Raw genomic sequence first — 72,089 nt, 5'->3', positions numbered from 1 at the left:
TAATATGTTGAGTAAACTTGAGTATGAACACTAAAACATTTGAAAACTCTTTGTTGAGATTTTCAGTTTCATCTGAATGACAGTTACAGTCATTGGATTTTAAAGTATTTTAAGACAAAATATTGTTTGATTGAACGATTATTACTATTATTTAAATGCTTACTAAGTACAATTTCTGTCAAAACACATTAAATAAGTTTATAGTTAAAATAAGGTTTAAAGTGATTAAACAATGTTGTAATGTTTTAAGCTTATATGGTTAGCTTAAATATAAAAAACAATAGAAATAGATACAACAAAAACGTTGTAACCATTTCTTTCATTTTTATACCTGCTGTTGTTTGCTGCTTTTCCCTTATTTTAAACTTTTTTTAAGATATACCTTATAAGGTTTCGTTTAATTTATCGAAGACTTCTTATTTAGGTACTAATTTGGTGATATTAATACAATTTCGGCACAATGCCCTTTTGATAAAAAAATAATTTTGAATATCAGCCTGCAATCTGAGAGGTAATAGAGTAACAAACCTATAGTCGAGAACTTCCTCCTTTTTGAAGCCGGTTAAAGCGATAGTTAGTACCTATGATATTACTTATATTATAATGATATTAACAAAGTTACTTCTTGCAACATTAACTGCTTGTGAAAGTTCTCATTAAAACCGGTCCAATCCTTCTAGAGATAATCAGGAGTAAACAGGCAAAGAGACGCACAAAAATTTCAAAATTTTTGTTTTTGATGTAGTTAGGTAGGTATGTAGGACCTTCATATGCGTTGAGTGAAAGCTGTTAATCTAAAATTACAAAAACAGAAATACATCTATTAGTATAGTTTTTGTTCTAGTAATCATTTATTTGAATATTTATATGCGACAGAAATTCTTATAACACATTTTACAGTTGACATAAATATCAACCGTCATTTTATTTAAAATCAAAAATCTTCTTTTTTGATATGAAAAATATGTTTTCTCATAAATTCACAATTACGCATGAAATGACAGATGACAGACAGTTTCTGTACTGCCGTTTATTGCAAAAATGTATATATGTGACAGATTTTATTGTAGCTAAAGTCTTTATATTATGACAATGGTGCTCATTGTGTCAAGTTTAATATATAAACAGTAGTGATATTGTCACTTATTAAATTGATATTCTTGTCATTTTATATTTCATCAGAGACGACCTTTCACCCTACTAAATGCAATTGATTGACGCTTTTTAAAATCGTAAAATGCTAATTCAACAACGATAATTTCTTAAATAATGATTAAGAATATTAATATTAAATTACGTTAATAAAAATGATTTTTCTATTAAACTTGAAACGCGCTTTGAAAGTTAAGACTGCCTTTTCCATCGAACAATACATTATCTATGACAATAAAAATAAACCTTATTCCATTCACAAAAAAAGCAGTTTATGTCAACGTCTTAAATTTATGTATGATTTTCAGTAGTATTTATATTGTCCTAAAACAGAGAATCCGAGTAGTTACTACAAAATTAATGTATTATTACTTGAGTCACTTTTTACAAATTATCAAAAAACAAAATAGCGAAGAAAGATTAGATTCTATAAAACGAAAGATATTTATTTAAATATAATGAAGCAAAGTTCCTGATTTTGATTTTATATAGTTTCCTAAAGTGGAAGGTATTTATTTGTTGAGAAAGAAACTATATGGTAATGGTTTACTTACGCGACATACGATGTGCTGTGTGAATGTAATTTATTACTATTTAGGCTTAACTGTTTACTAAAAAAAATTATAGATGCATCGAAAAACAGTAAAACTGTGCATTAAAAATGTCCCCGAGAGACCCCAAATCAAACTAACTACCTAATACTCTCCCACTATGTAAGTTTATAAATTGTCTTTAATAACTAAAGTATAATGAAATTATTTGCATCACGATGTATTTTTAAAAAAAAAAAAAAACAAGCGAAACGACTAATTTTTAAAAGAATTTGAATATTTGTCTACATGGTATGGAAATTAAAGGTGTTTTTTTTTGTCTTATACAACGTAGAGTTTTGTAATAAATTATTTATAAACATTCACTTAAATTGTTATATCTATAAATATTCGTAATATGAATGATAATAGTAAAAGTAAGGTTAGTCATCTTGTTGACTAATAAACGCCAGTGACTTTCATAAAGCGTGTTCTCAAAAAGGGAACATATACCATTCAAGAAGATTTGGTAATAGCTTCTAGGGTAACCTTTGCCTACGAACAGTATTGTGTATAGTTTTGGGTTCTGGATCCATCCTGATTTTCATAATGGAAATGAAAATCGTACAAGTGGTTTGCGGTAATTGTCTGTTTGAATAAGATTTTTGTATAAATATTTCACTCAGTTTTTTAAATGCGGCTATGGTGTAAATGTAATATAAATTCCGTATTTCGTTTGCTGATAGAAATTAAAATTTCTATTTATATATTTTGTCTACGATTGATACGCCATAATCATACCCATTTTTAAATAATTTTGTAACAACTTTAGACCTTAATCGCCTAAATTGATAATTTACAAAATTGTTTGATATAAATGCCCAGAGTTTAATAGACTCATTTTCTTCTTGTTTCACAAAATAACACAACATTTTTTGTTTTATTTAAATCTATAACTATTATTCCAAATTTTACATTACATTACATAATATTTAAATATGTTAAATAAAATGCCTTTAGCACAAGGATTTTTGAACATATTTTTATAGAAGTATAGGCCGCAAATGCTAAAAGCATACATATTTTATAACAACTAGAACGACTCTTTAGCAAAAATAATTCCCTTCGTTTGCAATTGTGAAGGTCGCAGTATAAAATAAAGCTGCAAAGTCAAGCGGATGTTTGTAATCACAAATTTGTATTCCAAAGTCACAATACCTTCATTTAAATATAAAGCTTTAACGCTGGCATAACTTGAAATGTTGCTTTAGTAAAGATTTGCAAAATAAACTCTTGTGTTATATACAAAATGTAATATGTTTATTTACACAAACACCGACTAGGTTAAATTTTATTCAACGAATTAATAACACTTATAAAAAAATATTTATTTATTACATTATATAATATTTTTATTATATATTTATATAAAACAACCACTATATTTTTGCAATGGTAAAATGTTGTCATGCAATCGTATCACGAGGACGAGACAAGTATTCAATAAATTTCACTTGTTATTTTGTTTTTTAGAGAAAAAGTGTTACGGCAGAAACACAGGCACTCTTATATATATTAAATGAAACAATCGAGGTGATTTTAAAAGAAGTATCTTCTTTCTATTGTATAAATAATTGGATATAAATAGAAAAACAAAGTTGCATAAGGGCTTTTTTTTCATTTTACGCGTTGTTGATCAATTATCATAAGTAAAGAAACTTAACAAAATTTTCAGATGTTTACTACATTTTATTACAAGAGGTTCTATTTTTACTCCAAAGAAAAGGTGGTGATATGCATACCATTTCAAGTTTCGTCAACATAAACACAGTTTTAATCTCACGAGAGTTAAATGTTGGAGCTTAAGCATTATGTATGTAAATTACTGCGTTGCATTGTTAGAAACAGCAAATGAATATGGAAATAAAACCAAAGTAGTTTTGTTCTATTTTTCACCCATGTTTTAGTTCTATTTTTCAAGACAATTTAATAACTTGGTATTGTAATAGTTGCCAGCACGTTTGCGTATGTGATTTTATATTTTATACAGAATTATTATCACTTTTGTGATAATTAAGATGAGTTAAATAAGTTATATATTTTTTTTAATTAAATTATTTTCATTTCAAACTATTTCAGTCATAAAAATCCTTCTAAAAAAAACAACTTCATATTTATAATAATAATGTCTGGTTGTAATATAAAAATCAGACTATAAACAAGCAATCCCTTTGGACTAAAAAGTAAGAAATATTATATTTCTCTAAAGATTAAAGGAGTTCGTGCTAGGAATTTTAAATATTTTTCCTCTGTGGATCCAAAGACTTATTTCCTTGGAATTAAATCAAATTTTATATTTATTAAGTCTTATCATTCCTGACGATAAAATACCATATTATTTTCGTTTCTGAAACAATTTAGTGCTCTTCTTCAAAACTTCAATATTTTCAATAATATTTCTCGTAAAAGGTTTACTACATTTGGGTTTCTTAATTTCTTTTACAAACAAAACATTAATTATAGGCCCTTAGTTTGTGTGTATTAATTCATTCTGTACATTACACTTGTTTACTCAGTTGGCAGAAACTTTTGCTCTGATTTCCCTTGACGAAAGAAGCATTTGTCACAGTCTATTAAGTCGTTTCTGAAGCTAACAGAGAAAATGAAAATAAATATAAGAATTCTTGTGCCTGACACGTCTAAGAATTCTTTTACATTGTGGATTTAGAGATACGGATACTCAGGCGACGCTTTTTCATTGAAGTCAACATAAGGTACTAAAAAAATTGAATTATCAAAATCATAATATAGTAGTATATACCTTGCTTGATATTTTGTTCATGCTGCATTGCTGACCCAACTGACCGCGGTTAAAGTAATAAGATCGCGCCAATGCTCTTTTCTTGTCGTTATATTTGTAATCATGCAAAGTGAAAGTCTCAAACATAACCCAAGTACATTTCTAACATATGTTGCACAATAAGTGTCATATTTTTACAGAAAATCAGATTATCAGAAATACTATCTGGGGTTTCATTTTTCAAGGTTCATTCGTAATCCCAACGTTTATTTAAAAAAATCTTGTTACTTATTCATTTAAAATTTTTTAATTTTGGTACTTAAACTTCAGACAATACACATTTTTGTATGGTCGTTTAGTTTAATTTATATTAACAAGTATGTATATGTTAGACAAAAGTTTAGATTTTGAGATCAATTGAAGCAACACATTCTAAATGTTTTATTTACAAAATAGTCTTATTTTATCAATAACTTTCACTATATTTTAATTGCATATAAATCAAATATTATCTTGAATATTGAAGAAAAAAGCTAAGTACCTTCTAGAATAATTTTAATAGCATGGGTTTAGATATAGAATCATTAATCGCTGTCTCTGGGCTCGTGATTTATGAGAGTGGTTATATTTTTATTATAAGGTAGTGAGAATCTATATTGTTATTAGTCTCACTTTGTAAAATATGAGAGATATCGAAATTAAAAGAGACGTGGTTCTGATTAACTCAGTTGTTACCAAGAGATATATAAAAAAAATATCTATTCTAGATTTCGAAGCCTTATTTATTAGTGTTAATAGTATTTATGCTAATAAAGTGAAAAATAAAATATAAGAGGAAATGAAATTCAAAAATATAAATAGGATCCGAACGGGCTTTTCAAATATCTCGTCCAACTCGCTTTGTGAAATGAGCTATTGTGCTGTTGCTGTAGTCAGTGAATTTGTGTTTTATATAATTTAAGCGACTTTTTAAATTGAAAGTAGGGAGGATAATTAATTAAAGTAGTTCTGTTTTTAGCTGAAATAGATGGATGAATTATATAACTTTGCAAATTACTCTGATTTTTTTTTTATAAATAATTTTTTTCTCACTATTTTACTTAATTTTTTTCTCACTATTTTACTTAATTTTTTTCTCACTATTTTACTTAACCACCAATTATCCAATATGCTTGCGTGTTACAGTTTTATAAAAACTGCCGTCAAATAAAGCTTATAGAGTTTAAATCTATTTACAAACTTTTGTCACAAAGTGCCTGATATCCAATAACCAATTCAAATTAAAACATACAAATTTTTTTAGTGGATATTAAATGAAATAATTACTGTTCATATTAAGGTTATATGTAGAAACATATAAAGATATAGAAATCTTTCTCAATAATGGGGCCCATTAGTATTATCAATGCCTACTTTAATTTGGATTTCTAGAAAAAACTTTATCAGAAAAATCAACAGGAAAAAAAATTGTTTATTTTCATCGATAAATTATAAAAATAATGTATAATTAATTTCACAGAAATACTGTAGAAAATTGTAGGAGTAAAGACATAAAGTAAAAATTTTTCTAAAAAAAAAAATTGTTAAAATTTTTTTTTCTTATATGTCTTGCAAACTTGTTGTCACAATCATCAATTATTCCCACCCCTTTCTTATAAATTTCTTTTACGTGATATTGTAATAAAGTCCTATTTTAATATTATGTTATATTTCATAAGTATCGTGAGTGACTATATTCATCAACTGGTGGATTACCTCATTAAAAAAATGAAGACCACTGTAGCCTGCATTTTAAAGGTAATTTAATAATTGCATTTTGATATAATTGAAATATTCAACAATATCATTCTCCCAAGGCAAAGCATAAGATCAATAGTAAAATATTTTTCTAAAGCGAAACAGAAAAATTTAATTTTAAGACAAGGTAACCTATCAACTTTTTAGAACAGAATGACAATTTTGGTGTCAGGTAGGGTGTAAAGTAAAATTAGTGGAATAAAATAAGCGTCTTTTCTATTTCTTAAGTAAGGAAAATAAATACAAGTGATTAATTAATCCTCATACTAAAGACTTGGATAAACCTACACTTAAAAATTTCAGGGGTTACGTTTTGTCATAAAAACCAAAACTTTCTGGTAGCATTTCTTTAGGGTTAAACTTAGCATATCTCTTTAACTGTAAAGATAATTGAAATTCATGTTAGATGGGACGTGGGAAGTTTGCTTGAGTTAAAATGACGATCCCAAGCATTGCTTGAAGTCTTGTGGGAAGTAAATTGATCACTGTTGATATAATCGTTTAAATAATAATACAAAAATGTAAATGATGGTACATACTAACATATTTAGCAGAATAATTACTTATAAATAAGTCGTGTTTCAATGAATTGTACAATAACGTTAGGTTACAATTCATTCAATTCAATTCAACCAGAAAGTATATAGCTAGGAAATTTTTACCTAGTTTACTTATTTTAGAAAGAAACGTTAAACTTTTGTGGGACATATGATAGATTTAATTTAGTTTCATGCAACGTTTAATGTATTTAACAAAACTGGTTTGTTATTTCGCAACAGATGATGGCTACATTGTTTTTATTGAGATAATATAGAGTTTGAAACAAATTTTAGTAAATTTTGTTTAAATTTATTAGATGTGGCAACAAATCTATAAAGATCAAAATCTGTTTGAAATTCAGGCTACCTCTTTGATATGCAAAGATGAATTACGATCGGATCCTGAGGTATTAATATTAATTTATTGCGATTACATCCAAGACTGCTATAAAATTTCAAAACACACTTCTCTGTGTTCCTTTTAAGATAATTCTCCAACAAATCAGTGTTTAATCATATGTTAATGAATAAAAGAATATCAGAATGCATTTAAAGAGAACCTCATCAGTATAATTTATGTTTAAACGCTTATTGCTTTCTTCGTGGTCCGGAATATCTGTGACAACAGTTGCAGGAAACTTCACAGATTAGTATCTCTGTAGGACTTAGTAGGAACTTCTTAGAAACACTGGCGGTTTGCCAGATTTCCAACAAGCAAGCAATTTTGTCTTTAAAAATTTTTAACTGGCAGGTAGGTTTTACTTTCAGCTAGAGGATATTTTTTATAAATTTGGAGTTTTCCAAAAACAAATCCTCGATGTTATCAAACCAAAAAGGGCTCTGGGATGTTATTTTTCCACTAAAGATAAGTCTAATCAGTTGTACGAAGATACTTTTGACGAAGATAGAGTAAAATCTGGACACAGTACGTATGAAAGAAAAACTTATTTAATAAAGTAGAAGATAAATCTTTATTACGGAATGAAATAACTACACTTGTTAAATTTTAAATGTTGGCGTAAAATGACATAGCTTTAATTTCGCTTGCGAGATTTGCCAAAAACTTTTATCAAAAATTATATCCTCAAAATATTTTAATTAAATAAAAAGTTGCAAGAGTATAGTCATTCTAAAACGTTCTATTTCAAAATGTTTAATGTCAGGTAACAAAGAAGATTTTTAAAACCGGTATAAAGTTTTCGAACTAAATTTTATATTTATTTTAGACAATAAATTCTGATATTGTAATGTGAGCTTAACGCTTGAACAAGGAATTCTTATAGCTTAAAATAGCACGATTGATTTCTTTTTACGTATACTAAAGTGAACTTACTTAAAATTTTTCAAGTATCATAGTGATTTTGTTCGAATATAACATCAGAAACAATATGTAATTAAGTTTCTACATATCGCATGTCGCAAAATAAAAATAAAAATCACAATGGTAATGTAAAATGAGATTGTATCAAGCTTTAATATAACAGTGCAAATTCGCTTCATATAATAAAATTCAACCAGCCGTAACGTGCGCATCACATGTTATTGCTTGTTTCCGTCAGGCCTTTATATCATGATGAATCACAGCTTCGATAACGTTGAAAGAATTCTTATTTTACGAATTGTTATTGAAGTTTACTATTTTTAGAATAATGATAATTAATCTATTGGTTACAAATATTTATTTATTCGTTATTATCAGATTATTGTCATAATTGTTTTATTTACTAAGTCTTATTAAAGTTAAGATGATGAGGTCCGAGAGTAAAAAACATTTTTCATATAAAGAAGATAGTAACATAAAGTTTTTAACTGGTCTTAGGAATAAAATCTTCTCTGTGAGCATATTATTATGACTTTCATCCCAAAGCGAATTCTGTATTTATATCTTTAGTATATATTTAAGAAATTTAATGAAATTGATAGAAACATAAGAATTTCACAGTTTAATTATTAAATGTGTTACGAGCTTGTTTGACTACTTAAATCCCAGTTATTTTGAATTTACAATAAAGAAAAGTAGTATTTTAAAAATCAAAGAAAATTTCCGTAAGTAATTTTAGATATTATTATATAAGTAATTGGAAAAACAAATCAGAAACAGTTTTAATAACTAACAGTTCAGTAGCTCGTGAAGAAAAGTAAAATGGAAAATTGACAATTTTAGTTTAAATGAGTTAAAAGCGATTATAACTTCCATCATAAGATTTTGGAAACCCCATTTCTTAAATTATTTTGAACACTTTAATTACAATAAATTACAATAAATCAAATTTATTTTGAATTTACACTTAAAAAAATTGTAATATTAAATTGTCAATATTGATAAATTATCCAGATATAGGGTTTTCCATTAAGGGCGCTTGATCTTTGAAATGCAAAAAAAATACATGTAGGAAAGATATTTGCAAAATTTTTTTTTTTATTTGGAAGGTCTATCGACCCCATTATGTATGGAATATGACATCATTCAAATGACCGCCACGGCTTCGGTTGGTGGCGCGCACACGAAAGGTCCAATTTTCGATGACTCTGGCGCACAAATCGGGCTGTATTTGATCGATGGCGTGGCGTATGTTGACTTTGAGGGCATCGGTGGTTTGCGGCTTGTTGGCATAGACCTGCGACTTAAGAAAACCCCACAAGAAAAAGTCCAGCGGGGTCAAATCGCACGATCTCGGTGGCCAGTTCACGTCGCCTCCGCGCGAGATGACCATGTCCAGAAATTGCTCGTGCAGAACTTCCATCGTAGCGTGTGCTGTGTGGCACGTAGCGCCGTCCTGTTGAAACCACATGTTGTCCAGATCCATATTCTCGATTTCAGGCCAAAAGAAGTTGGTTATCATCGACCGGTATCGCTCACCATTGACGGTGACGGCCACACCATTATCGTTTTCGAAAAATACGGACCAATCACGCCTCCGGCCCAAAATCCGCACCAAACAGTCACTTTCTGCGGGTGCATTGCCACTTGGTGAACCTCGTGTGGATTGATCTCGTCCCAAATACGGCAATTTTGCTTGTTGACATAGCCATTCATCCAAAAATGCGCCTCGTCGCTGAAGATGATTTTTTTGCCAAAATCGGCGTCAACTTCCAACTGCTCTAATGCCCAGTCAGCGAACACACGGCGCTGTCTATGGTCATTAACCTTGAGCTCTTGGGTCAGCTGGATCTTGTACGGGTGCAGGCTCAAGTCACAACGCAAAATTCGCCAAGTTGTCGTCTGCGAAAGGCCGAGTTCCTGTGCGCGACGCGGAATTGACTGCCGCGGGTTTTCGAGGACACTGTCGCGCACAGCGGCGATATTCTCGGCAGATCTCGCGTTACGTTGACGCACGGGAACCGGCTGATTGTTAACTGACCCGGTTGACTCGAATTTGTCCACCAATCGACGGATAGTCGGCTCGGCAGGACGATCATCGCGACCGTAAAACGGGCGAAGTGCGCGGAACGTTGCTCGAACTGAAGACCCATTTTCATAAAATAATTTTATGATTTGCACGTGCTGCTCGACACTGTAACCTGCCATGGTGGTTTGGGAGGACGGAATGAATATAACACACTGCATTTGACAGCTGTCACTCAAACAACATGGCCGCAATCAGCTGTCAAAGTTCAAGCGTCCCTATTGGAAAACCCCATATAACCTAAGAAATTTATTACGTATTTCATTTCAATAACAACTCATATGTCGGAGTAGGGTCCAAGCCATGGTTTTTAAAAAGAGTGACGTCAGCATAACTGACGTCATCAATGACTTTATTCTTGACTGTCATTAGGCTCTGAGGTATTTAAGGTATCCCCATAGACGGTTTGACGAACCCCTTACTACGCATCAATGACTTTGTTCTTGACTGTCATTAGGCACTGAGGTATTTAAGGTAACCCCATAGACGGTTTGACGAACCCCTTACTACGAAGAGGTCCGATCCCTCCAACGGCTCGAGCAAGCCTATCTGTAATCTGTACTCTCGCCTCTATACCAATGCAGGGGGTTATGCGGGGAACACCTAATAATTTCAACTACCCTCAATTATTAGTTATTCAAATAATAAGAGTTGCGCCGATACATATTAATCTTACTCACTGATCCTTAATTGTTTTATTTTTGCAAGAATCGTGTATAAAAATATTAAATACGTAATTATGTAGTTAAATGTAATATATATATTTTTATCCCATTTTCTAATTTTAACGCAGAGTTATTTAAATTGGTAGTTTTAATTTTAAATACAAAAAGTTTTAGTAAATGAAAAAGAAAGCCCATATGTAACAGATCGGTACTTATCTGCATGCTGTGTTATATGACCAAGTTTTATGAAAATGTTTTTGCTTTGTTTTCGTTTTCGTTGTTTCAAGAGCTCGTAGTGTGGTTTCAAGATATTATATTTTTTGTCAAAAACTGATTTGTTGTAATGTGCAATATATTTTAAATGCCCTCATTGGTGTTATTGTATTTTTCTCTTTCAGTCAATTATTATTAAACTCAGTATTGCTATAAAAATATTGAAAGATAACTTTTAACAAATGCTTTCCGTTGTCACATATCATCATATTTCTAACATAAGATTTTCAAAAAAAGAAGTAGCATTTTGTATATTTACAAAATGTTATCCCTTTTCAACTGCTTTATTTTTTTGAGACATGTTTTAGGGAAGGTCTTAATGAAACGTCTGCTTTGCGTAAAAAATCAATTTTACGCTAATTCTTTACTTTTTGAGGGAATTTTCTAAGTATAATATTCAAAGTTTAAGATAATTTAGTATCATAAATATTTTAGATTATTTTTATAAACTTTTGTGTGTGATTTTTATAGTGAGATACTATTTCATAATACATGTGCTTATTTTGGTTAATGAATTTATATTTTTGTGTATTAAATAATAAAAAATATATATATATTATCAAATCCTATTTTTTCTAACATTGTAATAAAGATTTCTCATCGAGGGATAACAATATCTAGTTGCCTTATGGCATTCTTCTTGATTAAAATGTAAAAATACGATGAGGTAAACACGTCTTTAAAAAGAAAAGACCTGCATTTATCTCAAGGATTGAGATAAAACAAGATTTGGAGTTACCTTGATACATTTACTTGTCCCGTCAAAGTTACCAGCGACCGTTACGTAATAGCTGAGCTAAATTTTAGACAGTTATCCCGACGAAAGATTTAGGACAATTGTCATAACAAGAAATATATTGAACGCATGTTTTTTTTTAAGAATTACTAATTTTTTTGTTTATCAAAATAAATATAGTACAATTGGATTTAAATAGTAAAATAAAAAAGTTTTTATTTTGGAAATAAACATAGTAAATTTTAAATAAAAAAAATATTGTCAATAATGTTTATATTTAAGTAAATAGCAATTATTTATGAGGAAATCCGTGAAAAAAATATTTAGAAAAGAAAGCGACAACTGACATAACTCTGAGAGATAGGGTACTTAGATGTTTATCTACCAAAAATGAGACTGGACCTTAGAAAGCACTTAAAGTTTAAAAAGTAGAAAAACATGTAGACATAGTAGATTACCGATTTTTCTCAAGTATAGCCCTTGACTTGGCACATTACGCCTGTACTCTAGGCTGACTAAATTTGTTTTAACCAAACTGAGATGACAAATAAGTCTTCAAGGAGTCCAAAGCTGTGAGGTGACATTGGCAACAACTATCCAAATGTGACAGCAGTATTTCATACATACAAACCACAGGTGCGGTCGGATCTAGACTTAAAGAAACCCTGTCCTGCCATAAAGCACTGCCAGAAAACCTTTTTTGAGGCTGCCTTATATTCTATGTATAATTTCCTTCCCAGTAATAACTTAATTTTATAACTTTAAGAAGGTTAACGTTTTGAATGTTTATTTCAAAGTAAAAATTCTTGATCTGAGAAACCGTAATTTAATATTCGATCAAAGACTTTCTTATTGATACAAATTGTAGCAAAAAAATTAATAAAATTATGTCAAAAGTAAACATTTACTTTGTTGACGATTTCTTTAGAGATTATCAAAGTCCATGGGTACAAGATTCTTTCATAATAAAACATTCATTAATAATAAAAGTGTCCTCATTTATTTCTTTCACTTACAAATCTCTTTTTAATATAAGATGAATTTAACTTAAATATAACCAGATCATTGTTTTATTTTTTCTTTCCGGGCTTTTTTCTTTTTCAAGATTTTCTTTATATTATATTTCTTTTAATTAAGATGACGTACCTCATTTAAAAGCTTACTATGAAAAGTACCTTAAATAAATTGAAATATAAATCAAAATTAAAACATATCTTAGTTATATATGTTTTTATGGAAATGCCGTTAAACGGATTAAGCATTATTTGTATACAGAAAATATCCTTTGCCAAAGAAATCACCGTATTAATCTAAAACCAAGCAACATTGTTTCAACATAGCCGTCGTTGTTTTTAGTAAAGCACCACAATATGTCAGTTCTGAGCTCTGAGTTAGGATTCCACCGAGAACAACAGAATCCTGTTTTCATGCCAACATTCATCACTGTCAGACAGTTAAATAGGTAACTGAGTGATGTATGAAGTAAAGAAAGTAAAAATATCAAGATTGGTCAGGTAAACTTGAGTTGAAGTGTTTTATATTCTCTAATACATATTTTTTTATTAACTACATTTTATTAATATAAATAAAAAATATGATAATTTGTTTTTTCACTGTACAAATAATATAATATGTATAAATTAAAATAATTGTTATATAAAAAAAAATTATTATCAAAATGAATTCTAAAACAAACAGTATCTCATTTCGGCCATTTTATTAGGTTTCATTATTCAAAGCGTAAATCTAACATCAAACTATCGCTGTAGTTGATTTAGGTTTGTTCAGACTGAGGGTAGTTCAAGTTTGATGAGTAAAATGAACTGACGACTTAACATTTAGTGGCATGTACAAAATGAATAGTTGAATTGGCAATCGACGGAAATAGCTCAGACAAGACGCTCTAAATAAATGTTTTAATATAAGTAAAGATATTTATTAAAAATCTTGAATATTAATTTAATGACTATGACATAATATATATTTTTTATTGATTGCTTTCTGCGTTTAGCTTGAATCCCCTAAGAATATTTGAGTACTATTGATTTAATAAACCTGGTAGTAAACTGACCTCTGTCAAGATACATTTGCTGTCTTGAAACAAGGGTGTGAATTTTCATGAGATTTGTTTCGATATGGCTACTAAGATTTATTTGATTTTAATGGTAATAAAGGCGAAATATTCTAATCATTGCTATGCGAGATAAATACACGCTATAGTTTTGTTTTTGTGTCTGTATACTTTGTAGTTTGAATTTTATGTATTAAAATTTTTAGGTATTAAGTTTATTTAGTGTCAGATATCCATAATTAAAACACAACTCTCCTTAATAATAATTCTCAGAGGACAATTGATTACATGGCCTAGCATCCGTTCATCAATTGTAAAGCGATAACCGTCATGGTGGATACCAAAATGATAAATGTTCGCTAATTGCTTGTCTGAATAAAATCGAACAATTTCATGAATATTTCTTCAACCAAATTACTGCGAAGTGATAAATATCTGTCACATAATTACCTTTTTATTGAACCCAGAAAAATATTAATCGTTATAAATAACTATTATTTTCAATTATTTCAAAAAATTTTTTGGACACAATGACGTAAATAAAGATATATAAGCATGACATTCCACATCAAACAGTTATGTTTCATAGGCCTATTGTTTCTTCTTAAAAAATATTAATATTAAAATAGAGAGAAATAACACTAACGTTATAATAGTATTCTCATTCTCAATACCATTATTTATACATATTTGAACCTCAGTTACGTAAAAATAACACACCCAATTTCATTTATAATTGATCTTTTGGTAACAGTAATACTGAAATAGAATACTTTGTATCAAATAGCCGACTGGCGGTCCTAAACTTTAAACAGGCTGAAATCTATATTCAGAGGTCAAGCAATCGTGATGGGGACACCTTTGTTAATCCTTTTGTCATATTGTAATTTTTTTTAATGACCAAAATATTTATTTATATTTTTAGTAAAAATACTTCTCTTTAAACTAAGATCCTAATATTGTCGTACAACACACACTGTTGCAAAAAAAGTAAAATGACTCAAATTTGTAGGAAGGTTTTATATTGCTCCTGTTTCTATTTTTTCCTGTTTATTGACGGTACCTAAACGTTTTATAAACCATGACCGAAAAAGGTATGTTAGGTGTTAAAGTCTTATATAACATTTTAATACATTTCAAAAGTCTATATTTCTTTAAATTTTTGTTGGTCTTCTATAAAGACAAAACCAATTTTACGGGTGTTTTAAAAATAATTTTAATAACCTCTTTAAGAAAATCATATTAACGTGAATAAGGTTGTTGATATTGTGAATAAAACCATAATTTGAAAAAGTTCTCATCATTTATAATATATATTTTTTACCTTCATTACCTTTGTGAAAGTTGACACTTGCTTTCTGCTCGTAGAATTAGATTACGTGGTTACGCACCATTAACAGAGATTCTAAGGTTAATCTTGACTGAAACTCATGGGCTATAAAAGTGGAAATTTCATTACAGGAATTGTTCTTCTTAATATGAAATAAACATGTGGCAGATCATTTAAAATAGGCCATACAGAATTTCCGTGGATATTATTTTACGCATTAAGATTTAGGGGTATTTTTAATTACAAATCTTTTTTAACTCACATTTGCTAAGCGCATTAATTTTGGTATAATATATCTGTTTTAAGGCCACTGTCTAAGATTTGGCAAAACTGATGTAATGACTTAGCTTGCCCACTTTATATTTATAAATTTCTGATTACTAATATAATAAAGACGATCAAAAACGCAGTTGTTTAATTTTTATATAACATAATGATAGTGTCATCTAAATATCTTTATAACACAGAAATTTGTCTGGAAAACAACAAAAAGGCTAGTTTCTCGACGTCCTCCTTGATATGTCGTTTATAAGAAAACATCGATGAACTCATTGTATCGTCACCAATTTGTATGTAAAATTCAGCCTTCCACTTCAGATAGACAGATTTTAGACAAAACTTGAGTAAATCTAAATATTATATAGGCATATTATAACTTTGATGTCACAATTTCGCTGCTGTCAACTAAAGACCAACAACTAAATTATGACTGTATGTTGCAACTAAACATACTAGCCTTGGTTCTGAATATTAGATATATAATATCATTAACAAATTGGCAGTAGTCCTTAACGTACAGCCCGTCATAATATCCTTGAAATTAATTTGGCTAGTTTATATAAGGGGTTATCAATCTGGTTCATGATAGAGCGTAAAGGGACATCTTGTTTATTGAATTTTTGGTAATCCATACAATTTTGGTAGTTTTGCACACGACAGTATGAGTGGTTTATATAAAAGTTAAGTTTTTTAGTATATTTGTTAATCATTGGTTTTATTTCTTTAACTACTTTGTTTGTGCGGGTTTAATTAACTTTGATATATGTATAAGGGGTGATAACCGCGATAATTTGTTTAATTTTGATATTAAATTAATTTCTTTACCAACTATACCAAAACCAAAAATATTACTTACACACAAAATCCAAAATTCTTTAAAAATTCATTAGCACTCTTTTATAACTTGTTTTAGAAGTTCTCGAAACTTTAATGCTGATGTTTCGTGAACGAGGAGTTAGAATATGAAATTTTAACTAAAATTAAGCCAGATTTCATAAGATATATTATTAATAGAGACGATGTAACGATGTAGCAAAGATTCTCTTTTTAGCGGAGATATTAAATTAAAGTGACTGAAAAGCGTTCGCTTGTTTTTAGTGATCTTATTTAAAAATATTTCACCAACTCACACATTCTAGGTTATAGAATTGTATTGATACTGATTAGATTCATTAAAATTTCTTTATATTATAAGAAATCAAAGAATGTTTCCAAAACCAAGTGCTCTATTTTGTGTATGTTGGTATATCTGGCAGTTACTGCAAAACTTTAAAATTGTTTCAACCCGTGTTATTCACATACATGGCAAGAGACAATACAAACTTTGAGTGAAGAAACCCCTTATAAATACAATAAATACCCTGTGTATTGTTATTATTATTATTGGTCTATGATAAGATACTTGGTCGGTAAATTGACCCTTAAAAGTCATTAATTTAATTTCAACCATCACTAAAAATGTTTTTGTCCTATCCTTATTGTTCTAATTGTTTCTATAAATGCTTTATTTATTATGAATCGTAGGATGACTAGCTTACAAATGAATGTTTTCTTTACATAGGAAATAGCTTTGTCCAAAAAGAATTGAAATTTACGTAGTCACGTAAATAGATGTTTTATAAAGTAATTATTAACGAGTCGCTTCCTTTGAATTTTCAGTCTTTTTAAGTTCACTGGTTCTGTCGCCGTAATCAATGAAACTGACAAAGAAAATTACATAATGTAATACAGGTAAGACATTCCATAAAATACCGTGTTTTGTATTGAACTTTTTGTGGTAAAATATAGATTTATATGTTTTAATAATTTTTGAGTGAAAGGTAAATTAAAAATAACGGACCGAAAAGATACAGACTGAAGGCGCCGCTAAACATAAATAATAGCTCCTCATTTGCCCGGGAGGCTCGTAAAGACAAGACATTTTCATAAATCTTGAAGGTATTTAACGGGTCGACCACAATTCGACAGACGAAGTGGCTTTTGCAAAATAAAAGCTTTTTAAAAATAAAAAAAAGTTCTTAAATACTGAAGCGGGATGCTCATATATTACCTATAAAATTAGTATTTTTCATTGTTCTTTTTCTATCCGGGTAAGAATATTTTTATGCTATATTTTAAGTACTAGCTTACTTGTCAAGGGTATAATCATTAGTTTTGTTCTATTATAGCTTTCCTGACAGCTCCTTAGTAATGTGTGTGGTATATCTTTTAATTCTGAAAGACATCCCTTAATGTAGTTATTTCTTTAAATATAAATTGTGACCTAAAGAAGGACTAAGGACAAAAATAACGACAACGTTAGTTAATATAACTGAAGATGGTGTGAATGAGAATATTTATGAATTTCATAATCCTTACCGGTATCGGAATGTTTTTTTTTGTCATTGTTGTATCATATTATGTCATTTAAAATGTTAATATCTATAAATGTTATATATGAGTAATTTTACAAAAAAATTAATAAATTATATGATTAAATCATAAGCTCTTGTGTTAAAAAAAAAACTAGGTTAGAACTCATAAAAGTTTGAATGAGGTCAATGCACATACGCTTGAATGCGCTTCTGGCAATGCCAAATAGGTTTTATTTTGAATGAAATTACAAACGCATTCTGTACGTATTTTGTACAGATATGTTTTAATTAGATAATTCCTTACCATCAATTGCAACGATTGAGTGTAAGGTACAAGTATTTGCGTTCCGTAAGTTTGATTTATATAATTTAGTTAAGATTTTTGAGGAATAGCAACTGAAAATAAAAGATTTTTTTAAATACCATATACACGAAGCCCAACTTGCTGAATGATATTATAATAAATTTTAGAGGCTTGTAGAATAAATTATATAATTTTCGTATTATTTATTACATCAAGAACTTTAATATAGCCGTATTTTTTTTTTGTCCGTTGTGCTTCGAAATTAGAAGGTTAAAAGGTTAAAGAGAGATAAAAGTCAAATTGAAATTCAAAGCAAACTATGCACAACAGAGACCTAGATATATCCCGATTTGTATAATAGTTCAAGACTAATTGTTATGGCTTAAGTGTATGCAGTAGAGCAATTCATTTACATAACTGAAGTGGATGTCAAATGCATGCCTGTTGTTTGCACATAAGTGGCTATGCAGAATGAGTTATAAGTAATTTGTTTCAAATTCATAATTATCATTTTACGTTTTATTTATTATTTTACGTTTTATTTTTCTGTTTGTTGTGTAAAGGTATTTTAGTAACATGGCCAGATCATTCAAAATATATACTCGCCAAGTGTCTTCTAATGGTTAACTGATTTAACGCTAGACATGTTCGTAGTAATTATTATTCTTAGTATTTCTTAACTTTTACACTTAATATATTTATACACATATATTTATTAAATATGATATAAAAAAATATATATATTTAATACTGAAACATTAAAACTTCATAATTAAATGTCCTTTATAATTTCTTTTAAACAATTTGAAACTTTTAAACAAACAAAAATGTAACTATAATTTTATAATGCCCCGTTTGACTGTTTTGTCTTGGCTAAGTTAAATTATCTACGTATATTTCTAAATGAATTGGTTGAATTATTATTCCATTATATTTATAATTAAAATAAAATTTGTATTTCTCTGAAGTGAATTACAATAGAAAAATTTCCCTATTTCATATCACATATTACGAGTCTCGTACGAAACGAGCTAGAATGGGTTCTTCGACTATTTAAAGAAACCGAGAGATATATTCCTCGCTGAATCTCAATGGTCCTGAACATGATGCAATTTATATATTTGGAAAAATTGAATAACAACAAAACAGTTATTTTATGTAGTTATTATTCCATACTTTCAAATTCAAAAAACACACTGACAACTGAAAATATTTTAATGTATACATATATTCCAATCAGATGTTGCAGTTACAAATGTGAAACAGTTTCTGATATCACTTAGATAAATAATTATATATATATATATATATATATATATATATATATAGTAAAGGAATTATTGCAATTTAATATAACTATGAAAGTAACAAGCACATTCAGAGACAATACTAGCAGATATCAAATACTTGGACAATATTTATAGTCACGCAAAGTTAAATAGCCATACTAAATTAGTTTAAGAGCCTGACTTGAGAGGCTCCCTTAACTTTCCTTATTAAACTTAACATATTGACAATATATCTTCGACTCGCCTAAATATTTACTTTGGTAAATAAATCTACAAATATATTTTAAAAGAAGAACTATGATGAAATAAAGATAAATAGTAGAATGACTTATCATAATAAACCTTTTTTACATTTTGTAATACTCTTGGATATTTAAGAGTGTGTTTGATATTTGAGTAAAAATAAAAAATTTAAAATAGCTTTCTTCTTAACCAGCTTTAGCAATTTTTTTGAAGATACTTGGTGCTTTCATCATTGTTTATGAACTTACGAATATATTAATCTATTAGAGTATACACATAAAAATATATTTTTAATTTCTAAGTGTTTACATTTTATTTGTTAAATAGTTATGATATCACATCTACAATTATAATTACTTATAAAGAAGCCAACAACAAACAGAGTTAATTAAAAATGACCGCATAATAAACCTTTTTCTACTTTGAATATGAAATAGATCACGTATAACAGGTATAAGGATGAGTCTTATTTCAGTATGTTTAACACATGATAAACATGGTAACGGCAAACCCACAGGAAAAAATCCTGTTTTTATTGCTTTTGTTTCGAATGGTAGTTGGGATTTTGAATTCTATGTCTTTGCGAGTGTTTCGACTTGGGTGTTGTATTATTTTTGTCCTGAAAGTTCCTTATAAAAAATTATGACGACATTTATGTTTGGATAACCGATTTCGACAAAGATACGTGCTCAATTCTATCATTACTGACTCAGTATAGATCTATGCTTGCGTTTAATATCTTTTTGTACTAATCCATATAGATTTATTAGTGTACTGAGAAATTATTTGTATATACTCGTATATTTCACATAAACGTTATGAAAATTGGAAATGGAAAAATTAATAAGAAGTACATTATTTTTCTTTATGCCGTATCCCCGACTTCTATCTGTTCAATCATTCATCAAACCTTTTTAGGTCACTTATCTTTGATTAATATACTTCACATAATTATGTTTTTATATTATTTTGTCAAATGTGGCAAACAATAAATTTTAATATTTTACAAATATTCTCTTCAATTAACAGCATATGTATATACTTAGAAATTATAACACTATTTACAACTTTTACTGGTCGTGATAGACGGTTAAATAATATCTTCATATTATTTAGCTATTTTTTTTTGTTAATAAATTTTTAACGACTTATATAATAGTAACAATATATTTTACTAGTTAAGATTACTAAAATTAAGTCATAACATACATTTACACAATATATTTTGAGCTACAGTAAGGTATATCAAACTGGTTTTTATAAAACGTAGCCCGTTATTCTATTGATCTACAATTTTTTTTTACAAAACTCAATGCTTTGTATTAATAGAACAATGTACAAAGGATTTAATAATGCGTTAAACATGTTTCAATCGCCTGGAAACTAAGACGGCGTAAGGGAGCTATTTCTAGTGTTTAGTAATTTTTTGAAGCGCAATGAAGCAAGTTTTTTTCTACCTTGCAGTTTCTAAAGCATTTATAAGTCTATCATAACATTCCTAACAAAACGAGCACTCAACTATATAAAGTCTTACCATGGATATACGTATTTTAAAATACATTTTCTAAGATATGTTTATAATAAAACGTTTACATCATACAAAATATGTAAATAAAATTCTAAAGATTAGCATTTACATTCTTATGCTGGGAGCTTCGAAAGAGATGGCTTTTTAATACCCATATTACTTTTTATACAAATGACCCTTTCTTGTACCCTTATGACAAAAGAATGGGGCCGTCCCGTACTCAAATAAAACGTGTTCTCTTTTTAAGAATGTTTTATGTTTTTTTTTTTTCTCTACGAGACAATTGGAGATAGTTTTATTTAACAATTATTATTTTTTCTTTTCATTGTATCCTACTTACTCCCTTTAATTTAAATATGTAGCAAAAATGTAGAAGTACATTTTAAATTTCAATAATTTACTTCGAAGTGAAATGATATTTCACAATCCTCGGTACAGAAATCGAAGACTCGGAATCAAGCACAAGTACTTCCCCGTATTCAATGATCCAGATAAGCTTATCTCTATTATCTTTATGACATTTACCTCGATACCTGTTTTATTTTAACTCTAAATGTTGATATTTAAAATCAGTCTTAAAAATATTACATAAATAATGAGAATGCGTAGAATATTTAGTGACACAAATATAACGGTAAAACTAAAGATTTAACTCAAGATTTCAAAAATTCTGAAACCTTGAAATGAAAGGTATCAAAATAGAACAAGATATTTATTTATAAAAAAAAAAAAAAATATTTTATTAATAATGGCTTCCTGATTGTATAAAATGCTGTGTGCTGAATAATATTTTATCTCATACTTCCTGAATGTCTATTAAAATGAACTTAAGTTTTGTGCTGCATTCACTGACCGAGAAGATAAAAATGGCGATTTACGGAAAAAAAGCTATGTTCTAATTGTTTGTTATTTTAATAAATAAAAAACACAGGTTGTTATTAAAGAGTGTTCTATTAGACTATCAAAAGTAGTTTAAGTTAAAAGGCAGCTTTTATAACATGGGAAAGAAAAAGATTACATAAATATGTACTTTTAGACGACTTTCAAAATGTTTTATATTCTAAATGTTAAAACCGACTGAATATAATTAAGTGACTAGGCAACGGATTACTCATTTAATTAAGTCAAATTATAGTTGGGACCTTTTAAAATAGTTTTTTAAGGAAATAAAATAGTAATTATATTAGGAGAATGGCAGCTTTTATCAAATTTGAAAATATCTTTTATAAAAAATTGAACAATTCACTTTATCATTCTGCTAAAGGTACCCCTGATAAAAGTAAAAGAAATGTACAGACATTGCTGATTTTTACGTCAAGTGTTACATGTTTATTTAGCATTATTAAAAGGATGTTACATTTAGTAAGCTTGTTGCTTGGAAATTTACATTACATTTTTAGATGTATATAGTTATCACCAAAGATATGTTCACTTAATAGATGTTTTTCGAGTGATTATGATATTCCGAGTGTATTATTTGTGATAATAAGTTCTGGAATTAAAAAATGTCTCGACATTATGCTCTAAGTACGTTATAATTAATATGATTTAAAAAATTATTTCATGAATATAAACAGAAATATAATATATATACGTTATTCTTTTTATTTATATTGAGTCTAAGACCTTGGGCTTATTATTCTATCACGTATTTTGATGTCTATCTTTATGAAAATCATATATGTTCTGTAAATCGATTTTCTTTCACATCACCAAGTCAGGTTGTCTGCTACAGAAGACGGCGTTATCACAAAGCTGATAATACTAATTGACTGTCAGAGACAAAGAGTCGTCGATATTCGTGGCTCAACGCAAAACTTCTATTAAGTTCTCTGAATTATAATGCAAATTTTCTTGACCGAATTTTAAGAAGGTTTTTATTAACTTGAATAAATTTACAAGAAAAGGGTAAAGTCGAACTTCTTTTTCATCTCACTTTTCCGATATTTTTATTGATACTGAGTATCCTACCAGTCTAGCCTCTATTAGGAATTGTTGCTGAAATAGTAGATTAATTAATTAATCAGTCCTATTTTACTTAAGAGACATGTGAGAGATAGTTAATTTAGAAAACAAGGCCGATAGTAAAGTCTACGACGGAAAACGGTGACAAGAAGCACAAGAAATGTTCTACTTTACTGAAATGACAGAGTTGGTTAGAAACAAAGTTATCTAGTCACTACCTACTAGCTGTCAAAATAGTGGTAATATGATTTATTAAAGAGATTTACATTGACCCTATACGTATACGTATTTTACCTTTTCTAATAAAGTAATGACAATGGTAATTGTTTTATTTAAAAAAATTATAGAAACGTTTTCTTCAAATAAAATTTATATACTTCCCTTTGTGTATATGTACATAATATAATATCAGCGGGAATTCATAAGCAGATAAGGTATAAAATATAATATAAGTACCCCGCGTTATTTGTAATAAATTAAGCATAAATTTCAAGAATACAGTTCTAAAATAGCGTGTAAGATTTATTATAAATAAATTATTTCATAAACCCCAATGTTATTAAGACTTAAAATTGTGTGATTAAAATTGTATACTGTATCAACAAGAAAACTTTTGAAATGTAATATGCAGATTTATATAAATAGATAATAATCAGATAAATAGTAAACATACAATCGAAAAATACATAATCTGGCTTAATTTAACTGATCTTAATTTTTTATTAAACTTCAAGTCCAATACTTATATTGGACTAGATACTTTTTTGTTTTTTAATGTTTAATTAAAAGACAAATACTATTACTTTTAAATATAACATAATAACTGTACTAATTTCCAGGAAAATTTTTGTTTAAATATTTTAATGTAATTTTTTTATACTACTGGAAATATAACCTTTCCTGTTTTTTTTTAAATAGAATAAAAATTTAAGAAAATTGGTTGTGAACATCACAGTTTTCAATTTTTCAGTATTTATATCAACATACTATGTAAAACGTCAAACATTATCATCTTATGAACATTTGAAATTAATTCAAAGCTTTGTGAATTGTACCGTTTCATTAGATTACTGTTCGCCTTTCATGGTTTCCTTAGGGACATACACTGCCAAGATGCTAATTGTCGAGAGTGTGTGACATCATGTAGTAAGTACACCATTGATAAGTACACATAATTTTTCTATTAATTTTCAAACAAACATAAATAAAATTATTTACTGTTTCCTTTTAGTAAGCTTTAAGTTATATTGAAAAAATACTAAGTGCTTTGAGTTCGATTTTACTACTAGCACTAAACGTAACCTTTCTACGCCTAATGCAAAGGAAATTGGAAAAGTAAAGTCAAATATCCCGCGGTCCAGGATATTGCTAACGGAAATGAAAAATAATATGAAGGAATGTTTGAAATAGAAATTCTGTTGCATGTAGCAATTACTATATCTAGAAAAATAAATGTATATTTTTTTAATATTTGGTTTCAAGTCAGTGTGAATTATTATCAAAATATTATATCACACATCTATATTCAGATCTATATCCAGGGCTTTATCGAACACGAATTAATTTGTTAGAAATGAATTATATATTATTCCAATAAAGACGCCGCGTAAACATAATGTCAAGCGTATCATTACCTGAAAAATATCACCTTAAAAATTAAATAATTGTCTTACTATAGATATGATACATATTTAATTTATATAAATGTATCTATTTGAATGTAACATAAAACATTAATGAATAACAATTCTAAAACTTTTACAATAAATAGGTAAAGAGAGAAAACCTTTTTTATAATATATGTAATTAAACTATAACTATTAAATTATTGAGGAAATAATTCAGCTTAATATGGTACAGTGGCAGGTTTTATAAGAATAAATATGGTGGTTAAGAGTATGAACAATGGCATAAACATAAAAATTCAAGTAAATACTGTCGTGCCCAAAGCAGTAAATAATAACCATAAAATCTTTTATGGAGGTCCTTTGAACACTGTAATTACAAGTCGTTTTACCCAATTTGTGAATTAAAAGTCAACAGCAGGCAGTGAGAAGTCACACCTGTCCAGGCTATTTCGACCCTAATCGTAAATTTTAAAGTTAAAGCTACTCGATCAGATTTTATGTAGGCTTTCTTTCTCTTTGTATATTTATTAACAATCATTGTTTACGAAAAAAATATTATTAATTTCATGATTTCTTTTTTTTTTACTTGATGTAATGAGTTTTTTTATATTGAAAAGCCTTAAATTATTAAGATACAATAGATACCTAAGTACAAAACAATCTAATCTAGTAGTCATCATGCATGCATCAATAGCAAAACATAAAAGTTTTTGAATTATTATTTAGAAATATATGATAAATAGTAAATAAGAATTTACATACGTGGACCAATTTGTTCAAAAGAATAACATTGGCAGATATTTACTCGTATCTGTATAGTAATATCGGAAAAATAAGAAAATATACAACGACTGCTATAAAAAAAGTTTGAATAATGTATGTATGCCAAAGTGAAATCGTCACCCGAAAAATCTATTTAAATGTATGCGGTGACTGTGTAACATATTACTTCTATTCGATTATAATTGAAAATGGAGAAATAAGATATTGTTTATTATACAATACATGAATTATGAAGTATACCATTTACTTCTAATATTTCCATGAAGTCCAATATGTTTTGTCGATTAATTGTTAATTTGATACAAAAAACAAATATCTCATAATACAATTTTTTTTTATTTACAGGCAGATTTTTTTAAATATTAAGAAAATTCAAAACGAGATTTTAATTTTAAGAGAGGATAAAATATTTGCACGAATTTGACGTTTCATAGGTGTTCAGTAGACACTGAAATATACCATATTGCCAAAAATAAAAACACAAAAAGATAAAGAATACGAGATAAATGCTTTTTCATTTAGGACTCTTTCGTGTGGGTTAAAAGCGGACAGCGATATATGGGAACATTAGGGAAAACAATGCGCCTTTGTGTTTAGTTTTGTGTTGGGGTAACGAACAAACTTTTAAAGCTAGCAGGTATTTTTTCCGATTCTATATAATATGAATACGATCATACCTCAAAATGATATAGATAATAGTAAATTTAAAGTTTAAATTTTTTATAATATTTCCATAAAGAAAATATGTTAGTAATACTTGAAACGAGTTTTATATAAAAAGTGTTTGTAGTTTGTGAATGAAAGTTGTCTATCTTCGCTTCAATCTTAACGCTTTTAGAGGCCGCTTGTCACGTTTCAGTGCCAACACCAATCAGCTAATGTCTCACAAAAGACATATGAGACAGATAAATTGCTTACTACGTCTTTGGTAAAAGGGTCTACTTTAGGTAACTATTTCTTCACCAAACAACTTGTTGATAGAAAAGTATATGGAACCAAATGTAACTTAATAAAAAATACTGTCAGTGTTTCCCAATGACAGAAAGAGAAATCAATTTTAGATTTTCCCATATTGTTTTTCTATCGTGTGTATGTTACCAACTCTACGAATATACATATGTATTATTCCTTTTTTTATTTTGGTACACATTGCGAACTAAAAAGCCTTTAAGACGCTGAACATCTAAATTCCGAGATGCAAATAACAATTGATTGATTGATCTATTATGTAAACAAAAAAAGAGGTGTATCTGTCCAAGCGTTAAGGAATGTATTTCAAAGAAGTTCGTATACAGTGGATAACCTAAGTTATTACATCCGTTTTGACACAACATTAATCGTTGCTGGTGATGGCAGATATATATATCAAGACTATTTTACGATCCCCAAATAGCAACAAAAAAAATATTTGGATTCACCAATCTTGGAATCTCCTCGTCAAAAATATAACCGTGTCTGTGATAACAGGATACAGAAGTCTGCGTGCATCTAGAGGAGTAAGCAAGAATATTAAGAAATCTTTAGCTTTAGTTGACAAAAAATAAGATTAACTTGCAGACACTTTCATTTCGTCTGATCGTGGTTACGGATATTGCAAAATAGCCGAAACATCTGATAAAATGGGGAATAACCAAATATGCGAAATAAAGCTGTTAAACATAATTTTATTTATAGTTCTAAATATGATTAAATTTAATATAGTATGCAAAAAAATAAAAATATCTCTAAAATAATTGAATAGTTACTTTTCTGGCAAAACTTTGTTTGTTCCATAAGAAATTATTGTAGAGCTCAGTTTAAAGTGACCTTAATTGCTTAGAACCGTCTAAGTACTCTCAGAGATCCTAGAATTAACTGGTCGTGGCTACAGGCTATCGTGGTAAACAATAATGGTATATCTATTATAGATGTTTTGAAGGTTTTATTATAAAACACAATAAATTATAGGCTGCTACTTAAAAAACTAAAATTTTTTTGTCTAACAACCGAATGTTACGAAAAAATCTAATATTGCTCTGTAAACTACGGTTGACCAATAACTATTGCGTATTTTTTATAAAAAAAAAACCTGAAACTCTCAGAGGCTGTCAAAGTAATTTAAGTTATTTTTATGCACCTAAATGTAATTAACGCTATTTTCACTGTTCAACAATTAATAAGTACTCTTTCTACATTTGTAGAACTTGGCCTTTTTATAGTTTGTGATAATGTAATCACTTAGAGACAGCACAGCGTGACAAGCTTGGACCCATATCCCTGGTAAAGTGTCGACATGACATATGTTATCCCGCAAAGATTCTAATTTATCACGTTTTAAGTGATTTGAACGGCAATTAATTTATTTTTATTGTGGGATATATTTACTTTTGAATAAGAATAAAATGTTGAAAACAATTATTATTTATTTACCAAATGTTTTTGAAAGTAAATGAAATGTTGCACTTGATTTTCAAAATGTTTATTATTTTAATATATCTTTGTTTCCAAAGAATCAGTCAGGTCATGTCTTACTTAATTATTATTAAGAGCTTTACAGATAAAAAAGAAAGTCGAATAACATGACACTGAAAGGACAGTTTAAAATGAAAATCGAATAGAATATCTAATGTAAAATATTATTATACGTTATATTTCCGACTGAACTGTCAATTGTTATTAACTAGACGTTCCTAGGTAACATTTCCTCTATAGAAAGAGCACTGCTTTGTTACGAGCATCTACAAATATCCAAAATAGATCACTTAAACGAAGCTAATCAAATCATTGCAAAGTTTCATGTTTTATTAATAGTTGAAATGTGAAGTTTTATTGTCAATTTAGGTTCTGTTATGTTTTCTATTATTTACCACATAGTTTTGTTTATTTAAGATGTTGACATAGTTTATGCTTAAATGGATATTTTTTTACTTCAACTTAGAAACGGCTTAGAAATTAATAATAATAATAATAATAATAATAATTATTTTTTATTACTGAATGAACCACCCGTTGATATGTGAAAATAAAATCGTAGATGATCAACGTACTATCTTAGTAACACTCTAGTCTTGAAGACACCCAAATTATTATTCTAATGAGAGGCGAACACAGACAAAGTATTCCAATCGTATGCTGCACGCACGAGGAAGGAGGAAGAGTAACGATTCGTCTAGACGAGAGGAAGGTTTACAAGGAAAGGACAAAGTCTCGCTGTGCATCTGGTTATCTAATGATAAAGAGGTTCAGAGAGGATTGGTTAAGAAAATCAATAATTTTTTTTGGTCTCGAGTTAAAAAAAAATCTAGTTTTGTGACAATTCTATACTTTATTTAATTACCTTATAAATATCAAAATAACTTTAATCTGTAAAATTATCGAGAGAGGACATGGTTAGACGTTAAACTAAACCAAACAGTGTATTTTACATCTTAAGAATGTTATAACATTGCTACCCATATACTGGAAATAAAAATCCATTTGGTTTGAGATAAAAGTCGTTTATAGCCCTCTTAGTTGGAATAGCAAAATTTTTATCTCACTTAAGGACGGGTCTGCAATTGAGCTAATGCGATGCCTTAAAAGTACTGAATTTTGGCGTTAATAATTGTAATTAGATATATTATTAAAAACGCATTTTTTAAAACTATGGCTTCAATTATTATAAATTAAAATTTAAAGATTCCACCTTATAGTTTGTGTTGACATATTTGAATTTATATAATTATATAGTTTGAGAAGTTATTTATAATGATAAAATAAATTACACATATATCATTTTAAATTATTAAAGTAACTGTTCCATTTTTAACGATATTTACCGTTTGTGACATCTGTATGAGGGTTTGGCTCTGTTATACGAGACTTAAAAAATCCCCTTCGTGTGAGTGATCCGTTGCGGTAGGAAAACAGCTATCTTTTTTAGATCTAACAGCCTCAATAATTCTGAACATATATCACGATTGCCAAATATATTCGATATTTGTAATTGAAAACACGCTTTCGAGGAAACTGGGATCACTGACACAAATAATTTGTAGTTTTCAAACTGTCAATGAAAAAAATAACAAACAGAAAAACCAAAGTTCATATAGAAAAAACATTAAGAAGGGTAAATTATATATTGAGTAGCATAAAAGTTACAATAAAACTTTGAATTGCTTTTTAAATCACACATAAAAACTAAATTTTTATTGATCTATATCCTTTTACAGTATCATAAGCTATATAAACTCGTTGAAAAAATGTCTCTCTGTGGAATTAAAAATAATTACCACTTGAAAGAATGTCAAGGAAGTTTTTATGTACAATAGAGCATTATGAAATAGATGTATGAGAAGTATTTTAATATAGTCGATATCGAATGAAAAATAATGCAGCGCGGTACGTTTTACCGGGTGAGGCGTAGAATAAAATAAATTTGATGATGTCGCCCATATCCGTGCCGGCGTTCATATGATTTTTATTTTGCTTCTAGAGTTTTATCTCATATTTTCTTAGTGTGGACTTCAACCACGTTGAATTTAAATATCTTTTACTGTCTATGATTATATCTATGTAGTACTGAACTACTTGAAGGAAATTTTATGTGCTTCTCTTAACATTCGTTCAAATTTTTGTGATAATATGGGTAAAAAAAATGTAATTCTGTATTCCAAAGAATAGTAGTGTAGACACTTTGTTTCATTTAAGTGTGGAATTTTAATAATTTCTAAGTATTAAGGAATGTTGTACTCTCTTCTTCTTACTTTAATAATCCTATATGTGATATTAAATGATTACTAAAAATAATACAATTTCCAACAGTGAATAAAGGAAGCATATTTTTATAATATTTAAAATATTGAACTATATTATATCCTAGTTAGGTATTCGTAATCTGCTAAATATTAAAACTTAATAAGTATTTTCCTAAATATAAACTAACTTGTAAAAAACAGAGTTATGAGTTGGATATTAGAATTAAAATGAAAAAAAAACTATGATTCCAAGAAAAAGGAATGCTTAAAAATCTGCGTGAAAATAACATTCGTTCCTTACGTCACCAAACTAAGTCTTTCAAAATAGGATTTATTTACTTTAAAAATGCAGTAGCCGAAAACGGTAAATGGTATTTCGTAAGTTAAATAGGAAACTAAGTTCAGCCAAAGCTCAGGTACTTGGGGATTTCCTGTTTACTTCAGCCATATTATTCAGTAATAGGAATCATAATATTTTTTTCTTACTTACATATACATGTATATGTCAAGAAGAAAAATAATATAGTGATTGATATATAAAAACAGCTTTAAGTTCATTTTTTAACCATTTATTTTTAGATCTTAAATCCACAAAATAAATTCCGGTTCATCTTACACTGCTATTTTCATAGATCCAGCAATTCGTTTCCTCTGAAAATTCCCGAGACACTGTAAGTTTATTTCATCTTTCGAAAACTACATAAAAATAAAGCCCCGTTGCAACCAAAAATATGAGCCGAGAATACAAAGTTTCAAATTGTGTCTTGGAATGAAACATTGTAGTGTAGGAGAGAACAAAAGTTTTACATCAACACTTCAATCCTAAGTTCTTAAGATGACACAATTTATCTTTAAGGGAACATCAACATATATTTTGTAGAATTGAGGGTTTTATACATAGGTTAGGTTTATTTCGCGACTCCATCCGCATGGACATCAGAGTTGTTCTCTTCCACTACGGCATTGAACTTTAACTACGGCTCATCATGAAGTTTCGGGATCGGGATTTGGTTTCGGGATCGGGGTAAAATTTATACTATGTTCTTGTCTAGGGTTCTATCTACTTTTAGACAAAAAAATCATCAAAATTGTTTCAGTGGTTTACACGTAAATACTTTAAGACATACAGAATGACTTTCACATTTATAATGTTATTTAAGTAGGGACTATTTATACACTTTATCCGTTCCATGTTTTATTAATCTTACATTTATTTAAACAAATAAATATAATATGTATTTTGTAATGTTTAATTAACATGTTTTTCACTAAATGCAAATGAAAGTATATACGGTATCTACATCAAAACTCAAATGATTAAATAAAAAAAAATTGGTTCATATTACAAGTACTAACTTAGGTTACTTTTAACTGACATCCCAAAAGGAGGAAGTTTTCAAGTAGAGGTCGGTTTTCAAATTTCTTTTTAAGAGAAAGATTCTTTTCCTGAATTAGTTTCAATGACACATAGTCAGGACATAAAAAATAAAGTGTAACGTTGATTTTCTAATTTAAGTTAAGATAGTTTGTTCTATTTTAAATGTAGTTGTTTTTTACTCTTGTTTCTGTAATTACTTTAATTATAATATATTAACTTTATTGTTCAAAGTATGTTGTGATAAAAAAAAAACGTAAAGTAAATTATTTTATACTAAAACACTACTGTTAAAACATAACTTGAACAATATATGTTTAAAAAAATTACCAGTACTCGACATTTCCTTGACACTTACTCATAATTAAAACAAATACAAAAATTTCTCTGGATGCCAAGTTGTAATAATCACTCCAAATTAAGTAAGAAATAACTTCACATAAGAAAATGAAATACATTTTGTTTTTCTATTTTCACTCTAGAATTGTGCCAAAAGCTTCATAATAGTCTCCATTAAAGCAAAAAAGTACGATTTTTTTCTTTTATTTTCAGTCCACAATAAATATTGATAACAAAATGTAGGCAGGCGTAATAATGTTTGCAAGTTAATGAATATGAGATTTTACTTTATTTTTAGCTGATTAATAACCGCAAGCAAGTAAATTAAAAGTGCACTTTTAATTTAAAGTAAAGCCCGTAGTCAAAGGCTCTTTAGTTCCTTTTCGGAGTAATGGCTAAAGTCTTCGACGTCCTTATAATATAACTTTATAAAATGAATCTTCCTTAATATACATACAGTTTTGAAGATATTGTAACTATGGACTCTTTACAAAATTTTAGAGTTGGATATATTATTTATGTGAGCTGATAGCAAATAGCTTTTTAATAAAATTCTTTGTGGGCACTTTAACATGTTGTCATTGAACGGCTATAATTAATCTTTGAAACTATATAAAGCTAATAACCAAATATATTGTATAAAAGAATAAATGTTCGTTACAGTAAGAAATTTCAATTTTATCTTAAGATCTATCAAAAAACTGATTTTTTAAAATAAATCCAAAAACATATACTCTTGTAATGTCTAAAATCGCGTAATTTGTACCTACGCGTTGGAGACGTACGCAGACGGTCGGGTCCCGCTCACTCCCGATCGGACTCAGTAACACGCAGCCTCTGCTTGGGGAAACTCGATCTCTTGACACTTTATTTATAATACGACTGGAGTGCAGTGTCAGTGTATATTGAATTATGTGTTTGTTATTATAAAAAATGTAAGTATTATTATTTATATGAAATTTAAATTAAGAAAGACTAACAGTTTTTATAACAAACAAAAGTTTTTTTTGTAATAAATACTCGATTTAATAATGAATGAAAATGAAGTAAATATTTTGATTAATATAATGAACGTTTTGAGCTTGGAACATTTGTATTTGTTAATTTATTTTGAGTTCAGTTAAGTTCTATTTTGTATGTATTGATTTTTGATACAAAATTTTATTTAACAATAAATATCAAGCATCCGACAATTTTAGGGGAATCAAGATATAAATATATTAGTCACAAAAATTAAACTACTTAAGTTTTAAAAAATCAATTCCTTTTTATTTTTATATTTATTATAGATTAATAAAATTCAGTACATATATCAAAGTATTTCTTTGAGATTATATTAAAATTTTCTGTTGTTATAAAGCTTAATTTGTGCAGTTAATAAGATTTTTTCTTAAAATTGAATAAACACTATTTTTAATTAATTTATGACATTCTTACAAACGGAATGCAATATATGGTTAAGACCAGTAGTCTTAAATAATATCTTGTTAAATTGTAGTGATATAAAAACAAGTGTGTAAAGTAATGAAGACATTAGCATTTTATAGTATCGACTTCAATATGGGCACAACTTATTGGCAACTGTCGTGGTAAATTATTAGGCTATTGGCCTCAAATTAGATGGTGGTCTAGCTGTAATTAGACGGTAAAACCGTCATATGATTATACAGTTGAAAATATGTAATTATAGACAGAAAGCGTTTCTGACATAAAATTAACATATATACCAAACGGTGCCGTCTTGTATACCCATATATTAGTAAAATATAATACACTCTACATATATGATAATATTAATTGAGCCTTGAATAATATCTTAAAATAAATAAACACCTTTTACTGTACAGAAGCTTCAAATGTTTTTTTAGCATCAAGTGTATTTGTCGAAACCCTTGGTTTGATCAAATGATTTAATGTAAAACATGAATAACTAGACGTTTAACACTACACAGATCTTCATTTCACTTTAATTTACATATATTATTTGGTAATCTAGGACTCGTATTATTTCTGAAGTTTTTCTAAGAATTAGCACATATGAGTAGTCTATGTTAATCTGTTATGTAGTTTTTTTGTATTTAACATAAGTACAATTGCGAACACGCAATTTAGTTGTGATGTTTTTTAACAACTTTATGTCATTAAATTCAACATTCAGAAACATTAATGTTTTCAAACTGACATCTTAGTTTACAACTGGAAAATTTGATTTTAACTAAAATAGATGGCATAGTTGAAGTGTTTCATTTTTTTTTGTTCAGAGATAGTATTCTTTTTACATAATTGCTTCGCATCTTCAATTTAACGATATATCCCACACATTTTAATGATAATATTAATATTTAGCTGCGACTCACAATACATAAAAATTTTGTACTCGGCATAGTTTAAATAATTAACAGGAACATTTTAAGTAAAATTTACCCAGTACTTCGTTAAGGATAGTAATTTAGTTTCATTGTTTACAGAGGCGCTAACTAACTGATTTGGAGATAATTTTGAGAGTTGTCTGTTTTAAACTGAATGACACAGGTTGTTATAAATAATTTTTATGATGAGTTGAAAACTTTCAGGACGCTGTATGTTTTCCATACTTTTGAAAATTGAAATAAATAATTTACAGTAAAAAGATTGTGGACAGCCACTGAAAGAAAACCTGGGTAAGGATATGTTGTTTCATTTTTAATTACTTCAATGACTTTACTTGAATGTATGGAAAGTTTTTCACTAGTCACAGACTCCGAATATAATCATATTGAATGAAAGTTTCTTCTTTCCAAAGGTAGTGTTTTCATTCCTTTTGTACACCAAAAGGAAAAAAATATAATAAAAGTATTTTTCACTTAAGTGATGTAGGTTACCCAATTACTGTCCGGCTAGAGTTAAGGACTCTTATGTAGTAAAGCACAACTTTGAAAATGACGCCTAATTGCTCTAGTTGCCACGCCTTCAATGACATCTAAATTTTTGTTTAGAAAAATGCATATGAAAATAATACAATACTTTATTACGAGTAACATTAGTATTATCATAATAATGTTGATTCTGAATAATGGCCTGTTTGTTAAAGTATAACTGGAATAAAAGTTCAAAATATTAAAGCTTACATACTAGTTTCCATGGCTGAAAAAGGTTATACAAATGCGTGTATAAAACCAACCACTTATAGTATAAAAAGTTTTCATATTTAAACAAATGAGGTTGTTGATATAATATCCTTAATGAATAACATAGAGTATTACAACTACTTGCATTTATTTACATTTCGAGTGTAGGTATAGATAAATCCTTATTTAGTTAGTGTTGGAACTGAATAAAGATTCCACTTAATGTAAGTAAATTAGTAGATGTTTATAGTTCCAAGTGATTACAAGTAAAGGACTGTAAATAAAGCCTATTTTTAAATAATAAGAACTGTTACTAACAGCTTTTCAAATAGCTTTTTTAATGAAACATTGCTTGTAGACCAAAGAAAGAATTTAAAGGAAAAACGAGTTTCACGGTATTTTTTTTTACGTTTCTATCCCCTTAATTGTAATGTTAAAGTTTTGTCATAAAATGTACTAAAATTTTAATGACTGTATAAATTTACTTATGAGGAACTAATTTGTAACCAAGAGCAGCATGTTGGTATTTTAATAAGTACTTATTATATATCAAAGTACAGATCTTTGATAGTACTTCAAATTAAATGTAAGACTGTTTTTTCTTTGGTACCAGAGAATAAGATATAAAATAGATAGGAAAGTCGTTTCCATTTACTTAAGTAGAATGCATTCCCCGTTCTCCACTCTTGTTTCAGTATAAGAAAGGAGTTTTTTTTATACATTCTCCGATTTAAGCGCCTTCGTGCCAAATCAAAAAGAATTTAAAAGTTTTATTATATCAAAAACAACAAATATCGTTTTTATTCCATAGATTTCCTTCAAACTCTTTATTGCTTTTAAGGAAATTGGTCAAGTGGTTAATTAGGTTTAATTCAGTTATTTGGATATTACCAAATATTTTCAATTATGAGAATAGTTGTAGTCGTGTCTGATCTGAATTCTTAAAATTGTTGTATGTTTATAGGAAAAATAAAATATATTTTTCTTCACACTTACGAAAAACTATAATATGATACGTGTAGTTTTCATAGTTTATTTATATAATAAAAACTACATATGTGGTTTGAACCTGTGTAATAAAGTTTTCTTTTTCCGTCACATTCCATATTATTTGGGAATTAGATTGAAATAAAATAAAAAGAGAATTTAGAAATCAAATTAATATGTAATCTTGTTCGTTTGGATTCTTTCCATAAAATGGTGTTTTATAATGCGGTTTTTGTCTCTTTATTAAAAAATTCTTTTATAAATTTTAGACGACCAAAGACTGTTGAGGGAGTAGACTTAATGGTTCCGGCTCTTTATGCTTATTTTGCTTAAACAAGACCTTGAAAGGTTTAGTAGATAGTTTTTTAACTTTTTACATTCTAGTCAACACATATCCCTGCTTAGTTTCAAGTATTTGAAAAGAATCTATTTTAACATTTGATTTAGAGGTTCTGATATAAAAAAAAGAAAAATATTTTAAATGACAAACGTATCGAAAGTCTTAAACTATTAATTGGACTTTTATCAATATAACTGAAGTTATTTTCTATACGATTTTGATATAATTGAATTTCTTTTATAATTAATTTGTCTATAATTCGCATATTCATTTGATTATAATCTTGTACTTAAATTTCTCAATTTTAATGCTTAATATCGTGCTTACCTTAACACAACCGCAATTCATTTTTTTTGAATATATTACATTATTATACATTAACAAAATAAATTTAAAAACAAGAAAAAGTAGAGGAACTTTTCTTTAAACTTCTAGTATTCATTAAAAGAAACTAATTAATTATATAGTTTCTGAGAGTTTTGCTCAGTTCATCTTTGATATTAAATCACAAGACTCAAGGACACAAATCGATATTAACTCCATACTATTTTATTTTCAAAAAGCGACATTAATTAAATTTTAAATTTTCATTCACAATTTTTTTAACCCTTTATTACATTTTCAAATTCACGTAATTTTAATTTTATTTCCAGTGTCTGAAAAGGATGAGCAATCTTATATTTAGTTTATTAGATATACAATAGAAAATACTGGTAATTTCGTTAAAAGTATTATTTACGTATTTATCCATACTTTTTAATACATTGTTTTTATTTCCTACCTTTATGGTAATATTTAATTTTATGAATACATTTTAAAGGCATACAAAAATAAGCCTTGAATTGCCAATGTGGCTTACCATTTTGAACTCTGTTATATGATAAAATTTATATATATTATACTGCCATTTTTTGTACTAAGTTTATATTCATACGACAAAATGCTTTTTTTAAATATTTGTTTACATATATTATATACATAATAAAAAAATATGAAAAACCACTGTGCTTATTAATATATAAAATTTATTTAAAATAAATTATGTAGCACGCTAAGTTTTACATAACTTTGTACTGTGGAACATTTGTGACCTCATGAATTGAACCATTTTAAAACACACAAGTAAATAAATTTTATCGTAGCCAAAAAATCTAACGATCCGATTCGCCTATTTTCAAATTGCAGCACGAAATACGAGATTGGCGTAGAAAAAATGTGACAAAATTTTTCGTAACGGGCTAACAATAGTCCTATTTGATACGACAACTACTATCTCAATTACCAATACATATAAATATGTATATATTTAATCTAGTTTTTTGTGTAAGAAACAAAATAAGTAATAAAAATATAAAAATCTTTTGTAAAATAATAAAAGATATTAGGTTAATTCTTAATGTCTTAATACTAATTTTTTAAGGTATGCTGGACAAAATGCGATATTTCTTTAATAAAAAGTGCGATGTTTTTCATATTATAAACATAGTTTTGAAATGATATCTTTTGTGCTTATATTATTATTATTTTTGTGTTACTATATATTGTATTTTATATAAATTATACGTATATTATAACATACTCAGAAATTCATTCAATTAGTTGTCCTAATCTACTTAATTTAATTTCCAAATTACGTGATTGTGAGTGACACTTCCGACTTAAACTTCAAAGTAAATCAATTTAACTGTTATAATAACGTCACTTGACGTCATGGAAATTTAAAATGAATGAAATACATTTGAATTTTTCTATACATTTATTTTGGGCTTATAATAAAGAACTATAGCATCTTTATGTATCAATTTTTTCTTACAGAATATTAAAGGTTTAAGCAACATAGAAAATAATTTAAACTTATGTTTAAAAAATATTTCTTAATACTCCACTACTACTAATAATTCTAAGCTCGTATTTTTAATTTTCTACCGTATGAACCCTACCCTACTATCCACTAATTAGTTTGTATTGAATAAAACATACGTAAGTGCTTTCAAATATGCTGATATAGTTTATTTAAGATAGTTAGGTAACTTTTATAATTTAATTTAACTTAAATATAAACCAATATAAAATTTTATATGTAAATTTAAATAAATAGTATTTTTATTTTCATGTAACAATGATTATTTTTGATTATAATAACTTATTTCCCAGATGTGCCTTATCCTTTCACCTCATTCAGATATGTAAAATACCTTATAACTTATCTCTCAGTGCCATATGCAAATTGATTTGATTTCACCGGCACTATGACAATAAGGTAGCATAGTGCCGCTACGGTTATTGTAACCGTGTTATATAGATATTGAAAATAAGGAAAGACCCAAGTTGTAATCAAGTTTTTCAAATAATTTTCTGTTCTAAAATGAGGCTGAACTGAATTTAGCTAGAAGGGCTAAAAAAATTTAGATGAGGATGTTATGAGGTATGGAAGTCCGGGTATAAGAAGGTACGGAAGTACAGATGTACGGATGTAGGGATGTACAATGTACTGTAGAACGAAAGTATTGGTGTAAGTTATAAATATTTGTGTGTATGTATGTATATCGTTTGGGAGCTTTTTTTATAATATTGTTAAATAATTTAATATGTTGAAATATGTGTAAAAGTAATGTGGATTTTATAAATGTCAACCCAAAAAGGTGGTCATAGCTTTGGCGATTTAATGAATAATCGCTTTAATACCAACAAAATAACAGAAATAAAATTTGGTAAAATACCACATTTTCCTCCGAACAAATATTAATTTTGACATATTTTAGATTGTATAAAAAACACTATATTTAATATATATATATTTTATTTGTAACATTATACGTGTTGTAAAAGGTTATAGACCTAAAACAACTTTTTTAAAATATGTTGACACAGATTTCGTACACATAACACTGTATCAGGATTCCATTTGATTTATAACATATATTATACATATATAATTTATCTCTTCTGTGTGTTTGCCTGCTGTAATACGATGACACAATTTAAGTTTAAAATTTTTACAAATTATCATCGACCAAGTCTTCAGATACAATGCAATTGCAACAAACTACTGTAAAACATACTGAATATTTTTTTTTCAATCAGTAATATTATTTTACACATAAGTATGGCTCTAGAAATTTGTTAAATATTATTATATTTGTAAATGTAAGAGTGTTAAATCAATTTAATATATATATATATACCTATATAAATTGTCATGTAAGGACTAATACCAACTGGTATTGATTCCATTGCATCAAAAAACTGTAGTTTTAATCAAAGTTCAGTTTTTGTATGCATAAATACGGTACGGATACGTTACTTTAATTTTAAAGAAAAAACGACGTGGAAATAAATGTAGTTGTGATAATTGCTACGATAACTGCAATACTTTTTTTAAGTAGTTCTATGTATTACTAACATTATAAATATTGTAACAGTAGTAAACACAATATTAAATTGGCAATTGTAACAGATTTTTAAGAGAAAGACAGGAAGCGAAAGCATCATTACATAATTCACATATATATTACACAACATTTCAATTTCAATGGTTTTAGCTATCATATGGCAACGTGTATATTAATTCTTATTAATGTTAATTACTTTAAGCAATTAGAAAGAAAGCGAATATAAGTTCCTAAAAATAATATGGACAAAAATAATGACTAAGTTTATTAAAACGGACCTTCTGTCAATGAAAGCACTTCAAGCTCACTCCTAATTAAGCCTTTTGAAGTTTACAAATGAATTTTACCCTCATGTTTCCGCAGCATTGATTAATGATTGCTTATTAAGTTCTTATGGAAAATATAATCAGAAATGTTAGATTTTGCTTTGATTTCGCAATACCACAATGTGAACAATGTCGTAAGATACGGTATTTCATCCATAATACCATCACTTGCTGTATCCTTTGGTGTTATCATCTTCAACAGTATTGGATTGGAGAATAATATGCTATAATTACCTTCAGAAAAGCTTCCAAAAAGATACCTTTAATTTTAAGCATTGCAAAATCACCTTGCTTGTACTACATCCCTTGATGAAAATATGTTCCATTTAAAGGAAAGCCGCTAAAAGCTTATTCCCATCGGAAAACGAAAGAGTGATGTAATAAAGGGGGATCAGAGTTGAGGCCAAAGTTAATTTGAGGACATTAACACAAAAAAAGAAGGCTCCAGAACTTTTAATGCGATTCTGGGTTTTTTGTAAAATAATTTCTTAAAGTGAACTATGTGGTGGGTTTCTTAATGTTTCTTACTGGTTAGAAATCAACTCAATTTCTTACTGGTTAGAAATCAACTCAATAACTCAAAACTACATTCTTATTTTTTGCTTGAAAAAGTTGCTTGTTATCATAAAGTCCATATCCAGAATTGCAAAATACCGATTCCAAACAATGGAAGTCCTTTTAAAATTTACCTTATCTTTTAATTTTAACAGAAAGAGGTGAAAATAATATGATTTTGTCGATTTTTAGAATAAAAACAAATACTTTAATTAATATGCGTATTATACATACTAATATAAAAGTTTATATAATAATATTAAGATTGTTTATTGATTATGAAATGTATAATTATGTGATTATTTCCACATATTTTTTATGTGTAAGCTGGTGGTTGATTACTTTTTAGTTTCATTATTTGCAAAAATAAAAATAAACAAAGATAAGATAAAGTTAGCAAGTATAAAATGCGTTTGTCTAGAAAATGTCAATTCACTCTTCTATTGAAGGTATCCAAGCTGTAAGTAGCAAGAAACACGGATGCCGAGAAGGTGGTGTTCCACACCTTAGCAGTTTGCGTCAGGAAAGTGGGTGAGTAACGTTTTATGCAAAAGGATTTGGTGACCATCACATATGTTTTTGGCATTAGTAATTTTGCCTCACGGTCTTTTAGCCGGCAGGTGATTATGAATTTTCTGTGCTTATTCGGCCATTGGCATTTTGAAACAAAATTTGACGATGAAATTTTTTTTGAAGTAAAAGTTTAATTAGTAATGACTATGATTGTAGTTAGACTTACACTAATATTGTTTTTTGAAAAAGTAAGCTTCCTATTCCTCAGTTAATGATAGTATGGTTTGCAAAAATTTTATCCAGTTTTTACTACAGACCGATAGTTGACCTCTGTTCGCGTTAATTATAACATTTTGCTCGTATTCATAAATATAAAGACTCGAAATAATAAGCCGAAAGAATAAGTAAAACGACTCGAAAAAATTAGGGACAAGTGGGAAGGATAAAATGTGTGAATAGCAAGTCAAAATTATAAAGGCTTATACAAATACTCAACATTTGACTCTTTACTTATCTTCTTATGCATTTATTTAATTGTCAAAAACCAACATTCACTATTATTTTTATGTTGCTGAACTTCTAAAAATTTTTTTTAATTTAACGTTTTTGAAATTGATTTCGTCCATAAATTACAAATTTATCAAGATTAATAACTCAGTGAATGGTTATTGCATAAACATACAATCGGCAACATTTTTGAATATAACTATAAACAAGTTTATATTAAATATTTTCCATTTATGTTTATTTTGTCGGTGTTCGTTATTTTTATTTGCCTTTTTTACTGTCAAATCTCACCCACCATTCATTAAATATTAAGGGAATATTACTTATACCTATGTTTGAAAACATAATTTATTATTTCATACGTAGGACGAAAATACTAAAATCAGAGAGCGAAGCCTTCCAAAGCACATTAAATTTTTAGCAAATCAGTTGTCAGCACTGAAAGCAAATGTAACGGCAATATTATCTTTAGCTAAAAATCGAGCTTTCAACTTAACAACTGACGTCATAAAAACTTATTACAAGATAGCATTATATAAATAGGAATAAGCAAAGAAAAAAAGTTGTTTTATTAAAAGTATCTTGATTTTAATCTTTCCATCTGAAACAAGGCATTTCCCGGAAAATTAATTTTATCAATCAGTCTAATATTTTCAATTTAAAGGTGTTTATGATTATCATTTATGAATCCTGGCTGGTTTTAACGTAAGAAATTTCTCTTTCATTCATTATTAGGGAAATTTTAATGATATCAAAGTTCATATAATTGCGTTTCGGATTCAAACATTTGTTGAAAATGTAAATAAAATTATAATTACAATTGATGAGTGATTGAGTTTTCTGATTCCTGTTTTTCTTTATTTAACGTTGATTTTAAGGAGTTTCATCATTGTTATCTTCAAAAATAGACACTGTGATTTCAAGAACATGTGTTTTCAGGAAGATAATTTTATAGTTACTTGTCCTGCGATATATAGTAAAAGGTTCATCTTATATGATATTTTTTTCAGTCTTGATTCAGTTTGGCAGCCTACAGTTTTTTTACAAAACTGCTTTATTGGTATGGATTGGATGAAAGTTTCTTTCACGTCTTAAGAAACATATATATTCTAAAAAAAATCTAACATTTTTATTCTTAATTTATTCACTTTGACTGGCGTAGTTGCTGGTAGGTGGAAATGAACCCATAGGTGATTAACGGTCTATCACAGTAATAGCTTTTTCCTTGAAAACCCTCAAATTTTTAACCTAAAACAAGAGACGCTAGTTAAGTTGTTCAAATATTTTGCTGTGCGCATTAAAAAGGAGGAAGTTATGCTTCAACAAACTATTTTACATACTTTAAGGTGTGGTTGACGGGCAAGAGTTAGAGCGCAACCGTGCGATGACTACTTTGAACTAGGGAAAGTGTAACCGTGCCTGAACTAACTTTTCTTTTGGAGCTTTTGATTTTTAATAAAATGAATAATAAGTATGGCGGATTGAAATTGAACGAGGGCTTGAAATTAAAGCCTAGCAACAAAACCACACTGGTTATACTATTAGTACTTAGGACGCTTCGACCTTAAAAATCACCAGGTTGCTTTCATCTGGTAACCAAAGAGCAAGATTGTAGACATAATACCACTTTAGGTGCCAATGAACAAATTTATTAAACAACCTTATATAAGTAATTTAAATCAAAACTTACTCCAGGATTAAAATTCATATTACACAATAAAAAATCATCGACTCGAGTCAGGGGAGCTTAAGCGGTCAAACTACTGAAATAATAATAATGTTCCAGAATTCGCAGGTCTGAAACCTGCCCCTGTATATGAATTTTGCATTCTATATTATCTATTTTAAATTCAAATTTAAGCAACTGGGTTAACAATTCTTCAATGTATATGGTTATATTATGAGAAGATTTCCCTTTTCTATTGAACAATCTGAGGTTTTAATACGATGCTCTCCTTCGAAATGATATGTTAAGTCAGTGAAGAGAAATCCATTTAACTTGAACTGACAAAACATGTGATACACTTCTTATCTATTTTCCCACTGTCTCGATTTCAATTTCAATATATTTTGAGTAATGACTTATAGATTTTTTTTAATATATAATGTTGTTTTGTGGAAATGGCTAAGTTGAGTTTTTCATATATATATACAAGCACGATTTTTGTTTTTAATCTAATTATGTAGGGTGCGTTTCACAGCAACCAGAGGTTACAGGAAAATGATGAAACTTACTTATACGTATGTATATTATAATGAGAATTACATATTCTAACTTATAACCTATACCTAAGACTACATGATTGCCACGATGTTAGGATAGCAATGCCATTCCATTGCTTGTGTGGTATCAGGAATCTTCTGGTTCACACAGCTGGGTGTTCATTCGGCGGAGTCAGCAACGTCACTCTTACTATTACATCTTATCCATACAACGATGTTGCCTTGGCGATATTTATTTATTTTTTAGTATGTTGCGCGCACGTAACATTGTTATCAATACTTTTTTGTCGTTTGTTTTCATATTGTGCATATTTATTTGAATATGTATGAATAGATATTAAAAACATATTACAACGGGGGATAAATTAAGGTAACATTTTTGTTACTATATATTTATAAATATTGAAACAAAACTATTACATTTAAAAAGACCTAAAGATTTAGAATTATTATATTCAGAAAATAATATACAGGAGTAATAAAATTTATGCACAAAAATTAATGATCGGTTTTATTTTTATGTATTAATTATTTTATATTTAACAGAAGTAATTCATTTCAAAAATAATTGACGGTTATCTCAAAGTTCAACGCTAAAACTTCATATATGTGAAATAATTTTATTTGACATTGGTTCACAGACACGTTGTAATATTACTTTATTTACATTTCAAAATTTAAAAAGTTGGCATTAGATCAAATAATAGTTCATGTGTTAATCCTAAAAGATAAAAAAATGCGGTACATAAGATATAAGATTATGATAGACTCGCAAGGCATTATAACATATCGTTAAATAAAATTGACATAATACATCGTTTAGGAAAATTTTGTTATTCAAATCTAAGAGAAGTTATCCTTATAAAAGTTAGATGTTTCAGGTGTGGTCATTATTCCACCCAATATGTAGACAGCTTTCGCCTTTTATGATAATTTCAAATTCAGTATGGAAATATACCATAATACAAAACAATAATGTTTTAACCAATGGCCGATCATTATACACAAAATTGCCATAAAGGGCTTGTAAACGCTTGCCAGGAGCAATCATGTATGAAAAAGAAAGAGCAAATGAGCTGTACCAAAATGTTTAATATTTTTTTTTGCGTGTTTTATTTTTCTTGTAGTAAACCTTCAATTATTTATAAATAATTATTAAGTTATACGAATTTTGGAAGTTTTAAAGAGCTAAAGGGTATCATAACGAAGCCACTCAAAGTTGTAAATAGAAACTCGGTATTGATATCAAACGAGGTTGTTTTACTTTAAGATTTACAGGATTCATCTTGACAAATCTAAATATTCTTTGAATTTCTTCTATGAGTATAAAAAAAGGATACCCATTGACCTCTGTTTTTATTTTTTTAATGTTATGAATCAGGTTTAACAGGAGCTTAAGGCTTTTCTTGGTTATAGATACATTAAGTTTATGCAATGCTATCTTTCAGAAAAAAAAACTAAAAATATTTTCCGTCAGTATAAATACTTACTTAAAACTTTATTTTAAAAGTATCTAAATTTAAAAAGTTTACATAATTCGTAGTAATTACCATCATCTCATTATTGCTTTCATCCAAATGGTATAGTCTTACATTCTTTAATGATATTTACATATTTTACATATTTTTTTTCGGTATAAAATACCTTGATAAAGTCGCTGAGCCTAGCTGTAGTCATGTAACTACTGATCGAACATGGGCTGGCTCGACCGAGGAAGTTCCACCCTCTCACAGAAGATCGGCGTGAAGTAGCCTTTAATGGCTGCGTTTCGTCCGATGAGTGAGAAAGCCAGGTGCCCTTTCTTTTTTCCCACCCCTTCCCTTTGCCCTTTTCCCTTTTCCCAACCTTTCCTCTCTCTCTTTCCTAAACAAGGGTGGCAACGCGTCTGCAAAATAATTTTGAGGATGTCCATGGGTGATGGTACTAGTTTCATCAGGTAGGCCGTCTGCTCGTTTTCCCCCTTTTATCATAAAAGAACCTTATTTCTTCATAATAAAATTTGAATAGATTACATTTTTTCATATCAAAGTTTTTATTTGTAATAGTACATCAGATTTTGGTTTGCTTTGTAAATCTCTCTATATCATATTGTTTCTTTTTTACATAATCAGATCTTATTATTTCTCTAGTAATATAAATTTTAAATAAGGCAAGGGAGAACTGTTATTGCTATCCCTATACAGAAATGCTTTATTCCCCTTTACTTTAATTATTATTGTTACTCTATGTATTGCTTCTTTTTTATGAAAATATACTGGTACAAAAACACATATGAATATGTCTTTTGTTATAATTTTTTTTATTAAAGTTATATGTACAAAAAAAAAGTCTAAAAAACTAATATTCAATTTCGTCTGTTTGAAATTACCCAACATTTTTTTATTGATTAATTCTTGCTTATTTCAAAGTGTATGAGATATTGTGTCCATAAGAAAATATTGACTCTTGAAATATTCCATATTTATGTAATTTTAAATAGGCAATATGTATACAAATTTGTACTAATTTATAGCATTTGGTGTAGCTACTTATTAAGTCCGCCTAATAAGTCTTAATCAATTTTCCATATCAATATTAAGTTATTGAAAATTGAGTATTGTTTTTTATTTATTATTATTAATTGTGTCCTTAATTATACCAATCTGTGCAACATCTTAATCATATTATTTATATTTATTTATATTTCATTATGGGAGTTTAATATTGCGATTAAACTAGTGAACCTTACATCTTCTTCCGTTCTCAACTGATAAATACAATCGTGCAACATCTGTTTCATGTTTTTTGTAGCTTTTATCATGTCTGAGAGTTTTAGGGTATTGATATATAACTCGATAATATCATTATTTTGTAGTTATTTATTTCTATACTGTATAAAATAGTGATAAAGTATAAATATTTATTGGTTTTCCCAAATTACGGGAAAAAAAACTGGACTCGAAGACTGTTTTGTATTTGTCCCCTACTCTAAATATGATTTGTTTTGCTTGCTCCACTTTTACCTTAATATTATATTTTAATTTTTATTAAGATTTGAAAATAATTTTCAATCAGTATGTGACTATCATTTCCATATTCTTTTTTCTTTCAGTTATATCCCAAGTAAATATTACTATATTCTTTACTGAATCTGAGAGATTGGTTCTATAATAACCATATAATTTAAAATTTTGTGGGTAAATAATTTAATTTACCTAGCTACAACACATGATTTTAAAGATTGTAATAACATATCTCATTTAAGACTTTTTAATAGAAATTTGAATAAAATGTGTGTTGACAATGTATATTTTCAATTGATGATAAAGCATTAACTTTAAGTATGCTCCTCTTTATCGGTATGTGATCTTATTTTTCATTACTAAATGAATGGTGCTTGACTATCATTCCACATGATCGTAATAGAAAATGTGGCTGCTGATGATAAACTTCAGTGAAATCGTATTTATCTTGGTCCTTAAGACATTTTTATTGTTGGTGCAACAATTCAAAAACGGAGGCCAACTGCTACAATCCATGCTGAGTAAATAAAGAAAAACAAAATATATTATTGCTTCTGAATGCCAAGTTGTGCTATGAAATATTGGAGGCCTGTTTTGTCTTTGTTTACACGATGATAAAAATGGACATGTTATTATCGGATCGTTTTTATCATGGGCTTTTCAAAAGTTTTCATCGAGAGATACGATCGAGAGATACCTTGAATAAGGAATTGGCAAATTACATTTTGACATAATGAGATCTAAGAGTTTCGTGAGTCTTATTCTTTTAAATGAAACTAATATTTTGCGGATATACTACACCTCCTTTATTTTTGGTTAAAACTACATACTCCCGACGTTTCGGTTACTATTCAGCAACCGTGATCACGGGCAGACGAGGTGTGAGAGTCTGTCAGTTAGTCCTGTTATTTACTCTGACAGACACTCACTTCTCGTCTGCCTGTGATCACGGTTGCTGAATAGTAACCGAAACGTCGGGAGTATGTAGTTTGAACCAAAAATAAAGGAGGTGTAGTATATCCGAAAAATATTAGTTTCATTTACATGAATAACAATTGTATTCAAGGTTGACTAGGTTGGCTTGAATAAGTACCAATAATTCATGGAGTCCAAAACTGTAAGGTGACGTTAATCAGCAGTTGCCCAAACTTAACAGCAGTAATTCAGAGTTTTCTTAATGTATTCTTTGTTGAGACTAAGAACTGGCCCAGATTAAATATTAGTGTACTTTGAAAAGGACACCAGGGTTTTTTTGCAACTGCTTTACCTCAATTAGCCGCTAAAATTAAGGTTAAATTTCATAAGATAGGTATCTTTCAAGTCGTAGATTGTATAAGAGTAACTTAAATGTATAAAGGATGAGACGACTCGACAGAGTTTACCAAACGTCGCCCCATCCGTCTCTTAACATCATTGACAATTTAAACTTATTTGATAAAAGAATAGTCACATGTTTAGCAACCCTTTTCTTTTGCTGTTAACAATGACATCAGTAATTATGAAATAAATTTTCAGTGAAAAATAGAAAACTAATACATTTTAATTCATTTCATATATATTATAACCCTATCTAATGGTATGTGGCATCGTTCCAAATGTGAAAAGAATATGTTTTTCTCTCTACACTTAAGGATTATACATATATCACAGGGTTATAAATCATTAGGTATTGCACAGGTTACTCGGCGGATTAGTAGTAACGGGAGAAAGTCTGATTAACACCGATTATTTCATTAATTATTTGTTAATTTATCCATGGACAAAAAAACTAACGAAATAATCTAACAAAACAGATTTTTTCATAGGTGTTGTATTTTGTAAAAACCATAACCATATAGGTAAGACAGAATTTTTCGTCAAAGTTCTTTAATGTACTGAATTGATATTTCCAAAACTTTTCTACTCGTATTTCTTAAATGGAGCACTTTATGTATAAAGTTTCCTTTCAATGGCAAAAATATGGAAAATGAATTGTTACCATCATAGCACAGTCACAGTCAGTTGTTCGAATCAGTTGGTCAGAAAAAACGTCTAGAGACTCAAAGTTAAAATACTTGATGTTAAAATCAAAAGACGGAATTTGCGATGAGGTTTTTGAAGGAAATTCTTGATTTACTAAAATGAAAATTTTGATTAAAATAATATGAAATTAAAAACACAATGCTTTTGGAATTGATGTACGTCCATAGTATCAAAGTTTGTTACATTCAATAAAAACGGTAGAAAAGTATGTAATATAATAAAAATATGTAACAGTGAGTCTAATGAATTGAAGTCAGTTGCTTTAAAAGTAAAAAAACAAACGTAAAAAAACATTGTAGGACAATACAATTTATTTGATAATTGTACATTTCTCAAAATAGCATGAAACATTTCGTTTTAATGAAGGGTAAGTTCAATTAGGCAACGTTAGTAAGTAAACACGCCAGAGAAAAGCGGAGGAGTAAATAAGCGCTATATTTGAGCAATAATTGATTAATTACTTATATTACTATTTTTTATTTGTGAAATAAAATATTTTGAATTAAAAAAAATTATAATAATGATCCGTGTTACAATTACTTGAAGTCTAACTCATGACTATTTCTTTAAAGTAGATATTTCTTAATGATATATTATTAACAAAAATATCCCCCATTTTATAAATAATAGATAAATTAGTTGAATTAGACATATGAGAACCCGTTTTAGACGTTCAAGAAGAGACAAAAGTTACGTAACTGTTATAAAACAAAGTTCCACTAACAATTAACTTTACCTCTTGTTTGATACGTGATATATGAAAGTTTCCAAATTCAGACCAAGGCACAAAGAGTTTGATGTAAATAATGATATTTTAATGACAGTTGATTCTAAATTAAAGCCCTGAACTAGTCTCTTTTACTGAAGTATTAATTCTGTCCTTTTTAATTACAGTTTATCGAGGGTTTGTAATTGACGTGATGTTCAAAAATCAATACCACATAAAAGTTATGAAATTATATAAATAAAATTTGAACATTTAAGTGTCTTTTCGTAAAGTTAGAATATATTTTGTACATTTGCATATACATAAATTTTTCTAATAACCTTTCGTTGTACAAATATATGTTTTCGAAATATTTTCATTTATTTGTCGAAATCAATTTGAAAAAAATTTTTTTGTTAATTTTTATTGTTTGATAGATTAACTTTTTGCTGCAAAATAAGACTCATTCATTTTAACAAAACAATTTCGGTTAGCTCTTTGAAAAAAAAGGAATTAAAACACGCGAATGGACGCAAACATTTCATAACTAAAAATTGCATTTGATATTTGGAAATCTTTGATCGTTCACTTCTTTTAAAAAGAAAAATATACATATGTACATTATGTATTACATTTTTCACTTCACTTCAAATTTGTTTCAGATATTTTTAATTGTTTTGAATTAAAATAAAATAAATAATTATGCTATTTATATTTATTGCTTAATAAAAATGGAATACATGTAATAACCTTATTTAATAAAGCTGTGTTTCAGGTGAACCGGGTGATCGGTCAACGTTTGTAATGTGCCGTATAATATGCAGTGGGGCGGCCTCTACTTCGTGTGTTTAGCTTTATGCTGTCTTCATACTGCATCAGGTAACTTGTGCCAGTTTTGCAGTGAAAATATATAATTACTTTAGTATAATCCCAAACAGAGGTCACCTTTGTTATTGCATTGAAACACAATGATGTACAATTTGACTTACATACTTAACAATCGTATAGCATTCATAGAAGTAAAAAAAAGTGATTTTAAAAAAGGAATGCTTTTATAATATCTGTTTTAAAATAGGCAAGGCTTCTGGTGTAATAATAGTAAATTATATTCGAACTCACTGGACTTAACCTTAATTAAACTAGAACAAGACTGCAATGTAACTTAGTAAAACTTTGATGTTTTTGCAGACTTCAGCAAAAGTAGGTCCGTGGTCCATTACTGACGTGGACCATATAATCCTCTATCTAAAGAATTATCTTTTAGTTTAACGATAGGATTTCTCTTCCCAGAATTGTATAAAATTATACTTCAACTGTTAGAAGGCCAGAATATACACATTTTATAAGATGATTTTTTTTTATTTTTATAAAATTTTACCAAAAATACAAGAGCAATATATTGTTGCTATAAAATATAATTTTTTAAGTCATTTTATTAACTTGTGATTTAAAATATGCTTAATTGATGATGATCGATGAAGAAATTTGTGATTTATTAATGTATACAAAATCTCATTCAATCTAGAGTTGGTACACTTCAAAATTAAATCCATAGAATAATGATTATAATCTAAGTGATATAATAACATAAGGATGAAAATTATATCATTATTTTATAACTTTTGTTATTTAAAAAGATGTTTCAATTTATTTGTAAAAAATAAATTTTAGCAATGTAACGAAAAATGTGTAAAAGACCAAGATTTTTTTTATTTATAAATAAATGAAAATATCCAAAATAGACGGAATTAATACAATAATATTTATATATTATAAAGAAAATACTTATTTTTAAGCACGTATTAAATATGTTTATCGGCTACTCGTTACTATTTTGTTATATCATAATAATTTATGCCTATTTTCAATTTATAATACATCTTTTATTTAATTTATGGTATTGTTAAAAATGGTTTTCATTGTAATTCATGTCAAAAACATAATGTGGGCAGAAAGAATTCAATGGATAAAGTCTTTATAATATAAATTATATATAAACATTTTTGTGAAGTTTGTTTTATCGAAAAATAGGTATTACTCAAAAAGTATAACATCAAAAAATATTAAGTAGATAGTACTTTGCGAATATATTCAAAAGGTAATCTTATACGAATCGAACAAGAGAACATTGTCATATCATAATGTTTACTTTACCTAACGTAATAAAAATATCTAAGCTTTAAAGCTCATGATCGAAAAAATCTCTGGTATTATTTTTACGATATTTGGAATACTAATTTTCAATTCAACTACTGGAAAACTTATTGTTTAGATTCTTTTTCAAGATATAAACGATACAAGTTTAGGTATAAATAAAATAAAGAGAAAAACTATATGTACAGTTACGACCTTCATACCACGTTAAACCATACATTGGAAATTAAGGACAGAATCTGTTTAAATAAAAAAATAATTAAGCATATAGTTGTTCATGTATGCTCTACAGCGTTTGTTTTTAAACGATTCATCAATGACGATTGTATTCATTAATTTATAGTTTTTGAACTATTGGTTTTTGGTAACCACGATAAGAAATAAAAATAAGCAAGATCAATAAAAGTGTTTGTAATTTTTTTAATTCTTTCAAATGTGGTTGTATATTTTTTTGTGTAGACAAAAAAAAATAAATCTTAATATAATAATTTAAATTGATCAAGACAGATTCTTACATGGTTCTGAAGATGGCCTCAAATATCTTGTGCGCTTCTTGTCAATAGCATTCTCTCCACCACCAGTCACCACTCACATACGCCAAGGGGTGACTAGCGTAAGCGTGCGAACTATAATTAAATTTGCGTACATAAAATTAGTTCCATTATAATAAAAAAATATCAATGGTCTTCTAAGTAAATCAAAATATTAGTTAAATTAATTAATACTTAACAGTATAGATTATTTTACTATAATATAATATTGGCCCTCTGTAATTGTGTATCAATACTCTCAGGACGCAATCAGGTTGATTTATTTATACCTCTAAATTGAACATCTGCTAGTTTCGGATAAAGTTATAGGATAAACTTTAATTTGACAATTGGTATTATCAACTAATATTTATTGGTTATTCTACGTACTGAGAAACCATTCAACAAAATGTTTGACGCTAAATTAATGCATTTACTGTTCCTCGAACGAAGTTTACTATTAGGGCAGTATGCCAATTTACTTTGATGATATAATTTTATTACAAGGTTGCCCCTTTAAAAGATATAAACCAACAAAATTTGTTTAGAACCACAACGTTTATCGGAAGAATATACCACAAACGGCGTCCGAAAGCATCGGAGCGATGATAAGGACGGACTGGCTCTGTCCAGAGAAATATTCAAGAACATTACCCAGAAACTCAGAGAAAACATCCAGAAGGAAGGGGCAACTGACGCGAACAATAAAATATTACAGCGTAAGTATTGATTAAGCGCAAACATTTTGTGATGATGAGTTAAATGTACACATGAATTTTAAACGATAAAATAGTGTGTTTAACCTATAAATGTAGGGATATTATAATAAATGGGAAAAACCATTTTTCACTTTTATATTTCAATTATCCGTCTGGTAGTTAGTGATTTTTAAAATGGAGGATGTAAATAAAAGAGTATTTTAATATTTTTTTTTCATTGTTAACATCAAGTTAAAATTTTTGGTACAAAACCATATTAATTATAACGTACCTCAAATATTTCATATATACTCGTAGTAATTATTTATTGTTATTTCTTTACTTTGAATTAGTAATTGTAAATGAGTTCTTTTTTGTCTTCAATACATGGAATGCTTTCTGAAATTTACGCAATAAATATTTATATAGCTATATTTTTTTTAGTAGTACATAGCTATGCTACATACATAAGTTTTATTTTAAATTAACACGACACATCTTTAGTTCAAAACAAGAACAAAAATCTTTTTGTTCGTGATAAGAGAAAACAAACAATAATTAATGTTTTAAGCATTGTGTTTTCTTAAGCAGATAAAGTCGAGGATCCTCAAAGGAGTCACTATGCGCCGTATCAAGAGTACCATCACTATGAGCGCCATTGGGGACCTTATTTCGAGGAGAAGAATATTACACAAGTGACAGCACATGTAGGGGCCGAAGCGGTGCTGAACTGTCGTGTTGTTATGTTGAAAGATAAAACTGTAAGTTAATATGGTGATGTAGATAAAGGTTAAGAAAAATAAGTACCTATGATATTAATTTTGTATCTGAGTACTTTAAGAATATTCACCCGGGTTTCGGGACTGATATTTGCTGATATTGTTGAATTTTATCTACTTAATAAATAAGTAAAGGTTATTTGAAGGTTTTAAGCAATATAAAGAGATATATATATATATTGTTTTCTATCTGCTATAGGTCATGTGGCTTAGAAACACGACGGACACCGCTCAACTTCTAACGGTCGGCCCCGCACCTTATGCGGGTGATAATCGAGTGGCTGTAAAGTTTCAGTATCCCAACAATTGGCGGCTTAGCATCAACCCAGTAAAGTGGTCTGATGCAGGTTTATATATGTGCCAAATATCAACACATCCACCGAGAACAATATATGCAAATTTCTCAGTACTTCGTAAGTTCATTAAGAATAAATTTTAATCCATATACATATTTAATAGCAAAACATCAATTAATGCCTTTTTCATTTACACTGTAAAATGCACGTTGATCTGAGTTTGATATTGGTAAACACAAAAGGACTAAATGTAAATGTATTTATTTCAGATATTTTATCTTATTGGATTTCCATTTATTTGCATTTTATTAAAGTTAAATGAAATAAGCACCGATAAAAGGGAAATTGCCACACACAAAATGAAAAGGCTCAGAATACTAATTATTAAATAAAAAATTATAATACCAATACTTTGTTGAATATCATTTGCTCTTTTAAATTTGTACAGACTTATTTAAAAAAATAATAACGAATTTTATAAAGTACTTTAAAAAGTGTATTGATTGTAATACCTAAAGCATTATAAAATTGCTGTATTGTTGAACATTTTAGTGTACCGGCTAAAGAAATAAATAGATAAAGATGTACTGAACCACTTTAAAAACTTATTTAGATTTTATAACGCTATCACTTTTACAGCTCCAGTATTGACTATAAATGGAGATAAAACACATGACGTAAAAGATAGGTTCTATAAAGCTGGAAGTTCCATAAAGCTTTCCTGTGTAATATCCGAGGAATATGTCTCATCGTTACCCACTAAACCAACAATTACTACTAAAACGTCCCCAACGACCACTACGCCTTTGACTACTACGACAGAATTGACTACGAAAATGAGTACAACATTCAATAGAATAGATTTAATGTTGAATAAAAGTTGGAGTGTTGAAACAACAACAATTACATCAACTGTTAGTATAAGTACTACAGCCAAGAGTACTGAATGGAGTACACACCTAACTACGGTTGAACCGGTAACAAGAACAGTGGTAAACAACGTTTACGGTATTACTTGGAAAAAGCAAGGAAAAGATTTTATCGAGTTCGTTACTTGGCGAAATATGAGGTAAGTATACAACAACTAGGGATGTAGAAAAAAATACTTTGTACTACTTTTCAATTTCTTTAAAGTGATATTATTTGTGTAATGAGACACGCAAAGAGAATTGTTGGAAGCAAGAAATGTTTTGAAAAACAATTCACACAGCGAATTACTAATAATATTGATGTAATTATAGATTTGCTCTTAAAAAAAAATTTTAATGTTTTAAATGTGTGAAATATTTATCGTTTTTTTATTTCGAAAACATTTTAAAAAATGTGGACCACATCGAGTACGTACTCCTCCATACTTATACAAGCGTGTAGTTATCCTACAAGTTTAATAGTACACTATCGCACAATAAAGATATGTAATTATATTTTAATACATAATATACTAAGTTTAGTGGCTAACCTTCATAATTCGAATTCTTTCTAATGCGAATTCTTTTTGTAACACTTTTTAAAGTATTTTTTATTTTTCAGTTCTACTATCAGCGTAAATTCAGCATCGCAAAACGATAGCGGCACATATACATGCTCTTTGATGAACCATTCTCAGGTTACCGTCAATGTTCATGTTTTGATTGGTAAGTTTAAATTATGTTTCATAATGATTAGAATAAATATAAAATTAAAGAGAGAAATTATAAATATAAAATGATCCTGGTTCTTTGATATTAAAAAGAATTAAAGGAGAGAAGTTTAAAAAAAAAAATTCTATACGTTTAATTTTTTTTAGTATAAATCTTAAAAAAAAATGATGCCAAATTAATTACATATTTCAATCGAGTTAGTTTAGTTTTTTTTAATAATAAAAGGACTTTGGAATATTATAATAGTCGATCCTCTCTTTGGTAACTCCTTGTCCTGTGGTAGCTATACTATTCACAGTGTTAAAGATAATATAGATATATACAAATAACTAAATCAACGATATTTAGTATAAGTAAACAACACATTGAAAATTAAGGTGTCTTAAAATTCAGTCTTAAAAACGTTATTCTTTATTCATCAGGTGAAAATCAAGCTGCAGTTCACCATGACACTTGGAATAAAAGTTATTCTATTCAACAAGCCCAAAATAAATGTTTAATTTTATTTTTCATTTTATGTTACATATGTCTGTAGGGAATATGTATAATAAATATATATGAGTCATTATAGTATAGCAAGTTTTTATAAGTTCTGATCTAATAAATAAAATAAATTTAACATTATATTAAAATATAATCACATATTACGTTTATTATTTAAATAATATTTACGGACCAAACAAATCAGGTGCGTGTTGTTACAGTTTTACCTTAAAAATACGCTAGCTATATTAATTGGAAATTTATTTTATACTTATTTGTTAAACTTTAAGATCATTTTGTTTGTTACACGGATTTAATATAAATTAACATACGTATATCGTGTCATTTTAAAATTTTAAAAGATATAGAAATTCGACCAAAGATTTCCAGTAAATTCTTAAATTAGCTGATTTCGGACTAGTTTTAAGATTATCTCGATAACATAATTGTATCACTTGGGATATTGTATAACATAATATGTACATAATAGAAATCGTTGCTTATCCAGAATTATATAGACATACATATAAAAAAATAAATAAACAAGTATTCCAAAAATGTATGATTAATATTTATAACCTGTACAGGAATGTACGTTTTAAAAAGCTTAAATACCTTTTTGGAGAAATAACAAAAAAGCTCAACAGTTTTAACATAATACCTTTGCACATTTTGTTATAATGCAATTATTTTTATTATTATGTAAAGATATTTCAGGAATTTGGTAATTTATTGTAAATTAAAATCGTACAAATAAATAACATATTATGAATATGAAGAAAATTGTTTTATTTGCATGTAATAATATCCTTTCAAGTTAGTTTTGTATATTGGATAGCTGAATAAAGTAAAAAAAACCTTTGTACAAATGAATCTAAAGAAATAAAGAATTAATTAAGATACTATTTACTTAGATCAAATTTTCCATTTGATAGGTAAGTTTCTTTTATAAAATTTATTGAGAATGAACACTACGATCAAATAACTATTATAATCAGATATTTTGATGGTAGAGAGCATTTGGTTTCAATTCTCTGAACCAAACGTGACAAAAATAATTCTCTGAACCAATCTGTCAAACAAGATAATAAATATTTATAGCAAATTTTAGGACATTCAGTTTATAACAAAACTGTCGAGCTGCTTCATTCGGCCTTCAAGTCCCTTTTCAACCAAAACTTTCGTCTTAATTTGCTACCTTCGCATATTTTCATAAATCCTCTAAGGATGTATTAACAAAGTTCAAGTGCTCAAGCTTAAATTTGTTTACGTAAAGAATTTATCATAAACGATATTTTAATAAATGAATATATATAATTTTATGTTTACATATTTTCAGGTTTACATTTAAAAGATCACTCAACAAATCAATAAAACTCATAATATTTATATTATATTTGATTTAGTCATAACATTTGTTCCAAAAATAATTTTGGAGCTACAATAACGACAAACACGTGTAACCTTAATATGATTAAGTACGATCCATCTTCAGAAATTTTGATTACATTTCCTTCAATGTATCTTTAATGAAAATTATGGAAGTAATTACATAATTGGTGTATATTATAACATTTTTTTTTTCTGTTTACAGTTACGTTAATTAAAATAACGTAAAAGTGCGTATAATAGAGCGATTTTGGAATAGAGTTCTTTAAGAGTGTTTGGAAAAGGTAGTAAGACAAAGTCATATTTTATACAATTTACCTTCTTAACTTTGCACTGTTTTAACTGTTCCGTACTAAATTTAAGAAATGGTCTTCTTTCAGTAATCTATTTAATATTATTTTTTTAGAATGGGGTTAATTACAACTAATAATAGAATCCTTAAATTAACCTATTTTTAGTGAGTTTATTAAAAGCAAAAATTTTAATAATTTCTTATACATTATTTTTAAATATCAAATTATCACTTTGATTTTTGAATACATAGAGAACCTATGCAAAATACCAAAATAATATACATAAAAAAAAACTATTGTAGCTCTCTCTTGGTTCCCGTATTGAAATAGCACTTCCTATAAAACGTTCGTATTGACATTCAGGTCAGATGAAGATCACTAAAGTGAAAAACGTGACTACATTTCTGCATAGCCTTTCCTTAAAATCTTATTATAAATTAAATTTAGAAAAGTAAACTTTTTTTATATTTCCGTTCATAATGCAAAAACAAAATAAATATATAGGGAGTTTATTTTTAAGTTGTTGAACTGTTTAGGTGACTTATGCTATTCGCATAACAAATCTACAAATTTAATAAACCAATAAATTTTATTTTATGCAAAACAAGTACATCTTTTTGATCTTTTTGACATATCTATAAATCGTGACGATGTTTATGTCCTTCGGATCAAAATACGGTTAGAATGATACAGTACAAATTTCCATTATAAATATTTGTTAGCCAAACCTTTTTATATATAACTTATTATATATATATATATATTACTGTTCTTATAAAATTCTATATATTTTCATCGCTTATACAGACCACTCATGAGGTCTTCTCTCGCTGTCGGTCACTTTTAAATTTTGTACAAATACTATTCCTTTTATCCTTTGTGGTTTCCTTTCAAAGCAACTTCTATCGGCACATTGGCAGACACGTTCTCTTTTTGTGTCTTAGGACATTTTGGCTCAATTGTAAAGAATTGTTATTTTCTATTCTTTATGCCTGAATAAAATGATAAAATAGGTAATATAATAATAGTATCTACTATTATAAGGTTAACTAACATATGGATAAGAAAAAAGTACAACATATCATAAAAACGTAAATTTTATATAGATGTCAATCGATTATATTTGCTGAAACCCATACATACTAAAAATACTTACTTTAACTCAGAGCTCAAAATGTGTAACATATGTGGATTGAATAAATAAATAAATTAAAACCAAAATATGAAAATTAATAGCAAAATAAATACTTTGAGCTTTATATTGAATAAACTTAAAAGTAATTTTTAGCAGGTGTTAGGAATTTTATATTTTGATTTCTTTTCTGCAGTGCTGTTCTTAAAATAAATATATTATTCATTTTCAGGCCTTAAAAGACACTGAAATGACCCTTATGCTTTTGGGACTTTCTATCAAAAAACTAAAAAAAGACAAAAAATATTATAAAAGTAAAATCCAACGAAGAATAGTTGTACTGTTATTCGAAATACGCGTATTCTTAATGTAATTTTATAATACGATAATCTTATATTCTAGGCTAATATATGAAATTGAGCAATAAGACGTTGACAATAGAGGTCGACAATATTTAAAGATATACCACCGAAAGAATCAAAATCTGTATTTCTTTAGTTATTCCCTTTTGTAAATTCTTCTGTATAATATTCTACTACCTGAACAATAATATTTAAAAGACTCATGATAAAAATAGCGATGTTATTAAAAGAACAGTTACTGATATCAAGAAAATAGTTCTGCGCATATGAATATAATATATAAAAATATATAAAATTTATGATTGATAATTGTATACAATCCTAATTAATGATTCACCACTACATAAACTGTCTTATTCACTGACACGTAAAAATTATGTCATATTACAAAATATATTTTATAAATAATATCATTACTTTCGTTTTATTTCAATGCAACATTTTAAAATATTCACAATTGTGTCATTGTTATATCATAAATATTATAAAAAATTAGCACAAAGGCATAACAGAATAGAAACTTGCAAGCCACTTTTTAATAATAGCAGTAAAGAATATTTCAATCTACAGTAAACATAAGTTCTGGCTGAGTTAATATCCAGTCGTTTTTCTTTACAATTATTTCATTCTTCTCATCTCTGTTCATATTTTATGCAAGAACAAATTTGCATACGCAAAGAATCATTCCGTTTCTTATAAAAACAGTTTTATTTTCTATAAAAATATCTATAAGAAATTTAAGGCTTCTAGTCGAAGACTGTCTTTGTTTCGATTAAGTTCTTGTTTTTGTGAAAGAGGAACTATCTACATATTTTGTAGCTGTAGCGTCGTACAGAGAAAAATTATTGAATTTCGAATCGGGTCCTTAGCAAGAGATAATAATTACTTGGTTGTTTAAAAATCACATTTTAAAACTCACATTTATAATAAAAAGATAGTCATTATAAAACTGCAATACTGTTCTGTTCAACTATATAAGGATTACGTAACGAGTTCATTTCATATTTGAAAAGATAAGATTGTAGTTGTTAACAAAAATATCGATTTTCTACTATATGTCAGTAATTCCATTTTAATATATTTACCATTTAGTTTTGTTGAAACCGAGACACTGATTATATAACAGCTGTTTAACAGAAGTTTAGATGTTAATATTCGAATGTGTAAACAAACCCTTATAATGGTTCGGGAGGCAGAATTGTGTGCCTTAATATGTGGGGATTAGCAGCGCTCCGGGAGTTCTTTCCATATTACATTAAATGTCCTGTTGTTTTATTAGCCATGAAGCTAAGTACGACCAGAACATAAATCAAAATTTCTGAAATGCCTTAAAGTTAGTTATACTTTAATATTTTCATAAAGCTAAGAGATTTTTTCAAGCAATTGTGTAACTATTATAACTTAATATTTAAAAATAACTGTAATTAAACAGAGACATTGTAGTGGTGTGTTCTATATTTGGTATTAAAGGCCAATTACTCTCTGTCAATCTAACAAGCAATCCATTACTTGCAACATGTTCCGAATTGCATTGCAACAATATTTTTATTACAAATGCTAACTTTATAAAACATTATTGGATATAAAGGCATTTTTAAGTACCTTTCATTACACATTTTCTAGCATAAGATCTGTAATTGGGAATATTAGATTTCATCCAATGCCGAACAATGAATAAAAGAAAACTCGTATGAGGTGTTGCGGGATGGATCGCAAGTAATTCAATAAATCCTCAATGAAAGGGATCACAATCTTCCTACTCCACATAATATCGTATTATACTCGTAATAAAAACGGTACTCCATTTATTTGACGAGGATATATTGATAGGAATTATTCATGTCAAGACTCGTTTTTGTGAAACAATTCGAAAATAATCAGATAACAAAAAATATGATTTTTACAAAGGACATTTGTCAGTGCTTAATGAAATTGTAAAAAAAAATCTTTTCAGTTTTTCATACTAGTGTATGTTGCCGTCAGGTGGAAAGTATTTAGAAGACAAATACCGGTAGCTTCATTTTAAATGGCACCCTGAATGTATGTGATGCTTATGATATATATACTCGTATGAATCAAAACTTGGTTTTCAGCAAAATCTTGATATCTTGTCCGCTCTTATAGCGGACTATATTATTTTTAAGAAAATATTGAAGACGTTTATTTTGAAAGATGCAAAAATAAAGAAACGGAATAAGAAACTTCTATCTTTTAAGTAAAATGTATAAAGAGCAATATCCTGTCGGGTCGAGTGCGGCTAGATTAATTTGCAAACTTTATAAAGCAAAGTTTTAATTTAATTTTTCACTTACTTGATAATGAAGCTTTGGCTTTCTTTTACTTAGTACATTAATGTATTTTTTAGAACAAAACAATGTTTCTCTTTGATCAACGTAGTTAAAAAAAAACTTATCCAAAAATAAAATAAACTCGTTTTTTATAATCGTCCTTCTATTTCACGAGACAGGAAAGTTACAGGGGTTCTGAAATTTGTGTAATTCATTTATTTTACTATATACGGTTTACTATACATGAATACTCATGCGCTAGACGTAGCTGTTATCACTTTCCCTAATTAGAGGAAAACTTAAAATAATACTTCAAATTAAAATATGTATTTCAAATCCTTTCTATCCATTGAAAATAATAAAAATATTTCGTGCTACACTACTTTGTATAGAGATTAAACAGGACACACATTAAACATAATAAAGAAGTTTATTATTTATGATTATCTTTGAATAGTTTGTCATTTTGATTTCAACAGCTGTAGTTTTATATAATATAAATTTATTTCCTTTATTTGATTTGTATATTGTAGAAGACTAATTTTTTATTAAGAAAAAATAATAATTTTGTACTTCTTTATGATTCCTACCTTAACTTTAAATGAAATAACATGATATATAGTTGTGCTGCAAAATTCGAATTTTATTTTTAAATATAGAAATTTTAAAGCTTCAGTAAACCTTTAAAGCACCAAAGGTTTTTAAAAATTAAATAAAAGTTTGTTCTTCACCAACTTAATAACTTATTTAACTTTTTACATATAGATTCGATATTTACTAAAAAAAAAAATATTTTCAATTTAATGTTTTCATAAATTATATTTAAAACGCAGATAAATTTTAAATTCTGATTATATTATAAATGTGGAACTTTTTGAGGATGTATGGATTTGTAGATGGGTGTATGGACGTTTATTGCTCTCTCATGCTAAAATTTCTAAACGGATTTTTATAAAATTTTAAAGTTATTCACCTAAGTTATTTCGATAAAATTTTCTCGAAATTACGTGTAGTGTCCTAGCGAAAACGTCATAGCAGTTGTGTTGTGTTTGAAGACACGTAACGCTGTTTATTATTATTGATGTAGTTGTCGATTGATGACCATATTTATTATTTTAAAGCATTCTGTACATTTCTGAGTCTAATGACCAAGTTCATGATGAAGTCGTAGGCAAAATTGGTTCTATCATTGTGTTTATTGCAATAAATAAAGTAAGATAAATAATTCAGCTAATCAAAACATGAATACTATATAAATAACAATATTTCTTTTACGAACAAGGTTATATTAATTAAAATCATTTAATAATTTAAAAAATTACGAGTTTTAGATTAACTTTGTGGGTCTTAATTTTGATATGGGTCAGATATAAACGAACTGACAAAGTTAGATGGATTTAAACATTTTATTTATATGTATATATGTTAATATCCATTTAATCAAACAAAATCATAAATTCTTTTATTTACACTTTTGTAGGCTCAGTGTTACAAAAATGTTATATTTAAGACAAAGTTATATAATAAATTCTACGATATATAAATTAATGTTTAGCTTTAATAAATTTTGTTCTTTACGTCTTAATCTATCTCTAGTGTTTTAAAACAACTTTAACTTTGAATTGTTCCTTCAAGTATTTATTATTTCACATTTCATTTACATCTATGCAAAGCTCTCGAGCTATTAATTATTCCACAGGTGCAGAAATAAATAAACTAGCTCGAATAATTAAAGATATGAAATTTGAAGTTAAGAGCATAATGAAATTAGTAGATTTTATGCAACAACAACATATTGTATGAATTGTGCTCCAAAAGCTTCATAACGAAAAAAACTATTTTTCGCATTTACGTGTACATTATGATTCTATATTTTAACCGACTTTTTGATTACTACACAGTAATCACGGGAAACGAAAGTGTCTGTCTGACATGTAATTTTCTAGCATACTTCTCTGGATGCACTTAGAAGACGCAAATTGTGTCTAGAGATCTGATCACGGATATGGGGTTTTATGTTTTAGATAAAAGTATTCTAGATGTTAGAAAGTTGGCACCTATCTTCTCTACCGCTATTAAGATATTTTTTTGTTTCAATAACTTTGGGGATTCATCTTATTCGTCTTATATCTGGGGATTCGTCTTTGCGACTTCTTTAACCAGCAATATCCACCTCAAAATCGTTACGTTCGCAAAAACAAAGACAATTCTTTCAAGATAAAAATGGAGGGGAAATAACGGAAATTAATAAAAAATCTACGTATAGCCAAAACCCTGGGCGATAATTAATTTAGTCTGATCACCTAACGGCTGATTCATCAGTTTTATTCAGGGATAGCAATAGTTTTGGGATGAGTCTAAAAAGGCCATCGGAGCTCTAAAAACAACTAAGAGTTTTCAAGAGATATATATATCCTAGGGAAATCTCATGATGACGTTCACATCGCTCCCAAAAGACAAAGATGCCCCATAGCTAAAGTCAAGACTTCAATTCCATAAGCAGTTTATGAAAGGAGCACAAAGTCACAGAGTAGCATTAAGATCAAGTATGAAAGCCCAAGATACGGATATATTGAAGTCTTTTATTCGGCAAGACGAGAATTCTAAATATAAGATCCATGCAATGAGTTTAGACATGCAGAATGAGTGGTTAGACAAAGGAGATTTTCGCATCCCATTAGCACTAAAATGGCGTCCCTTTAGTAGTACTAAATTTTCGCACCAGCATTGCTAAAATTGTATCTGAATGCTTTCCAAATGACTCTTCTAGATCAGAGTAATTTAGTAAGATGGGGCAAAGGTACCGAAAAAACTTGCTACATCTATTGGAAGGCAGTTGGAACTGCTAAGCATTTTCTGGGGGGATGTAAGATACTCCTGGATAACGGTCAATACTCGTATCATCACGATAGTGTTGTGGAAATCATACGTAAAGTGGTTAGTCTTTCGGTAGCTAAAGCACAAAGAGAAATGACCACAAACGAGCGATCAGTAGGTTTTATGAGAGAAGGCTCTAGGACTATGAAATCAGACGTAAAGAGGCTACGGTTTAGAATATAATGATACGTATGAGAAACACTCAAAATCCCAGAGAATATTTGTGCTTTGGCCGCCAGACCAAACGTATTTATGTATTCGCGAATTTCAAAAAGCGTTGCGATAATAGAGCTTACGGTTCCTCTAGAAACCAACATCCTCAAAGACCATACTATCAAGGTCAATAAATATTACGAGCCCACTCTCTAAAAATAGGTTCGTCGTGGATTTGTACGCGGTAGAAGTGGGAGAGAAAGGTATAACGGCTGAATCTCTCTACAACCTACTAAACGACTTGGGTCTGTCCAGAACTAATATCAATTCATTCTTGGAACGTACTTCGAAGGCAGCCCTAGTAGGTTCTTTTCAAATTTGGTTAGGTAGAGAGAGAAGTTTGGACAGTGGTGGTAAGTGTTTAATGCGCGTTAGATACGGGCCCTTTATACCTACACCTGGGTTGCAAGTCCCAGACACTGTTGAAGCTCCTCTCCCTGCAATGCGATGGGCCCAGCATCCGAACGGTGAATCCATTGAATGGTAAGAGGTTTCGTGTGTCTGTGTATGTACATGTGTGTGAGTACGTATATATGTACATATATTATATACTTCTAAAGATTTGTATATCTAGGAGTCACAGAACAAAATATCGCAGAACATAATATTAAGAATTGAGATCGGAAGTGTGTAAGCATACAGTTGAGAAACCACAGATCCCTACTTGTGAATAAAGCAATCGTTTGCCTATGATAACAAAAAATAAGACTAACTGACACACTTTCAAATCATGTAACTGTGTACAACCTCAATAAATTTAATTAAATTCCAATAATATCTAATCAACAATAGGAACAGTAAGCACAAATAGTTTTCAACCACAGTTATATGTGCTAGGGTTCAAGATGAATAATAAGTAATAAATAACGTCAATACGTTACCGACAATGTGGTGATCAAACATCCTTAACATATTGTATTGTAGAAAACCAATTACGGTTTTATAAGTCCTTAATTGTATCCAATTTCACGTAAGGGAGGATGGGCTATAATATTACAGTATAATCTTGTTGATATTATCTTAAATGTTGGAGCTACAAACTTAACATAAAATAAGGTTACGTGGCTATTCACTATTACAGAAGATTCGCAATTTCATCCTCCGAAATTCAAGGGATATTAAAGGGGAAATTTCATTATAAGAATGCCTCATCTAAACAAGTTGCAAATGTGTAGGGGCATATTCGGCTGATGGCAAAAGCTGATTAAAAAGTACTGAATTTCGTTTAATAGCATGTTTAAAAAAATGTTATTTTTATATTTCTTATAAAAATGGCCTAATTTGGACAAATTCACTTGAAACTAAAGTGTGAATTTAAAAAGTTGTTTTTTTTCTTTATAATTCATTTTTTGAAATTGTTATCGTACATAAAGGTATATTACGAATATTTTAATTTGTAAAATGAAAAGTTTTTCAATCCTAAAATGTTTTTTGAGGGATGTGTAAGACTTCAATGAGTGTCCGCTTGTGTGTGTGTACGTTTGTACGATCGTGCGTGCGTGTTGCGTAGGTACTTTTAGACTATGATTACTCAAATAAGGGCCTGATTTGTGCTACCATTATTTTTATATGGCAATTAATTTATACCAATTTAATATAATTTTGTTACTATCATTGTATTTAGAACGTTATAATATAGACAAATAAATACTGTTAGAGTTTAGGCCTAGGTAAATATAGGAACATGTTAATTATGTTACCATTTTGTAAGAAAAGACATTCTGAGTTCAATCAATCGGCTTTCAATATTGTGGTTAAATTGAATTAGTAATCCTTTTGATAAATACTATACAGACAGATGTACATATGTGGCTAACATGCTATTACATACTAACGGATCAAATTTATCGAAGTAAATTGTTTTTCGGGTAGCTTTAGTTTGTAAAATTTGCTATAAAGTCACACTGGTCCCTTATATTGCTCTACATAACGACATCGAGTTTTAAGTGATATATATAATTTCCGTTGAAATAAAATCTCCTCTGCTCATAGATTTCAATCTTATGGAGAGACTTGAAAAACGCTTAATAGTAACGAACAATTGACTAAAACCAATCTTGTAAGCCTTGAACACGGGCGTAAAGTTGCTAGTATAGCACATACTTTGGAGACAGTGCATTGCTGCATCGCCTTTTATTATCTAACTACTAGAACTACGGCGGGCTTCCACTATTTTTTTATAAATTTTTCTCCCAATTGGACGAAGTGATATTTATCGTTCTTCCTCGTACGGTGGGCAAAGGATTTTAAATATTTGCTGCATCTCTATTTCCTTCCGCTTATAATTTGGATGTCTTAAAGACAAGATTATGAAAGGTTTCGTTGATTTAGAGTGTTCGTCTCAGTTTTTTATATCAAAAAAACAGAAATCATGCCAAAAAATTGTATGTAAAATTATAGTTTACTATTATTTAACAAGATTATCAAAAAAAATATTTTAAGATAAAAATTAGCATTACTTTCTAAAGAGTATATATTTTTAGAAAAATATTTTTCTCCATTAACTTTATATACAACAAACTTTTGATTGTTATTCAAATTAAGTTTAAATCTAGGTAATTCCTATATATTTTTATTGAATAGTCCAAGGACAATAAGTCATTTTGTCTATTTGTTGTCTTTTACTGAAAATTGCCAGACCGTGAATGTACATACGATACCTACTTTTTGATGCACCCTGGGTGAAACTCAATTGTTAATAGTAGACCTCCACATTTTATAATGACGTTGTTAAATTATTATCATTGCATGCCAAAATATCACATTATGTTTTCCATATTCAAATTGTAATTAACGAAAAATTTAACGGTGTTTTTAACAAGAGATATGACTGTCAAAAGGTCTGAAATCATAATAGTGTGGTGCAAGCTTATATGAGTAATGAATGAAAAAATGATTTTAACATGCTTAAAAGTGAATTTTATAAATATATAACTTATTAAAAGTTGAATCACTTTTTAAATGATTACAAACAAATCCACTGACATTTTTACGTTTATTGATTAGGTACGTTTTTTGGTCTGTTTTATTAAGTTTCAATTCATTATATACCAACATGACGTTTAATAAAAGTATTGACCAACAAGCAAAGCTATATATAGGCCCTGTATTCTAAAATGCAACTCTGATGCTGTGTGCCCGAGGGGACTACTCTATATAAATATATCTTATTCTGATATCTAAGCTTTATATCTTATATAATAATAGTGTAATAGTTCAAAGGTATCGAATATAATCAAAATATGATTTGCAAATAACAATATCTTTGGTCCTTATTAGTCCGGTTTCCGGTTTGATCAAAGTAACTGATGATATAAGACTTAACATGGACTCTAAATAAATCATTGTTCTTAGGCTTCTAGACTTTAGCAATAATTTTCATGTTATTGATTTTGACCTTTTGTTACACGTTCTCAAAGCTATTAATATTTCTTCAGGTAATATTGACTGGTCTGTCGAGTTTCTTGCATTATCGTTAGTAGTGTGTTAAGGTGAACACATATCTGAACTTTTTATTACACTGAGTTCCGGCATTTGACAAGGGAGTGTGGTCTCTCCTTTTCTCATATATATGTTTATTAATAATGTTACAAAATATTTAACTTTACCCTATCGCCTTCATGCTTCTGATTTTCAAGTGAACATTGCTTTTGCAATCTATAACATCAACATACAAGGGATTGACGTATTGAAAGATGATTTGCTATAAACTTTGGTGAGAGCAAATTCTTTGGAATCTCCTAAACCCCAATAAGACTTAAGTAATTATAATGGGTGTAAGACCGTCGTGGTGGCCTGGAGGTGAAACGCCCGCCTCTCATACGTGAGGGCACGGATTCGAAACCTGGCAAGTACCAATGTGATATTTTCCGAGTTATATGTACTTTCTAAGAGTTTTTAGACACCACTGACGAACGATGAAGGAAAACATCGTGAGAAAACTCGGTCTTATAATTTCAAATTATAAAATTGAAATCCAATCCGTCTTGAGTAAGCGTGATGATTAATGCTCTAACCTTCTCCATGTGAGAATAGGCCTTTATTCAGCAGTGGGCTCCGACAGGCGGATGATGATGATGACTTAAGTAATTATAATGGGTAAAATCGATAGAATCGACTTAAATTCTTTGTTTTCTGTTCAGATACATAATGTGCACTGGTAGTTAAGTGCGTTGGTATCTGATTTTCGAACTAGATTTGGAGCAGTTATGATCAGCGAGAGCTGCAATTTTCATGTACACTCCCTTTTTTACTTTATTTGTCTCCGAGACCGCTATTGCTTTCTAGGCTTCAACTTTTACGTTTCCTTAAATCTTCGATCGCAGTAAGAAAGGAGTTATGAAATCACTATCACCCTGTCGAGAACTTATAGTAATTTATTACTATTGAAACCAGCAAACTGTGGAACAACCTCCAAGATGAAGTCTGAAACTCCAATTCGTTGTGTACTTTTAAACCTCCATTAGAAAATGGGTATTTATCACTGTAAATAATATTTTTTGGTATAAAATGTTCTATCATATTTATTGAAATATAAATTATATATAAATATGTGTGTAATTTTATATGTACGTGTATGTATTTAAGAAGATGTATATTTAATTGTTATTGTTGTCTAATATTTTTTTTGTTTCCTATTTCTTTATGTATTTAACTTAATATCTTCTTTTTTAACACTTTTTCCAACGCATATTAATGTTTTATTCTCTCTTAAGGTTGTCTGTAAGAAATTATACAATCTGCAATAAGATTACTTTTGTGTATATTTTGTTTTGGCTATTATTTCTTCACTTTGATCGTATATAATCAATGTTTACTTAAGGTAATGACAATTTAATAAAGAAATATAGTACAAGATTATAAAAATCTATTGAGAAGTCTTTGGAGATCTTCACAAACTTTCGAAAATCTAGTATGAGAAGAATCAAAATAAATATAATTTTGCCATCTGTTTCAGGTCAAATAGACGTTTTATAAAAATTCAAGGTCTTTTTTATGACAGTTAAATTGTATTTTTTTATTCCACAGATCTCAATCCTGAAATATCAAGATAACTTAAATTATTTTTAATTTTTTTTTAACTATTTTATGATATTGGATATTTAATGAAATGTTTATAAGGTGTTTAGGATAGTGAAGGTTTCATTATAAGGTATGTGCCTAAAATTTTGTATAAATTAGATATATATTACTGTTAATTGTGAAGTAAATGTTTTTTTTTCTTTAAATTTTATGAACTTCATTTAAAATGGCACAAAATATTGAACTTATTTTCTACGTTTAATTTGAGTATCATATAGCCAGATTGGTACTATAACTCTAGTAATAATTGAGAAAATAAAAAACTATCAAAAAAAATATTATTTACAAAGTTTTAATTGGAATATATAGACAGTATGTGTATTTAATATGGTATTGGAAACACAGTTTTTCCCCAAATTAAAGCAAACATATTGTCAATTTATTATTTTTTTATTAAAATTTTATCAATATTTTACACAATAAAAACTTTGCGCACAAAACAAAGGCCATATATAAAAATGCCTGCGGCTATTTCGCGTTTTACTAAACAAATAATAGCTTTTTTGACGGTTGTTTGGATTTGAACTGTGATACAATTTCAAATTAAAAAAAAAGTATTTGTTGTTATTAAAATGAACCATTTTTGTATTATGTAATATTCCGATGCAAAGTTTACGGTTTTAAAATACATTATTATATCAATAAACGTAACTTAGTTACTATTTTTGGAAAACCATTATTAATTAAATCAAATTAATCTTAGTTGTATAATATTCTACGATATTTATGCTAATACTCTACTCTTACAATGTATAACTTAAAAAAATACCCTAAAACACATACATTTCAAAACTCCTAATTTATATTATGAGCCGCATTGCAGCCTCGTGATAAAATTCCAAGTTTGCGACCTTACATACAATATTTGAAAATATAATGTACGTAATGAATATACAGCGTTATCTTAACACCTTAAGTAACAGGTATAATGAAGATAAATTTTCTATGAATATGTAAAGTACAAGCACGTATTATGGAGCAGTAAAACTAACTCATTATTTTAATATATTTAACTTTGCTCTTATTTTTTCGTTTTATTTTACTATCATTAATTTTCTCCCGACAAAATTTTTAGTCACATAATAAAAATAACCATTTCATTTTTTTTATTAAAATTTCTTAGATATTACATACAAATTATTATAATTAAGTATTGACTGGATAGTCATTACAGAATATATCAAATTTACAAATCCACTATATAAACATATTTTAGGCCAAAAAGAGCTAATGCCTTTTATTCTCAAGTGTTTCAAAGTAAGCCTTCATAAAGTACCTTAAGATAGCTGACATTTTCCTTAGCTTGAAAAATAATTCGAAATCTAAGCGACAAACTTCAAAGTTTTAAGAAGACCCTATAAATTTTTTTATGTAGTATAATTTTTTCAACAATGGCAGAAATTACTTGAAATTTAAGTTCCCTATTTATATTATTTTGGATATACTTGAAAGAATATCAGTACCATTAAGGGGGTGGACAAATATTGAATTCAATCGTAGTTGACAAATCTTAAAGAATTTCGTCAATTGACTGAATAATATGAAAGCCTTTATTACTATCTCATACAGTGCTTATGGTAGTCCCAATACTGAACGAAAAAATATTTTTATTATAAAAATCCTTTTTCTAGACGTTTCCATTCTCTTGGTGATCTTTAAGGATGAATGAAAAATGCGCTTGTCACCTCTTTTTCTAAAAATATCAATTAATCATTCTGATTCCTTAAATATTTGCCTTTAACTATTCCTTTCTAAAGTAGTAGAGAAGATATTTTAATAAATAAAGGATTATTTCATTAAGCTCTTTTCTATTTCCATAAACTTAGAAATTATAAAGCTTGTTCAGAATTCATTATTTAAAGTGACGTCATTTTTAATTCACTACCCGTAGCCATATCTATAATTAATACTGAACTGTATAAATATCAATGATAAAAGGAATATTTACCAAACCTTTTATGGCAAAAAAGAATGCCATTGCCATAACCGGGCAACCGTCTTATTTTTAAGGCATACTGGTATAAAAGTTACAGACTTTTATCTCTTTTTCTTCACCTGGAAATAATAATAATACTACTTAAAATTTTGCTT

The 72,089-nt window shown here is 28.2% G+C and overlaps 1 protein-coding gene across 1 annotated transcript; it reads left to right on the top strand.

Moving 5' to 3' along the window:
* Nucleotides 1–32,952: 32,952 nt before the first annotated feature.
* LOC116768076 (cell adhesion molecule 1) lies at nucleotides 32,953–56,947 on the top strand. The gene is made up of 8 exons (XM_061523538.1): nucleotides 32,953–33,037; nucleotides 50,558–50,661; nucleotides 53,015–53,185; nucleotides 53,756–53,925; nucleotides 54,143–54,356; nucleotides 54,879–55,308; nucleotides 55,770–55,873; nucleotides 56,302–56,947. The coding sequence occupies exons 2-8, from the start codon at nucleotides 50,601–50,603 to the stop codon at nucleotides 56,412–56,414; spliced, it is 1,263 nt and encodes a 420-aa protein (XP_061379522.1). The 5' UTR covers nucleotides 32,953–33,037; nucleotides 50,558–50,600; the 3' UTR covers nucleotides 56,415–56,947.
* The last annotated feature ends 15,142 nt before the right edge of the window (nucleotides 56,948–72,089 follow it).

This window comes from Danaus plexippus, chromosome 19 (assembly GCF_018135715.1).
Source record: "Danaus plexippus chromosome 19, MEX_DaPlex, whole genome shotgun sequence".
NCBI lineage: Eukaryota > Metazoa > Arthropoda > Insecta > Lepidoptera > Nymphalidae > Danaus > Danaus plexippus.
Note: the sequence above shows the minus strand (reverse complement) of the source record. Positions and strands in the feature narration are given on the sequence as shown.

Coding starts and splice junctions, on each gene's coding strand:
- LOC116768076 (XM_061523538.1), top strand. CDS start 50,601: ATGCAGTGGGGCGGCCTCTACTTCGTGTGTTTAGCTTTATGCTGTCTT. Junction 53,186..53,755: donor GAACAATAAAATATTACAGC/GTAAGTATTGAT, acceptor TTTCTTAAGCAG/ATAAAGTCGAGGATCCTCAA. Junction 55,874..56,301: donor CAATGTTCATGTTTTGATTG/GTAAGTTTAAAT, acceptor TTTATTCATCAG/GTGAAAATCAAGCTGCAGTT.